The sequence below is a fragment of the Phoxinus phoxinus genome (assembly GCF_949152265.1).
Source record: "Phoxinus phoxinus genome assembly, chromosome: 6".
Lineage (NCBI taxonomy): Eukaryota > Metazoa > Chordata > Actinopteri > Cypriniformes > Leuciscidae > Phoxinus > Phoxinus phoxinus.
This window is the reverse complement of record NC_136881.1, coordinates 14,593,722-14,645,368: the sequence shown is the minus strand read 5'-3', so window position 1 is coordinate 14,645,368 and position 51,647 is coordinate 14,593,722. Positions and strand designations below refer to the sequence as shown.

Below are 51,647 nucleotides of genomic sequence, written 5' to 3'. Positions count from 1 at the left end.
GACGCCTCAGCCTGCTCGCCGCCGAGGGCGCCCTCCCGCGGCTCCCGCCCCTCCCGCACGGCCCCAGCAGCAGCCTTCACCCGGGCCGCGTCGTGGAGGACGCCGCAGGCAGGCGCCACAGCCCTCTCCAGCCCCGCGCCCCGCTAAACGCCAGGCCAAGCGGCGCTCCTGAGACGGGCTGCTCAGAGATGGCAATTAGTTTTTCACAGGAGATGGTAGCAGGACCACTCCTTCCCCCGGTGGAGGGCCGGGGGAGAATCTTTTGTTCTCCACTCCCCGCTGCTCACCCACGGGTGGGCAGCACCCTAATGTGGTTAAAGAAAGAACTGATATCCCCATCTCTGAGCCCCCAGAAGGGAATGACAGTGCGCGCCGCCCACGGGCCCCGCCGCTCTCATCCCCTTCTGTCGCCAGACCCCTGCCAGAGCACGCCCCCGTGGAACGCTGGTCCTTCCCTGGCCTCCTCTGGCAGGACGCGGCTAATGACCGTGCCCCCACACCGGGCCGCTATGCCACCCACGTCCGGGCCGGTCATTCCGCTTCGCTGCACCCCCGCGGGGACGTCTGTCGTCCGCATGACCCCGCTGGCACAGTCCTTGGGAGCCTGGTTAGAGCTTCCCAACCTGTCCCGCTGGCTCGCGCGGACCATCAGGCTCGGCTATGCGATTCAGTTCGCGCGGTCTCCTCCCCGCTTCAGGGGAGTCTGCTTCACTATGGTCGGTGGCAATGCCCCTGTCATGAGAGCGGAGGTCGCCACCCTGCTGGCGAAGGGTGCGATCGAGACTGTCCCTCCAGCCGCAATGAGGTCCGGCTTCTACAGCCCCTACTTCATTGTCCCCAAGAAAACCGGTGGGTTACGACCAATCCTGGATCTGCGCGTCTTGAACCGTTCCCTTCACAGGCTTCCGTTCAAGATGCTCACGGCCAAGCGCATTTTCGAATGTGTGCAGCCACAGGATTGGTTTGCAGCGATCGACCTGAAGGACGCCTACTTTCATGTCTCCATTCTTCCTCGACACAGACCGTTTCTACGGTTTGCTTTCGAGGGGCAGGCATACCAGTACGCGGTCCTCCCATTCGGGCTGGCCCTGTCTCCTCGCGTCTTCACGAAGGTCGTCGAGGCAGCCCTTGTGCCGCTACGGCAACACGGGGTTCGCATCCTGAATTATCTCGACGACTGGCTAATCCTAGCTCACTCTCGGGACCAGGTTTGCGAACACAGGGACCTAGTGCTCCGGCACCTAGCCCGTCTGGGCCTTCGGGTCAACTGGGAGAAGAGCAAACTTTGCCCCGTGCAGAGGATCTCTTTTCTCGGTATGGAAATCGACTCGGTCGCCATGTGCGCGCAGCTTACGAGCGTGCGCGCGCAGTCACTGCTGACTTGCCTGAGACAAATCCAGAGCAAGAGTGCGGTTCCACTGAAACTTTTTCAGAGGCTCCTGGGGCATATGGCATCTGCAGCCGCGGTAACGCCGCTCGGATTGCTTCATATGAGACCGCTTCAGCACTGGCTTCACGATCGAGTCCCGAGGTGGGCATGGCACCAGGGCAAGCTCCGAGTACCAGTTACTCCGACCTGCCGTCAGACCTTCTCCCCGTGGACGAACCTCAGCTTTCTACGGGCCGGAGTGCCCTTAGAACGAGTTTCCAGGCATGTTGTTGTGTCAACGGATGCCTCCTCCACGGGCTGGGGTGCCATGTGCAATGGACATGCTGCCGCGGGCTCCTGGACAGGACCCCACCGCCTATGGCATGTCAATTGCCTCGAGTTGCTGGCAGTACGTCTCGCTCTGCACCGCTTCCGGGCGCTGCTCAAGAACCAGCACGTACTAGTCCGATCAGACAATACCGCGACAGTAGCGTACATCAACCGACAAGGTGGTCTACGCTCCCGCCGTATGTCGCAACTCGCCCGCCACCTCCTCTTATGGAGTCAGAAGCATCTGAGGTCGCTTCGAGCCATTTATATTCCGGGAGACCTGAACTGTGCAGCCGACGAGCTCTTACGGCTTCAGCCTCTTCCTGGAGAATGGAGACTCCATCCCCAGGCGGTCCAGCTGATTTGGGATCAGTTCGGGGACGCACAGGTAGACCTGTTTGCCTCCCACGACTCGTCCCACTGCGCCCAGTTTTACTCCCTGACCGAGGGCACGCTCGGCACGGACGCTCTGGCGCACAGCTGGCCCCGGGGCCTCCGCAAGTATGCGTTTCCCCCAGTGAGCCTTCTTGCACAGACCCTGTGCAAGATCAGGGAGGACGAGGAGCAGGTCATATTGGTTGCGCCGCACTGGCCCACCCGAACCTGGTTCTCCGAACTTGTACTCCTCGCGACAGCACCTCCCTGGCCAATTCCTCTGAGGAAGGACCTCCTTTCTCAGGGACGGGGCACCCTTTGGCACCCTCGTCCCGATCTCTGGAACCTCCACGTGTGGCTCCTGGACGGGACGAGGCAGGTTTGAGTACCCTGCCACCAGCGGTGGTGGCTACCATCACTTCCGCTAGAGCGTCGTCCACTAGACATGCCTACGCGTTGAAGTGGAACCTCTTCGTCTCTTGGTGCTCTTCTCACTCAGAAGACCCCAGATCATGCCCGATCAGTGTCGTGCTTTCCTTCCTGCAGGATGGGTTGGAGCGAAGGCTGTCTCCCTCCACCCTGAAAGTATATGTTGCCGCTATCGCCGCACATCACGACGCAGTTGATGGTAAGTCCGTGGGAAAGCACGACCTGGTCATCAGGTTCCTGAGAGGAGCGAGGAGACTACAGCCTCCTCGCCCTCCTCTCGTTCCCTCTTGGGACCTCTCAGTGGTACTAACTGCCCTGCAGAGTGCTCCCTTTGAGCCTCTGCAATCAGTGGAGCTTAAGTTCCTGTCAATTAAGACAGCGCTCCTGGTTGCTCTGGCCTCCATCAAGAGGGTAGGGGACCTGCACGCATTTTCTGTAGACGAAGCGTGCCTGGAATTCGGGCCGGCCTTTTCTCACGTGATCCTGAGACCCCGGCCTGGATATGTGCCCAAGGTTCCCACCACTCCCTTCCGGGACCAGGTGGTGAACCTGCAAGCGCTGCCCCTGGAGGAGGCAGACCCAGCCTTGGCATTGCTCTGTCCAGTACGCGCCCTCCGTGCTTACGTAGACAGAACGCAATGTTTCAGGACCTCAGACCAGCTCTTTGTCTGTTATGGTGGGAAGCTGAAGGGAAGGGCTCTCTCCAAGCAAAGGTTGTCTCACTGGATAGTGGACGCCATTGCTTTGGCTTACCAGCAGCAAGGTCGACCGTGCCCCCTTGGTGTGACGGCCCACTCCACCCGGAGTGTGGCCTCCTCTTGGGCTCTAGCGCATGGCGCCTCGCTAACAGACATCTGCAGAGCTGCAGGCTGGGCGACACCCAACACATTCGCCAGATTCTACAATCTCCGAGTGGAGCCAGTGTCCTCCCGAGTACTCGCTTCAACCAGCCGGTGCTAGGACCCGCTCAGGTGTCTTCGCTTGCTCGCCATTCCACTCCACGGACTGGATACGTGCGATATTCTCCTCAGGTGAGCCTGATAAGCCCTGAGTTCCTCCAGCGCTGTTGACGTCAACGCCAGAGTTATGCCTCCGGCAGCTTTCGCGTTGGCTAGGTGCCACCATGTGCATGGTTCCCCCGCTGGGCGACCCCCACGTGTGTATTTCCACTGTAAGCCTCCTTCGAGCATGTGTCTTTCCCTTGGCAAGCCAGTCTGCCACCCCTGGGGTTGAAATACTCCACCCTACGGGCTGGACACCCCAGTGTTCTCCGTATGCTCCCCCCTCCGGGTCATATGTGTTTTCTTAAGTCCCCCCCCTTCGGGCGGGCACTGATTGCATATTTCCACTGTGATATGCTTCCCAGTGTACCTTGGTATTCCTGTGTTAAGTAGGAGTCCTTCGTCCGTGCTAGTCTCACGACAGGGAGCTCAGACTTACGCAGGGCACTGGAAGACAGCCGAGGTGGCGTGATTGGACTGGGAACCCCATTCGTCGTCATTCGACGTAACTCGAAGTGACAACGAAAGGGAACGTCTCGGTTACGGATGTAACCCTCGTTCCCTGAGTAGGGAACGGAGACGTTACGTCTTCCTGCCACTTCCGCTGTACCGCTGGAACAGCCTGAGTTCAGCTTGGCTCCTTCAGCGAAGAAACATATCTGCATGTTGCCGGCTCACTTCCTTATATACCCACACTGTGGGGTGGAGTTACGCTATGCAAATTCAGCAGACCCATGGCATTTGCTTGCCATTGGCTCGTTTTATTAATATTCGAAGAGGATAGGCTTCTAAGCGAACCCCATTCGTTGTCATTCGACGTAACGTCTCCGTTCCCTACTCAGGGAACGAGGGTTACATCCGTAACCGAGACGTTTTTTCTTCTACATCCTCTTCTTCTGCTATCGAAAATGGCAGCACAGCTGAAATGTTTAGTTGTGCCCTCTACTGTAAAGGAGTGAATTTGCAATTTCCGCTTTAGGTGTGAAAGGAACTTTACACTTGCCAAAAATATAACTTTTTTTTATTATTAAAAAACAAACAAACAAGCAAGCCCATACCAGGTGAGAAAAAGTAATGTTACGCATATATATATATATATATATATATATATATATATATATATATATATATATATATATATATATATATATATATATATATATATATATATATATAGCCTATATATATAAAATAGCATGCATGTTTGAAAGTATACAGAGTTATGTAATTTTTAGGTTAACTAACTTAAACTACATAATATCCAATCTAAATGTCTTAAATGTGTTCTGCAATAGCTTGATACAGCATATTTGGGCAGTGTCTGAATTTAGGTTGCTCCTCATCTAACTGAACAGTCTGAACTGAAATGAAAAATAATTTAGATCACTGCCTTGTGTGTTTCCAGGGAAATTAAATTGGTGTTCATTCACCTGAAGCTTAAAAACGTTGCTATTCATTTGAAAGAGGCTAAGGGTCAGTGCTGTATGCGTTTATGTGCATCTGGATGTTGTTTTGTATTTCAAGTGGTTGCAGGCTTGAAATGTTTCTCATTTAGCTGATTTGTAAGTGAATCTTTTGTCTCTGTGAGATTATGAGGAAAATTGATGGTAATCTTGGAAACATAATAAAGCCAATGAGCAGTATCACCTGTAATAATAGTTTGTGTGTTGTTTTTTACTGCTTGCAAATCTCATGTCTATTTAACCTAACTATATATTTTTAATGTGGATGTGTTGTGTTTGTGTGTGTATACATGTATATACTGCATTGTGAGGACAAATGTCCTTTTTGTGTGTGTTTTTGAGTTTTCTGTGATGGGGTAGGTGTAGTGTAAGTGTGTGACTTCAATCCAAAGCCAGTAGTGTGATTTTCTATGACAGGAAGGGGAAAGTTGAATGAAAACACTTTCTGTTTGTCCAGTTGGTTCCTAGTACAGAGCTGCTGACAGACACACACTAATACACACACGTTAAAACAAAAGCACTCACACATCCTTACATTACACACATATTATTATTACATTATCACACAAACATATTTAGTATGTGTTCTTGTAAGAGTTATTGGTTTGTTTTTGCATCATATTGTAATAGAATTTTAGATATGTATTATTTTAATTAAGTGAGTAATGATCCAACAGAACTAAATTTGATCCAGACGCATACACATACACACGTTGACAGGCACATGATTGTGTTTAAATGATTAAACAAGTGTTCAACCCCACAGATGCCCCAGTTTAAGTGTGGTGTGTGTGTGTGTGTGTGTTTGAGGCTGTGTGTGTATAGATGAGAAATTGTGGCATATAAAATATTAAAATTGCATTTATACATAATGCAGCACTAACCAGACCAGACACACCAGAATTCTCTCTCTCTCTCTCTCTCTCTCTCTCTCTCTCTCTCTCTCTCTCTCTCTCTCTCTCTCTCTCTCTCTCTCTCTCTCTCTCTCTCTCTCTCTCTCTCTCTCTCTCACTCACACACACACACACACACACACACACACACACACACACACACACACACACACACACACAGAATTACTGAACGAAAAACTGTTTTGGTCAGTGTAACTTTATTTGAGCAAATTATACGTATACTGTAAAAAACAAACAAATCAAAAAGTGTTATCTCTATGACAACAGCTGGACAATACTGATAAAGGTAGTTCCTTTTACCTCAGTAAATGATTATCATAAACTCATTCAACCAAATAAGTTTTTGTTTTTTTCAGGAAACACCACAATGTCCATAGAAGGAAATTAATATTTTCATATGCACATTATGAAAACAAAATCTGACAGAAAATGCAAAAGCACTGAGAGGGACGAGGAGAATAAGTGACAGCAGCAGCATCTATCATATGATTTGTTGTCTACAGTAACATATGCAAACTAACTAATCATGTCCACTTTCTCCTATAGACAAAAACAACAGAGAACGTGACGCAAAAACCTCTCATTTTTTTTATTCATATGGCAGTCAAGTTCTACATTCTAACACTAAATATCTCCTTCTCTCTTTTCCCCAGACCTCTTTTCCACCCGTTCCTCTGTGTTGCGTCAAAGGCACCTCATGCCCAAGGACTGCCAAACTATTCACAAGATAAGTGTGTGTGTGTGTGTGTGTGTGTGTGTGTGTGTGTGTGTGTGTGTGTGCGCGCACGTATAAGCCTCTGTAAATAGCATGACTCTGTCCTCTCGTAACATCAACTGCAGTCACATCTATTTTATTGTGTGTCTGAAGTGTGGTCAATCCAGGCCGCGTCAAACAATTTGCTCTAGAATGTCGACCTTTAAATATCAAATGTTGATACATTTTGATAATTCATCAGTAGTTTTAAGTATTCATTCGTCTAATGAAAAAAATAATATGATAAATAAGTGTAGGCATGTGATTATGGCGAACCGTTATGAGAAAATGTGTGAAAATCAACATTGAGCCCTCATGGCATGACTGTAAAATCACATCCTAGCAGGTGTAAAGAGTTACGGAGCGAGTTGCTCATGGAATCATGCCTTCAGGTGTGTGTACGCATGTATTGTATTTGTATTTGTGTGCATGTTTATAAGTGCAAACATTTAACCCTCATTAATTTCTCATCCAACCCGCTTATGAATTCCTGAACTTCTAGGTCTGTCAATACACTTATTCGCTTTGGATGAATATAAGAAATGTAACAAAAATGAAACGTGGTTATTGAGTAGTATTAATGTTGTACAAATGTTATACAGCACAAGGGGTAGATGGACCCTTTAGTAATGTTAGTACTGCACTCTGCCGAGGTCACCTAGAAACGTGCTTTAAGACCAAATGAAAGTCTGTTTTTTTATTTGGTTCCTTCTTTTTAAATGTTTTTATATCATTAAAAAAAAAAAAAAAAAAAACCTGATTATGACAGGTACCCATACTCATCATCAACTTGTTCATATTCATCATCATCATCTCCCATCTCCTCTTCATCATTTACAACATCACCATCCTCATCGTCTGAGAGCAGTGAGTCGCCACTGCCAAAATCTCCGGAAGACTCCGCGGCTGAAAGGAAAAGCAGGAGCTCTTTTGATTTCTTGGAACTTTAGCTCTTAAAAATTAACACATTACATTGCTGTGACCAATTATTTTATCCAGCAAAGATGCATTTAATTGATCAAAAACTTAAAAATAAAGACATTGGTAATGTTATAAAAGATTTCTATTTCAAATAAATGCTGTTCTTTTGACCTTTCTGCTATTCAAAGAATCCTGAAGACAAATGGATCACGGTTTCCACAAACATATTGAGCAGCAGCTTAACTGTTTTCAACATTGATAATAATAAGAAATGTTACTTGAGCAGCAAATCAGCGAATTAGAATGATTTCTGAAGGATCATGTGACACTCAAGACTGGAGTGATGATGCTGAAAATCCAGCTTTGCCATCACAGGAATAAACTGTTATGTATTATTTCAAAATATCACAGTTTTTAATGTATTTTTCATCAAATAAATGCAGACATGGTGAGCATCAGAGACTTCTTTTAAACCATTAAAAAAATCTTACCAACCCCAAACTTTTAAACGGTAGTGTAGTAATGTCAAATATTTTAATATTAATTTAACATATCAAATGTTTTAATAATATTTTAACCAATCAAAATAATATGCCATTTTCAGTTTCATGAGGTAACATGCAAAACCGCAAACAGCTACATCTGTAGTCATTCACACAGTTAAAAAAAAAGTGTTTTGTCTGCATAATTGATGGCGGATTACTTTTTTTTCAGCATCTCACGCCATGAACAACGTATGGAATAATTGATGGCGGGCCGTTGAATTATTAGAAAAATAATACACACCCGAGGTGGTAATGCTGTCACAACGCGAAGTGGAGTTTATAGTTTGCTAATTTAATAGTTTGCTAATTAATTCATTTAATTAATTTGTTAATTAATTTATTCTATTATTGACAGTAGGCTAGCCTAATAAATTAAACACAAAGCCCTTTTAACAAGTAGGTCTATCATTATTTATTTATTTGTTTTATTATCTGCAATAATAACGAAAACCCGTGCAGCAGGATTATTTATTTATAAATAACTGAACGTTTCCATTGATTGTGAAGTTAGACACTGAAAATGGCAGATCAAGCGCATGGGGCTGCATGTTTTGTTAACTGTACAGTGTACAGTTAACTATGCTAAGTGATATGGAAGTTTAATGCGTAGAACTACTTTAGCTGTGCCTCCCTTAAAATAATTGCACACCTTAGAATGTTCCTCAACCAATCAGATTCAAGCATTCAACAGCCCCGTCGCTTACACGTTTTTAAGACACCGTGTCAAGTTAAAGTCCTGAAACCAAGGACTTGCGTTTCATCTAGTGTAATTGTTATTGAACACAGAAACTAATACTCTGATTATTTTGATTATTCAAACTTGCTATAGTTTGATTGTCAGAATACTTAAATGCATTGTAAATTCCAGATTGTAAGATTTTTTTTTTTAATTATACATTTTGCGTCAACTGATTGTTTTCTAATTTATTAGCTAATTAACTAGCCCCTCCAGTTGGAAGGACTAAAATGCGAAATGTAAAATGATTGGTTATCGTATCAGCCAAAAATTATGTGCAGTTCATTGCATCCCTATATTTTACTTATTAAACAGATTACTTATTTGCCTTTTTTTCTCATTACTAGAGATAATGAATCTAAAGATGTGAGGTTACGTATGATGAGCCCCTCTTACCACAGTCAGCAGGCCCGTGGGTATGAGACCCCGCGACCTCGTTTCCATAGCGGTCGACACACCAGCACTGACCACTGCTACCATGACACTGGTGAGGCCTATAGAAGCCATTCTCATCACAGGAGGGGATGTATGGACCTACACAAACAACACACACACACACATTAGCATCAGTCCTAATGTCAGGAAACATTACATCACCGGCAAGATTATACACAGCCACAGAGAGTGTCTCACAGCCACACACACACAGATAGGGAAGATGATATATTCAATGTCAGAGAACATAACTGTCACCTCCCTCCAAGAGCTTGCTCTCTCTTTTAGTCTCTCGCTCACATTCATTTCTTTTCAACTTCACAGCTTCTTGCTATAGAATCACCACAGTCAAGCTTTTTTTTCTCTCTTTTTTGTCTTTTTATAATTCAGTGCCAGAAGCCATAGAGCCGTCACTGTGCGTTCCACTCAGGGGAGAAACAGCAGTTAAAAATATCATTTTTTTCATGTCCAATTTCCCCTCATCTCGTTCCCCTGCTTAAATTAAACACGCGACCTTCAGAGAGAGGGAAAGAAACTCTGAGTGATTTCTAGCTTTAATAGAATTAATGTTGGCTTGCCTCTCGCTGTTTTACTGTAACTGTGTTCAGGTGGTGATGACATTGAGATGATTGTTAAATGCTAGTGCTGCTTTGTATATGAACATGGTGTAAAATGCTGAAAAAAGTTTCAAAGATTTGAAACTATGGAACACAAGTCTGGTGTTTACAGCTGTGATTCTAAAATAGATTTTAGTGTGTAATGTTAATGCACTTTGTGTAGTATGCTGTAGACAATTGTAACTAAACTGATTAGGTCAATCGTGCTTTTTATTTTTATATAATAATAAAAAAAAGATTATAATTTACAACATAAGATTGATGCATTAATCTAGCTAAAATAGATGATAAAATGACCCATGAAATTCTTACTCCAACTTCCATTTATTCAGCCAATTGAAAATGGTTATCAGTCAAGACTTGTAATCTCAAAATGGCCAAATACTGTACATGAAGCCAAAATACTGGTCTGTCACTAAACATGATTCTGCATTACAAACATGGACCCCTTTTTTCGGTGTTTGCGAAAATCACATATATAAATGAAACACACGAGGCGATAGATTGGACTCACCCAGTAATTTCTTCCCAGCTTGTTGTTTGTGGATGACGGTGATCTCTGATTGGCAGGGAGTTTCTGAAACGCATTGATTTCAGATCAGAAGTGATAAAGAAACCACTGCCATTGTGCTCAATACACGTTACAGTAAGGTTGTATACGGTAGTATTAGTATTTGTAAGAATTTATTTAATGTAAATTTAAATTAAAAAAAACTAATTAACCATTAAAACATTTAGCTAATGGATTATACATACATATAAGCAATAGTGTATATATAAACATTTTACAAGATAAATTAAAATAGTTACATTTCATAAAAGATAGTGTTATTTCAGAACAAATTATCTAATTTCAACATGTACAACCTTATTATAACATTACCTACAGTATATGCTCAGAAATACTTAATTCCCATTGATAAATTATGACTGGTGAAATATTTTTGTATATTGACCTCTACACTGTGACCCTGGACCACAAAACCAGTCACATGTGGCAATTTTTTGAAATTGAGATTTATACAGCATTCGGAAGCTGAATAAATAGGATTTCCATTGATGAATGGTTTGCTAGGATAGGATAATATTTGGCCGAGATACAGCTATTTGAAAATCTGGAACCTGCTAAAAAAATCTAATCATTGAGGAAATCGCCTATAAAGTTGTCCATTTATCTTCGTGATTGTGCTGCATTCACTCACAAAAATAAATGTTTTATATATTTACGGTAGGAAATTTACAAAATATATCCATGGAACATGATGTTTACTTAATAACCTAATGATTTTGCCATAAAAGAAAAATCTATAATTTTGACCCATACAATGTATGTTGGCTATTGCCACAAATGTACCCGTGCGACATGTGACTGGTTTTGTGATCCAGGGATGCCTTACGCAACTGTGTGCTTGTGCAAGTTCTTAATGGTATGTGAATAGTCTTTTGGTTTTGGCTGAGAGAAAGTACTCCTCTATCTTGAAATTCTTGAAAGCATGTGGGAAAAGTTTGTTTACAGTAAGTTTACTGTACCTTGATATCTCTGAAAGCAAGAACACCACTCCTGGCTGGAAACAAGCCTGTCTCTGTCTGGGTCACATGACCTGAGGAAGGCTTTAGTGCACATATCACTCTTCTCTGAGCTCAAGCTGGACAGCTCTGATTGGTCGAGCTGAAGGTCAAAGTTTGTGTCCAGTCTGGAGAACATCCAGCCCAGAGAGTCCTTACAGAGGGGCACCTTACTCATGTCCACCTCTAAACAGACAGATAGAGAGGGTGTAGAAAGGTGTTTATTGTCATTTTCACATTGATATCATTGTAATTGTTATTAGGTTAGCAGTCATATTAGAAGTTTTGATGTGTGTGTGTGTGTGTGTGTGTGTGTGTGTGTGTGTGTGTGTGTACTCACTCCTCTCTGGCTTCTGGAACTTATATTTCTTGCTGGGATTGCCACTCTCATGAAGAACTGTGATCCACTCTCGTAATCTGCTGACCACTTCAGTCATCTCTGCATTACCACACTCTACAAAACAAATAAATGCAGAATATTCATAAATGAAACAGCTTCAGTCTAGCACAACAGTAGTATTTAAGAAGTAAAAATCTCATTCATTTTATTCAAAGAAATTTGAGGTTAAACGATGATATTCTTTTGTAGCAGTCACACTTCAGTGTGATTTTATTTTTAAATGACTGTTCAGTTGCCTAATTTCCTGTGAAAGACTACACTAACCATAATCGTGAAGAAAACTGCACCAGAGTAATTGCTGTTAGGCCAGGTGAAATTGACCTCCCAAAATGCTTTCGAGACGGATTTAAATCCGATCACCCAAATCACTTCAAGAGGTGGTTTGAGATGCATTCCACACGAAAACTGGACAAGAGTAAATGCACCTGGTTGTTGAAGCCACATGTATGTTAATTTTACTCCTCCCTAACTGGTAAAAAAATTTAAATATGTGAGTGCGTTACACCGTGCCTACACCAAACGTGTGCCGGCAGATGCGATACAATAAAAGCATATAGAATCTAATATAATCAGCTTTCTACATCCGCTGTCTATACTGGATGCGGCGCAATGTGACTCGACAAATCACAGACAGCAAAATAATGCCCCATTTTATTTCAAAAGTACTGCTACGTTCACGGCACGCTACTTCTGACATGAAGAACAAATAGATTTGCAATGGTCACTTTGTTGCATCCAGTGTAGACAGCCTCAAGCTGTCGTGCAGCGTGACAACTGTTGCGTCCGGTAAAGGCACAGTGTTATACCGGCTTTTGGTAGCCAGATGTGGCAGCGCTACTGCAACACGCATTTTTTTTTTTTTTTTTTTTACCTTTATTTTACCAGGGAAGAAAATCACATTGAGATTACAATTTCTTTTACAAGTGAGCCCTGGCCAAGAAGGCAGCACATAGAGGATACACTTTAACAGACAACAAACAACAAAAGACATGGATGCACAGAAGTATTAAAATACACAGAAAATCACTATCTAAAACAATCACAAACATGATGATACATTTGATTTAGATAAGACTTGAATTCAATATGTGAAATAAAAACCTCCAGTTTTAGCTGGTTTTGCAACTCATTCCATGAAGTTGGAGCACTGTAACTTGCAACTCATTCCATGAAGTTGGAGCACTGTAACTAAAAGCAGTTTTGCCAAACTCTGTTTTAATTTGTGGAACATCATATAGTATGTATCTACTTGATCTTAGCTTGTATTCAGATCTACTAGGTGTTAAGAGTGTAGTTAAATATAAAGGAGTATGTCCAGTTATTGATTTATACACAAAGATCATCCAATGTTTTAACCTTCTTGTGTTAAGTGAGGACCAACCGACCAATTCATATAATACACAGTGATGAACAGAGTACTTTGTATGCGTTATAAATCTCAATGCTGAATGATACACAGAATCCAATGATTTCAACAAGGTCTTTGTGGAGTGTCTATAAAACACGTCTCCAATCTCCATAGTCTAAAACCGGCAAAAACGTAGCTTCAACCAGCTTTTTCTTGGCTTTCTGTGAAAAGCAGGAACTGTTTCTGAAGTAAAAACCCAGCTTTAATTTCAATTTAGTGACTAACTGTTTAATATGCAAATTAAAAGACATGTTTTCCTCTAATATAAAACCCAGATATTTATATGAGCAAACTAATTCTATTGGCCTGCCCTGTAGTGTGCGGAGTTGAGGCAAGGAAGGTCCAGGCTTACGGGTTCTATTAAAAAAAACATATATTTTGTTTTCTTATCATTTAAAACTAAACTTAATGCCTGTAGATTAAGCTGGATATTTTCAAATGCTTCTTGTAGCCTTAAAATTGTCTCAGCAGGTGATTTTGCAGAACAATAAATAATAGTATCATCAGCATACAAATGCATTTTTGCATTAATCACATTTTCACTAATGTTATTAATATATACTGTAAACAGCAAAGGCCCCAAAATAGAGCCCTGCGGTACTCCAGAGTTCACAGTAAGTTTCTCAGACATACAGTCATTTAAAAGTACACGTTGACATCTGTTATTTAAGTAGCTACTGACCCAACCTATAGCAGCATCAGAGAGGCCAATGCAAGCCAACCGTGATAATAAGATAGCATGATTGACTGTATCAAAGGCTTTTGTTAAATCAATAAATAACGCAGCACATGATTTATGATCATCTAAAGCACTGATTATGTCATTAAGTACTTTCATAGTAGCAGTGGTAGTACTATGTTTTTTTCTGAAGCCAGACTGAAAAACTGATAAAATACTATTACTAACCAGGAATTGTTTTAATTGTTCACTGACGATAGATTCCAACATCTTAGCTATCACTGATAATTTAGAGATTGGACGATTTAGGACAGATTTACGAATATCCAGTTTTTCCAACGCCATTAAAACTTCATAACTCATAATAGGCGTAAAATTTAATCTAGTACTATAGTCTTCCCTTGATTGACATATGTTCAAATTATTTTGATCAGACAATCCACTGAATATAGCTCCAGCTGATACAAAATGCTTGTTAAAGCATTGCTGCCGATAAGTAGCAGAGTTTCTTTTCAGAATGTGTGGTGTGTTGGGGAGACTTAATAGATTACCGGTATGTAAAAATGAACAACTGTGAATGTTCAGTTTACATGCAACACATTTCTACTACAATAATAAATGTACTGTGTAAATGTGTAATTTACCTAGTGTTGAAATATATATCTAAAAATCTCAGTGTGATACATAAGAGAATTCAGCTATAGACAAAACTGACAGTCTTGTATAGTATAGATAGGCATTGGCCAATTTAATGCCACAATAGGCCCCTATGCACAGCTTCACTACTTCCTGAACTTAAGCAGGGACCTTTGTTTCCTGTCTGCCAGGATTGGCCAAACTGATTAATCCAGGTGTGTCTGATTATTGTTGTTGGTCAGACACACCTGGATTAATCAGTTTGGCCAATCCTGGCAGACAGGAAACAAAGGTCCCTGCTTAAGTTCAGGAAGTAGTGAAGCTGTGCATAGGGCCTATAACTAGGGTTTGAAGCTTGAATTTAAATGTTGTGTGTGAGTTACTACATTTTGCAGACATGCAATAGAATGTTCCAGATGTTCCAGCATACAGTTGTGACAATTGCACAAGTCTGATGAAAAAAAACTGTAAAGTATACACGTCTAGCTTTACAGATCACAGGTAAACTTGAGTAGTGTTTTCATTAAAGGATAAGTTCACTTAAAAAAAAAAAATGTTTAAAAGATAATTTACTCAACCCCATGTCATCCAAGATGTCCATGTCTTTCTTTCTTCAGTCGAAAAGAAATTAAGGTTTTTGAGGAAAACATTCCAGGATCACCTTTCCAACGTGATGACGTAATACGTGGCGCATCTCAGAGTACAAGACGGCCATTTGCGGTTAAAAAGTATATAATTTTTTATTTTAATTTAGAAAATGACCGATCGTTTCGCTAGATAAGACCCTTATTTCTCGGCTGGGATCGTGTAGAGCATTTGAAGCTGCATTGAGACCTATGATTGAGACTGACATTTGGACCTTCAAACCGTTGGTTGCCATTGATGTCCATTATATTGAGAAAAATCCTGGAATGTTTTCCTCAAAAACCTTAATTTCTTTTCGACTGAAGAAAGAAAGACATGGACATCTTGGATGACATGGGGGTGAGTCAATTATCAGCAAAATTTTCTTTGAAAGTGAACTAATCTTTTAAGAATAGATAAAATGTCCAGGTTCATTGCTGGTTATTAAGGCTCATCAATGAACTGGAGAAAGACCCAACAGCTCTCTCATCTTTGTGCCCTTAAGGAAGATACTTAAGTCCAGTTAAGAGAACAATCCCTGCTATTATTGTCCTTTAGCCAGTACATACTGTCTGGTGACACTGCAGGCTATAAAACACAATATATTGGATAACATCAGCAATATTGTGCCTGCTGGTGAGATTTGTACTTATCCAATGTATAAATAATTTCCAATTTACTTGATTGTATTTTCTGCATCCAATGTATTTTGCTTTGATGTGTTCATTAGATTTAATAGTCTGTGTATATTGTTCGGGGATGGTTTGGGGCATTTGATAAATCTAGTTTTGTTGCAAGTAATTAATGAGCGTAACTGATTGAATTCTTGTAGCTAATGCTTCAAAAATCTGTGTTGATTGTTCATAAGATGCAGTACTGGAAGGATGGAATGGCTAAAGCTTTGCATTCAGAAGCAGTTGCCAGGGGTTTTATTCACGTTATCTTATTTTGGATTAAATGTTTCTAGAATTCCGCAGAGACACACATCGGGCGGTGTTATGTTTTCTTTCTTCTTTCTTTTTTTTGCTTGTTTAATTTGCTGTGGATAATTATGTCTGGGACAAATAGTAGGGATGCAACGGTATACAAAAATGACGAACCAGTACGTCCTTTTTCAAAGTCACAGTTCGTTCGGTATGTTTTCGATACAAATAATTTGCATGCAAATTTAAACATATATTTTAGTCAGAATTATTATGCTCACATTCTATTGGGCTCTGTCTGAAGTTTAACAGAGACTCGCTTGCTGTCAAGACGAGCCTTTATGCAAAAAGGAAATACTTGCATGACTTTCTAGCATTTATCGATAGGGACGTAAACCATAAGTTGGCACTAAATATACTTTATGGTGCTTAATACTGTATAATGCACGTCTCAAGTTTAGTATTACTTGGATCATGTACTTTTCCTACAGAAACTCACACTGTGTCCTCTATTATTTTTCAGATGCATTTACAACAAAGTATACCTATATTAATGGTATTGTTCCATTCTACTGTATATCAGTTACGTTCCACACACAGAGAAGTTCCAAACATGTAGTGGTTAAAACAAAACATGCATGCCAAACCACAATACCCATACCAAAAGTGTGCAGAAAGCTACATGCAGTAGCTGGGATCTGGACGGGCCCCCAACTGCATTGGCACATCAACTGCCTCGAGTTGCTAGCAGTACACCTGGCTCTGAGACGCCTCAAAACGCCGCTGCTCGGCAAGCATGTGCTGGTCCGTACAGACAACACTGCAACGGTTGCGTACATAAGCCATCAAGGTGGTCTATGCTCCCCCCTCGCATGTCGCAATCTCCGCCCGCAATCTCCTGAGATTGCGACATGCGAGGGGGGAGCATAGACCACCTTGATGGTTGCCCGCAATCTCCTCCTATGGAGTCAGAAGCTTCTGAGGTCGCCTTGTGTCACTTATATCCCCAGCCTGCTCAATCGTGCCGCCGACCAGCTCTCACGACAGCCTGTAGCCTCGGAAGAGTGGAGAATCCATCCCCAGGTGGTCCAGCTGATTTGGGACGATTTCGGGGCTGCACAGATACAGATGTTTGGCTCTCCAGACTCGTCTCATTGCCAGTTTTTTTACTCCCTGACCTAGGGGACCCTTGGGACGGATGCACTGGCACACAGCTGGCCCTGGGGCCTCCGCAAGTATGCGTTTCACCCAGTGAGCCTTCTCGCACAGACACTGTGCAAAGTCAGGGAGGAAGAGGAGCAGGTCTTGCTAGTTGCCCCTTTTTGGCCAAACCGGACCTGGTTCCCCGAACTGATGCTCCTCTCGACAGCCCCTCCCTGGACCATTCCTCTCAGGGAGGACCTCCTCTCTCAGAGATGGGGCAGCGGAGGTTTTAGGTGATCTACCACAAACTGTCGTAGACACCATCACTTCCGCGAGAGCACCCTCTACGAGGCATGCTTACACCCTGAAGTCGAACTTGTTCGTTGAGTGGTGTTCTTCTCACAAAGAAGACCCCCGAAGGTGTTCGATCGATACTGTGCTTTCCTTCCTGCAAGATGGGTTGGAGCGAGGGGTGTCTTCCTCCACCCTCAAAGTGTATGTTGCCTCTATTGCTGCACATTACAAAGCAGTTGATGGGAGACCCGTTGGGAAACACAGGTTCCTGAGTGACACGAGGAGACTGAATCCACTCATACACTCGTATGCATTGGTGGAACCTGTGCTAGGCTGGGTCCCATATGTTGTGATCCCTATGGCGATCCCATATGTGTATTCTTCCACGGTACGGTTCCCTGCGGCAAGCCTGTGTCTTTCCCTTGGCAGAGCTCCCTCTGTCGTCTCTGACTGGTGTTGTCTCCCCCTGCTATAGGCCGGAGCCACCTCAGAGACATTCCATATGTTGAACTGCCCGGAAACGCCCAGTCCATATGTGTAACCTCCACATGATACCTCCCTACGGGCAGGATGTGGCTTCCGCAGCATCTCCCTTTCCACCGAAAGGGCACGCTTTCCCAGTGTTATCCAAGTCTGTCTGACTGGGTCATGCGGAACAGCAGAGAAGGGAATGAGATGCTGTGTCAGAATGTTGATGCTATGGGAACGCTCCTGATTGCGTATTTAAGCACATGGGAAATCACTCCAATCGGCGAAACGTCATCCCGTGAAAAGCTCAAGCTTAGAACAAAATCAATTGAGATATTGGCGTGTACTTTGAATCCAGGCTGTAAAACCTAATAAATGTGTACCGAGAAGGCCCAGCCTGCCGCATCACAAACCTCTTGAAGAGAAACCCCTGACAACAAAGCCTACTTGTAGAATAGGCTGTTACGACTAGAAGCGAAAAAAGACCACGCGCTTAATAAGCCACAGAAATAGCCTCAACAAACCATTTGCTTATCCTTTGCTTTGACGTTGAGGAACCACATCTGGGTGAGACAAAGCATACCATCAACTGGTCAGTTTGATTCCACAGGGCAGAGCAAGGGACGTAACAATCAAGTGCCCTAACTGGGCAAAGCATGTTAAGCTTCTCTTAAGCTTAAGTTTCTGTTTGGTACGCTGTTTGGAAAGGAGCGGGGGCTAAAGGCCTGCAGACAATAGAGTGTGTTACATTGGTAGTGGTGCACATAATTCGGTCTAGGGTGAAGAAAAGATTTCACCGTGCCGGGAGCAAACTCTGGGCAGGAGGTGACAGACAGGGCCTTGAGAGTCAGGAATTTCTCTGAGACTGACCGAATAGGCACAAAGAGTGCCATAGACAGTCAACAATGGCCAAATACCAGGCCTGAAACTCTTGCATGACTTGCAGTCCTCGGCCGCATAGCACCAAATAGGAAACAAGATACCAATGATTCACTGCCCAAAAGTGTGTGGTAAGCAGCAATGGCCACCATGTAAACCTTTATAGTGGAGAGGGTTAAACCAATGATCACCAACTGAAGGAACTCCAGCACTGAACCAACTGGGCAGTTAATTGGGTCCAACTGGTGTTCTCTGCACCCTAAAGCGAAGGGTCTCCACTTACCGTTTCCTCATGGAAGGAGCTCTAGAGTTCAGAATGCTCTCAACATACTCAGTTGAGGGACCAGGATTCAAGAGTTGGTCCTCCTCAGGGACCAAACTCACAGTTTCCATATTTACGGCCGGAGATGATAGATTGTGCCCCCTGGCTGGGACAGAAGATCCGTCCTGATGCGAATCTCCCACAGAGAGCCATTCAGGAAAGACATCAGGTCCAAGAACCCTACTTGGATCAGCCAGAAAGAGGCCAGGCGGGAAAAAGCACCACCTTAGCTGCCATGGAAGGGCAGAAAGCACAGGTTTCCTTGGTAGCACAGAGACAAATCTGTGGCCCAGCGTAAATCTTTCACAGCGTCCAGGCCCACTCCCTCACCTTCATCCAAGTCCCTAAGCAGGTTGGCCTGGTATGCCTGCAGTATTGCCATTGTGTGCAGACGATGTAGACTCACGGGAGAGATGGCTTGCAGGCATCTCTTCAATCCTGGGTATCACCCCATACCCTTGTTTATTCAACCTCATGATAGATGAATAGTTAGACACTAAAAGGCAAAAGACACAGGCAGAAAACAGTTTACTCCTGGATTTCTCACCTCAGTGTGGAGAACGTGGCCCCAGGCCATCCAGTCGATATTTAACGGCTTGAGTTACAACCTCGTCATAAGCAGAAGAGAGAGTTGGCAAATCCTCAAACTTCCCTGCCTCAGAGCTGGATAAAGTCAACATTGGGACTTCACTCGGACCGGAAGACACTGCAGAGCGTGCTTTCAGATCTGGAATGAAAGCGCTGGAACCAGCTGATGATAGCTGAGAAAGGGACGGGCCCGAATTAGCTTCTCCACTAATTCCATTTGCAACCCCTATGACCTGAACCACGACGGACACGTACCTGGCCACTCTCCTCGAAGAGGGCCAGGTGGGAGCGGAGCGTCCTTTACAGCAGACGTTTGCAGTGAACATATTCAGCTCCCTGTGCAGCATGCTCCTAAGCAGAGCACAGACAGATCGTGAGTGTCCCCTCCAGTAATATGCAACGCAAGCAGGGAGACACACAGTCTAAACCGATGCTTATTTGCCATACTAATTTCCTAAAAGACAAACAACACAATATAGACAGACAGATTCACACAGAGCGCTTGCTGAAGGCACATAAGCTGACAATGTTTGGTCCAGGTATCCTTTATAGTTCCTGTGGTACACCGTCATGTTTCAGGGGATGAGTTTGCAGTAATTTTATACGTGCTTCAGATGCAATTACACATAAGCGTTCCCATAGCGTCAACATTCTGACGTAGCGCTGAGTTTCCTCGAAAGGGAAATAGTAATATTGTGAAATATTATTGCAATTTAAAGGCATTTAAAGACATATTATGCCCCTTTTTACAAGATATAATATAAATATATGGTGTCCCCAGAAATGTCAGCTCAAAATACCCCCAGATCATTTATTATAGCTTGTCAAATGTGCCCCTTTTTGGGTATTGGCAAAAATGCACTGTTTTTGTGTGTGTCCCTTTAAAAATTAGATTTTCATGATATGTCCCATTAAAATAACGTAGAACAAATAATATATTTTTATATATTTTAAAATGTAATTTATTCCTGTGATGGCAAAGCTGCTATTTAATTTGCTGATGTGGTGCTTAAGAAACATTTCATATTATCAATGTTGAAAACAGTTGTGCCACCTGATATTTTTGTGGAAATTGTGATTTTTTTTTTTCTCAGGATAGATACTTTTATGAACAATTTTTTTAAAAAGAACAGCATTTATTTAAAATAGAAATCTTGTCACTTTTGGTCAGTTTAATATGTCTTTGCTGAACAAAAGCATTAATTTCTCGTTGACCCCAAACTTTTGAATAATAGTGTAAAAAATAAGAGATTTGGTTTTGCTGATTTTTGGCTACTGGAAAAACAACAACATTCTCACCCCTTCAAAAAAACGATGTGACTTCAGTTTTATGATCTTAAGTTTAGTTTGCATTGATTTGAGCTGTGAGTTATCATTGACAATCCTTTGATGGCGAAGGTGATTGAATTTTCTCTAGCCTGAAGCAGAGCAGCTGAAGATAAGACTTATGTTCATTGGGATAATGATGAAAGCAAACATTACCGTGCTGTCTTTCTCACACGTACATGCATAAACACACTGACAGAAACAATCTGGAACAGCAAACATTTAATAAGTTCCTAAGGGATTCAGCTTTGAGAATCTTCACAAAAATAAGACTAGTTTGGTGTATTGAAATCTCTTTGCTGCTCTCCTTGCAACTGAAAACAAGCCAAGTACCCACCCTAGAGGGTACACATCCCTTTCCACAGCTGCAGAGATGAAATATTGGTTTTATATATAGAATAATTTGGTTCATCCAGTAATGACAGGAAATTTATCATTACCATTTATGTGGGCTTAAGGGAGATAAACACATACATAATCGCATACTGCCATACTATTCTTACTATGTAGTATGCACTGTATATTGTGTACAGTGTACAAATTGTAAGTAAAGAATACATGGATGACCTACTAAAATTAGCTAAAATATGCAGTATACAACAAATATGGAATACTGTACATTTTCTAGTGTGACAAAATGCACCAGAAGTAATAGCAGCTGTGATTTTTATTATTCATCAGACTGGTAAAACTGTAAATTTTTACACATCATTGGATTTCCAAGCTGATAACTTGACACCACTCACTGAAATAAGCAATCAACGTAATGAGATCATGTGACCATAATGTAGCAAATGGGTCAATGACAATGTCCGGATCTATTAAATTATTCAAAAATGTAATTCATGCATACAAAGACTTGAAATACACCTTGTCTATGAAAAGCATGTTTTTAATTTCTACATAAAAATGGTTTTGGTGGGCATAAAATTAAAAAATGTAACAGTGACACAACTGTCCTGATGTCATAATAAAAACAGTTTTTACTTTTTAATGACAAGGCAATTAGTTCAGGTTGTAAAATGTCATGCGGTGTAACTCCCTAAAAACATAGAAAACTGATAAATGTTCAAAAGAACAGCATTTATTTGAAATAGATAGTTTAAAATGTCTTTACTGTCACTTTTGATCAATTAAATGCATTCTTCCTGAATAAAAGTATTAATTTCTTTTTAAAAAGTCTCACTAAACTTATTAATCTTTTGAAGGGAAGTGTATATTTAAACTTTTATAAGTTGTGTACACTCTTATGCATTTAAGGTTTGAGGGTAAAATGTTATTGCTGTTAACACCACATGTTTTTTTAGTGTCATTAAATTAAACATTTTCTTTAAAATGTTCTTCGAAATGAACATGAATGTAAAATATACTTCTAAGAACTTTGCATGTGTTTTAAACTACACGTAGAAACTTTTAAAAACATTTATTGTGGACATTCTTATTAGTCATTGACCTGTAAGTTTATCATATCCATAATTCATATAAAATGCAATAATCTACAGCAGGAAAGGGCAACTTTGGTCCTGAAGGGCCACTGTCCGGCAACTCTGATAAAAACTCCCCTGCCTGTAGCTTTATGTCAGTCTGTGTATGCAATAATCAGTGCACATATTCCATTCCACACAAAGGCATTGTTTGTGTGCAAGTATTTATAGGCCTAATAAAAATGAACTGCATCGATAAAGTGCATGTACCTTTCTTCTCTGCTGTATTTCCTGAAAGGCAGGGACACTGTCCTGGACACTTCACAGAAATCTGCTTCCCAGAGATGCAAGCTTGATATTCTAGTTTACACTACAACACACACAAACACAGACACACACACAAAGCTTAGATTAGATAAGTACATTGTTGATCGAGGATTAATCTCTTGGTTGAATACCTCCGTGACACAGCATTATGAAAAGCAATTCAGACAGTACAACACATACAGAAACACGCACACCGTGGCAGTTCTCACAAACAGGCAGCGTGTGTGTTACCTTGGTGGAGTAAGTGTGCCCATCTGTTCCACAAACAGGTGCAGGGTGCACAACTGGACATCTTTTGCATTTCAGCAGTGGTGAGTTCAAATTCATGTCCTTTAAACTGCAGACAGAAAGAGAGGTTGCTCTTCAAACACAAACAATGAAGAAGCCAAACAATATTGCAGAAATGCAGCCTTTTTTTCATCTGTCTTCTTCCTACTGTCATCTACTGCACTGGTTTGCTTACCTAGTTTAACATGGCAAATCCAGTAGCAACCCAATACAGTGCAAAAAAGCAAACAAAAATGTGCCTAAAATCAATTGAAATGTATTTACTTAGAACCAATACAACATTATATGGCAGAGTGAATTTGAAAACTGACAATTTTGCTTCTAAAAAATTATCTTTGATGGTTTCAAATAAACACTATGGTCATTCTGGTCAACACAATCATATTCATCTCACTTTAAGTGAATATTTTCATGATTTATTGTCCCTTGTATAGTTTTGTTCATGGGTTTTGAAGATGAGGTGTTAAGAACCTCTACATGTTGGAATCTGCCTATATGAATAAGAAGGAATTGTTGGGTTGACAGCAAACTGATTTTTAAATTTGATTCCAGAGCCGTATGCCAAATCAGAATGATTCAATCTTTACATAATTTGATTTAATCAACAACAATTTTTGATCCAGTACTTTATTAAAATGCATTTATAGGATTCTTTGATTTGTCTAACTTCTACCAAGTAACAAATTCATTTGCGTCTAATAGTTTTGTTGGCCGCTACTGCCGGCCAGTTACACACTGCACGACTTGATCGATCACTGATACCCATGAGATATTTAGCATGCTAAATATTTGGACCATGTTGTGGACCATGGAATCAAACATGTGGAGAACCACTGCTCTAACGTTACCTTTAACTAGATATATGAAGGATTTTCTTCTCTTTTTACAAGTTTGATATTTTTATTTAATCGTTTAGCTCTACACAATTATATGATAAGATGCATTTTATGATGTGAGATTTGTTTTTCCCACCTGCCCATAACCCTATATAACATATCTGTGACCCCTTTTTGGGTTGGGATCTACCAGTTGAGAATCCATTGTTGTTTTTCCCCATACTTCTGTTATGTATTTTTCTCTCTTTCTGTTGATTTCTGTGATACTTCTTTTCAATATCCATCTTTGTCTGTTTCATTGGACCATTAAAATACAACAACATTTGTTTTATGCTATCACCCCCAATTCACTAAATGATTAGTTTCAGAACAACAATCACTGTTTGCAAAAATCCAGGTCAGTCTGTGCCATATTTTCACCTCTGCCAAACACACACACACACACACACACACACACACACACACACACACACACACACACACACACACACACACACACACACACACACATTCTCTCTCTTTCTCAGAACAACTAATTCCCAGACTTTGGCTGGCAAGTTTGCCCAGTTAGTTCCAGGATAGGTTGACTGGGTAAGAACATAGGACAGCCCTTGTTTCCTCTCAAAAGCTTTTTTGACATACTTAACATCTAATGTGCAGGAAAATGTAGCATGTAAACTCAAAATAAAAAAAATATTCCAAATAATTCCAAAATGCTACCGCAATGTTAACTTACTGACATACTCCATAACAAAATCAATTGCAGTTGTGACCCAAAAATATTAGCACATTTCTTTTTCTAAATAAAACATCCTATGTGATCCACATATGTATTTGTTTAGTTTGCAGTGGACCTGGCTTGGAAAAAATATGGAATTATTACAAACTGAAAGCTTGACCATATTATTGGCATCATTGATTTAATATTTGGTGGAACAGCTATTGAACAGTTCCAAAGCCTCTAATGATATTCAGTGAATTTGTTAACAGTTTCTTCAAAACTGCTGTTTTCCGATTTCTACAATGGTATTCAGTAGAAATTAATTCTGGACTCACTGCTTTCCCACTCAGGTTTCCCACTATTTTAACACGTTAACACATGGTCTAAAGCGCAGGGTGCAAGTGCAGTTAGGGCCTGTCCGAGTCCACTTTTGCTAGTTTTACGATGGGAAAATGGTCTAAAAGGCTTGTCCCTATTCTCTTAATGATGAGTAATGGGTGTGTTTTGGGCTTTATGTGCAATAAACCTATCAGAGTCTCATCTTCCATTCCCTTTAAATGCCAGTTGCGCTCGCACCATGGCGGATTCGCTATTTACATGATGCAATTTGATAGTGGAAAGACAGAGAGCGCAAACGGATCTGCTCATGCGCGAGGTAAAAGTGCACAAGCAGACCATCTATGGGACAAGCCGGATTCATTCCACCATATCTTTATGTACACAATAATATATCTTTTACATTGTAATCCTTTTATTTTTAATATTTGGCATGTTTGTGTGCTGCTGTGCATCCTTGTGTGTTTAATAAGCAGAGTACGCACGTTGTGGACCCGCCTATAGGGGCGCATTACTAACGTGCTCTTTAAATAACAAAAAAAATATTGCGCAATTGACTTTAGACCAGGTTTCAGTTAGTCAATGGCGCAGTCTATTTCAATTGCCTCAAAATAGCAACGCGCCAACAATGCGCGTTGACCAGCAATCAGACCAGCACCATTTGCTATTTAAACAACGTGGCACAGGACGTGAAAATGATAACTGCGTCGGACTGAAACTAGCAAACAACACTTGCGTCGTGCTTGGCGCTGCATTGCGCCGGTTGTAAGATAGGGCCCTCAGTGTTTTGTTTTCAACCCTTCCTGGGTGTTTGGTGAACTGTTGATCTTCAACCGAGACGCAGCTTTCTAATGCTCCAAAATGTGTATGTAATTCAAGATGTCATACACAGATCAAAGCATGGCAGCAAGTGTGCCAATCTTTTTGTCCATGCCTTTACACTGTTTTTACTACTGTTTCGGTAATGAGCTATAACTGTGAGTCAGACGTTTACCTCATCCTGCGTTGACTAACACAGGTGGGTGTTTGGTAATCTTCTGCCACACACACTTTATGGCGGCCACATTTTATCTTGAGGCACGGATCTTTGGCAGGGTCCAGAGCTGAAACAAAAATAAACATATACATGTATATGTATACAAACAGATAAACATATTTGTCATATTTAGCTATATGATTCGCTAAGAATTAATTAACTAAGAATAAATTGTGCACACTGATGCACATGCTGTTTGCGTTATTTCAGCACCTGAGATACTAGAAATTAATTGTGTTTTGTGATGGCAAAATCTATAATAAGCCTAATCTACATGAGGTGTGTTTGTACTAAAAACAATTACATGACTTAAAGGGATAGTTCACCCAAAAATTTCAATTCTGTCATCATTTACTCACCCTCAAGTTGTTCTAAACCAGTAAGATTTTTTTTTCTTCTGCTGAACAAAATAAGATATTTTAAAGAATGTCAGTAACCAAACGGTTGATAGACACCATTGACTTCTATAGTATGAAATAAATACTATGGAAGTCAATGGGGTCCATCAACTGTTTGGTTACTGACATTCTTCAAAATATCTTCTTTTGTGTTCAGCAGAAAAAAGAAATTGAAAAGCCTGTCATAATTTATTTACCCTCATGTTGTTCCAATCCAAACCTATCAAACTTATGTTCATCTTTCAAACACAACGTAAGATATTTTTAATGAAATCTGAGATTTCTGTCTCTTCATTAAAAGTCCTTTGCATCTAAACTTTGACGCTTCAAAATGTTCATAAATACATTGTAAAAGTAATCCATATGAATCACGGTTTAATCCAAGTCTTCTGAAAATGAATGATCGCTTTTGATAAAGCATGATTTCATTTATATTCACAAATGAAACACTGATCAACACACATACTGTACATAGAGCACATCAAATATGGTAAATGAAAGCTCAAACATGCTTGCTTGAGGTACAAGTAACAATGAGGTTTGTACTCGCGTGTGATGCAAGCACATTTCAACTTCCACCAGAACAAATGAGGTATAAACCCATGACAGCAAATTTCTGTTTAAGTAAATAATCCATCGTGTCATCGCATTCATGATCAGACATACCACTGTATAATGCACATATATTTCATGTGATTTAATATGTGCGCATATGTGCATGTTCACGTTTGGACATGCTCGCTCTGGTCTGGATATGAACTGTGATCCATGCTGAGTTCACTCATCCATGCTGTAAACAGTGTGTTAATTCATCGCGGTGTTCAGCGCAGAACACGCTCTAATACTCGTTCTCTGTGTACATCTAAAATGCTTTCTACAGACATATTTTCCTTGTGTTGGTAGGTAGCCAAATGCACATGAGGGAATGCAAAGAACAAACTCTTAAGACCATGTCTCTGAAAGACAACAGCGCTGAGTTGAACAGACGACAGAGATTGATGAACAGACCTGAAACAGCCTTTTGTGACATTTGAATTCTAACAAGTTTCTTCTTGTTAATAATGCACACAAAGCCGCTTCATAAAGTTACGAGCCGCTCTGAGACGCAGACAACTTTGTTTTTACTAGGCGCATGTGCGCTATACTATAAAACATTAGGAGATTAGGATAAATTGAGTTTTCTATTTGATGTTGGTACAGTATATCGTGCAGCCCTAGACTAACTGTTTTGTGTGTGTGTGTGTGTGTGTGTGTGTGTGTGTGTGTGTGTCATTTACTGAAACGCAAATTTAGCTGCAAACAAGTGACTTTGCGTGACCCACCTTTTCCCACTCTGCGACCCACAGTTTGAAAACCCTCTACAGTAGGGGTTAATTCTCAACTCTACAGGATGTCATTTGTCTTTGACGCTTGAAAAAAATTCAACAGATGGACTGAAATCTCTCTGGTTTAATTAAAAATGTCTTAATTTGTTTTTCGAAGATTAACTTATGGGTTTAGAATGACACGAGGATGAGCAATTCTCTTTTTTGAGTGAGCTAGACTTTAAGGGTGAACTAGACTTTAAGAGCTACATTTGCACATTTAGCACCTGGTTAAGCTGGATTGGTGGAGGTTAGTAAACAATGCGCAGGTTTTTGCACTGAATTACAGCATGCAAAAGTGGCGTAACTCTTTAGTGGATTTGCCCACTGAACAGATGCCCTTGACTTCTTAACTAAAACCCCTTAACTCCAAAAATCAGTAGAATCAGTTGTTCTTAACAAAAATGTATCTCAGATGCAGCATTAAAACAAAAATACATGAAAGAAACACACAGTTGCAGATATATATATAGGCTAAGTATGATCTGTCTGATTTCACTGTGTGTGTAAATAAGGATTCTATTTCTATTATAGCCTTAAAATGGGGCTGAAGCTAATGCTCTGAGATGAAAAGAAAGAAAGAGAGAGAGAGAGAGAGAGAGAAAGAAGAAGAAAGAGTAGAAAAGGAGAGAGAGAAAGAAAAAAGACTACTAATGCCATTAAGTGCCTTTATAGTCCTTAGAGGCTCACGCACATGCACAGAGGAAGACAATATCTCACAAACATTCTCATCCTTTACCTGCCCCTCTTCAAAGCACAAACACACACACACACACACAACCACACTTCGAACGCTCTCTGACCTCACATGGTAAGAGCCTTAGTCAAATCCTGCACAGGCTTTAGGGCTTATCCAATTGCAATCTCCTCAGCACACTCTGAGTCCATTGTCCGTGGGTGTGTGTGTGAGTTTGTGTGTGTTACAAAATTTGTGATTGATTTGTGCATCATCATGTCTGAGTATGATTAGAATCCATTTTAAATTGCTCTACTTGCTCTTTTTGACTCACTCAATGCTCTATCAATAGTCATTTGCATAAATATCAAACTCGGGATGAATATTCAAGGGGCTTCTAATGACTTTCGAATATGCATAATCTCGTAAGATTTACTGCACACTGAGAGCTTGATGTGATAGAGAGTCTTAAAAAGCAGTTTTCTCATTTTCTCAGACGGATGTAGCGTGATGATATGGGTATTAGGCCACAGCATGTGACTGTGAATTCACACAACATATATGCCTGATTAACATCCACTCAACATATGGCTCAAAGGAGAAGAGATACAGATCTTTCCATTTCCAATGACCTCAATGAAATGAGTAGCTTATAACATAAAAAAATCATTATTAAGGTAATTCTTCTGCCATTTCTACTAATAATAAAATGGGGGAAAAAAAGAAAAAAGTTGTGATGTTGAGATTTCATGGCTTATTATGTTCTTATCCCTACACCATAGGACAGTTGAATATTTTATACAGATTATTGACAGGTGTTTGTTATTTCTGAAATAAGTTTAAAAATACTTAATTAAAGAGCCGTAGCAAAAAAAAAATATATATATATTATATATATTTAATAAATAATTTTATCAATTATATTTCATAGACAGTGAAAAAAAAAAAATATATATATATATATATTTTTTTTTTTTTTTTTTTTTTTTTTTTTGAAGGAAGTCTCTCATGCTTACAAGGGCAGGGCTGCATGTATTTGATAAAAAATTCTGTCAAAATGGTAATATTGTGAATTAATATTACATTTTTAAATAACTATTTTTATATATTTTAATATGTACAATGTTGTAATTTATTCCAGTAATGTGATTTTAATACTGTACAATCTTTTCATTCTATCTCCTAACCCTAAAACTAACCCTTACAGAAAGCATTTAGCATTTTTACATTTTCAAAAAAACGTTTGGTACACATTAGTTATGAACTGTTTTCCTCATGTGGGGACCAAAATTTTGTCCCCACAATGTCAATTATTTTTTAGGTTTTACTATCGAAGGGAATACCTGGACCACACACACACACAAAGAACCTTGTTACTCCAATAACTGCTAAGAAATAGCGTGGGTTTGGGTGATGCTTTCAAACGAATTGCATTTTAGGCTGTTTAATCAGTGATGTTAGAAATACTTGTGCACACAAGCATTTTAAGACCAAAAACTTATCTTGAGATAATGTATGAGATACAGTAAGTGCAATAACTGACTTTGGACTTTTGCATTTTTAAAATGTATTAATAATGAACACTCCCTAAACCTTCACTGTTTAAACAATAGTCAGACTTTGGTTAAGCAGTTGTTGCTGAGTCTGTCTGGTCAGGAGAAATAATTGTGCTACTAAAAACACACTTTAGCTTTAGAGTTTTCTTTGATTTTAAACTTTGAACACAAGAAAAACACAATGTTGTTGCTATTTTTGGTTGACAGTCCTACCTTGATCGAATGGTTTTCCTGGGCTCCATGTTCCTGGTTCCTAAAACAGAAGTTGATAAACAGAATTAATCAACAGTCTGCATTTGTTTTCTTTTCTAAAATTCTATATGTTACTGTACATAAAGTAATCTTTTCTCTTTGAACTATGCAAGTACATATTTTTATATTGCCTTGCTTGTAGTTACACATTCAGCTCAACATGTACTTATGTAAGCAGTTACATTCAATGCACGTTGCACATATTATCATGCAACTACAGCACATAACGTAAACTTGGAAGGATTTCCTTGCAGACAAACAGGCAGATTAGCAAGACTCTGTTTCAATGGAAAAACAAAGGCACAATCATACAAACCTCCACCTCCTGATTGTAGAGGAAGCATTGTGGAGAAAACAAATAAACATTAGACAGAACATTAAACACTGATCACTTCAACATAACAACACAAAATGGATGCCATAAACAACAGAATATGCCATAAACAGAAATAATAATGAAATGCATATGTATGACTTGGCATTGTGCCTGTTTATACTGGACTGTTTGTTGCCTGTCACATTCAGTAATTGGTCTGCACTTGTATTCATGCTTAATAAAGTTAATACGTCAGTTTCCATCATAGGTACACTGAAGACTGATAGCACCAAATGGTTACACACACACACACACACACACACGCACGCACGCACACACACACACACACACACACACACACGGAAATGGATATGACATGGCAACTGTCTGGTCCTTTTGCAATTAAACATTTTTGACGACTGCCATATCTCTCTCTCCTTTCTCTAAGTGTGTGTTTGCGTGTGTGGCATGCAAATGCATCTTGGGATAAACAACACCACATGAAATCCATTACAGCGTCTCCGTTGGTCATTCATAATATCCTTTCCCTTCTTTCCCGCTCACAAAGAACTTTATATCTCTCAGCCTCACTGTGTGTAAACACTTTCATTGTTCTTTTCCTTCTTGTTTGTGCTTCTATTTCAGCAGCTAAATACAGTTGCCACCCAATCTACACCTAGATCTCTCTTGATTTTGTGCAGTTGTTTTTCTGTCTGTCTTTCGTTTCATACAGATTATTATATTCTTCTAAGACCTACATAGAGAATGTGAGGGAGAACAGGATCGAAATAGAATAGCCTCCTTTATGCTGCAAGCATCCTTTATATGAAAGTCATGTGATAGCATGACTGTGTGAAAGAACGGGTCAGCTGCAGTCCTCTTTGCTTGCTTGTACGGCTGATGCTTTAAACACGAACAATCACATACTTAGAAAGGAAAGTGACGCAAAATTTTAAAAATGAAAGAATGCAATCCAAAAAAAATATTGTTTTTTTGTTGTTGTTTTTTTTTTTTGCTTGTTCAATGTAGACATTGGAAATTTTATATAAAAAAAAGAATGGCATCTGTCCCTGTTGTTTATATAATTTAGTACTAAATAAAAAGTATTATTTCATTTTGTATGGCAGAAAAAAAAGCAACAAAAAGCCCCAAAAATATATGCAGTAATATTACTAAATAATTAGGTCATATTTCTGATACTGTGTTGAAGTAGAGTTTGATTCCTGCTCAGTTCTAATTAATCCTTGCCTATATGAAATAAATTCAATTAAATGAGGCAATTACATGAATTTAACTCACCAACAATTTAAGTGCAAACAATTAAAATTGTATATGTTTATTTACAGGTACTTAAAGCTCAGTAGGAAACCGCTTACTGAATAAAGTAAATATTTATTGCATATAATCCTGAAATGAACAGCATTTCAACTGTCTACATGTTACTGTTTAAATTTTCCCTGGCCTGGGTAAGTGTTTCATTCCCTTCTGGTGAATGTATATGAATTGTGTGTGTGTGTGTGTGTGTGTGTGTGTGTGTGTGTGTGTGTGTGTGTGTGTGTGTGTGTGTGTGTGTGTGTGTGTGTGTGTGTGTGTGTGTGTGTGTGTGTGTGTGTGTGTGTGTGTGTGTGTGTGTGTGTGTGTGATGCATGCTCCATTAAGCTATCGAGCCTTTCTACAGCTCTGATATTGAGAGTAATCTGTGCTCCTCCATTGTCTGCTGCTTCACATCTCTCACGATCAAGAGCAGGAACAGCCTCCAAACCATAGTAAACATCTGCTCTGAAATCACTGGAGTGGGTTTACGAAGTCTAGACACTATGAAGAGCAGACCAGGAGAAGAGGCCCATTAAAGATGATAGCTCTGAGCTGTTATAGTGATGCCCTTATAACACCACCAGACTACTTCTTAGCTGCTAACAATTTGACTATTTAGGCAAGATTCAGATTGCAGATATTATTTACTGTCTGCTGTTTATAGCGTGATAGTTATATCTTTTTATTAATTTTATTCATGATTGTGTATACTATGTTGTATTGTACATATAATATATTGTGTTGAATATGTATATGTTGTTATTCCACTTACATTATTGTGTACTTCCCATATCGCATTTCATTGTGCATAACAACACAGTATTTGTAAGATATTTTATTATATTTCTCTTTATTCTCAGAATAGTGAGGGTGTTAATCCCAATACAACAGGGTTAACTGCATTCCATTACAGTTAAAACCTTTCTAAAAAGTAGGCATTATTAATACTATCTGATTTTAAAATAGTAACTTTTGAATAATGAAAAATGATAACCTTAATTGTGCTGAATGTACAATTTTGTTCACTTCGTACAACACTTCTATCATTGTTTTAATAATCTTTTGTAGTGCTTATTACAGTACAGTACTTATTTTTATGTGTTGACACACTTAAACTGATAATCAAATTCAAGTACTTGTTATTTAATATGTTTGTTATTCAATATTATAGTTACAAGTTCATATATTTCAAATGTCCTAAACTGCAACTTCATCATAATTATACATGTGTAATTAAACATATATTTAACTGCATGACATACAAGTCAATAGAAATTACGTTAAAGATCATTTAGTTTACCATTAATGCTTGTTAGTATATTCAGCAGTACACATGAACCATATTTCAAAGAAATATTAAATTACCGTAAATATAAAGATGTGCTTAAATCCCAAGAGAGTAAAAAGCATTCTAAAGTTCAGCTAATTGCATTTAATATAAATTTAAAACAATACATTTGAATTTAATTGCAATTAACATGCAATTAAGTGTCTGAAAAACATTACGTTCAGTTCGCAATTACGTTTTTTTTTTTAGTACCGGTACATTATTTCCAAAATAAAAACTCCTTTTAAAAGTATGCTAAAGTGTAGGCTAGTTCTTCTCACAAGGAAAGAAATGTAGTACTATCATGACTGAAATATATAAGCAGCACATTTTAAATAACAATTAGCAGTTGGTACTGGAAGATTTTAAAGTAACACTCCCATCTCAGCATATTGAATTCCCATTAAATCTCCTGTATTCACCTGTAACCCAGAGTCTGTTTGCCTGATCTTCCCTGTGCCAAAACTAAATTACTTTTCGGGAATTTATAAAGTCACGTTATATTTTATTGTAAATGCATCTAAATCTATAGTGAATAGCCTAATTATAGTGTGCAATACCATTGCTTCATTGGTTTCATTTAAATATAGGCCTACTCGCTGTCACCACAGATCCAACGCTTCAAACACACATACACAAACAGATTACCTGAGCACAATAAATCATGTTTAGTTCCACTATAATCACTTTAAGGGCCTTTCTCCGCATACAGAGGGATTTCCTTGGGTATTATCAGAAGGCTTTCAAGCATATGTTAAATGAATAACTAATAAAGAAACAGCACAACAACATTAATCTGTTAATACTAAGAGACGTACAACGCATATTGAGCATATATCAATATTTAGTGTGTGTGTGTGTGTGTGTGTGAGAGAGAGAGAGGGCGGCCAGCATGACAGCAAGGCGGCTGTTCTCTCATGCAGAAAGTGCCGGAAGCGTCTCACCCTTCTGACATCATTCATTCTTTATGACTCTCTGCCCCCCCGCTCTCTGTCCAGTCTTTAACCACATACGCATTCACAAGGGAACCACAAACAGGCACATGCAACCATACAGATGCAGCAGAAGCTACATACAATCAGAACAGAATCAGTCCATGCCACTCTAACACCAGATGCAATAGGCCTACTTGATATGAGCGATAAAAGCGAACTCTTCAGGGGCTTTCAAGCTGACAGCAATTTACAGTGACAAAGCGGCCTGAAGTCATTAATGTTTAAAGAGAGTTGACGATTTCCGGCAAGATGAGTGACAGCGACTGTTGCCAATGCTTTATGCAAATGAGAACCGATTTGAGCGACTCCCATTGGGGCTGCAGACTGTGATCACTGCTCAGTTGAAGCTAATTTGAAATTGCAGCACACTTCCAAGGAGGCCGCAAGTAGGTTTAAATATATTAATAAATATATATAACAAGCATTAAAATAAACTAAAAAACAAGATGTAAATTATATAATATTTCTTATTTTAATTTGTCTCCTCAAAAACTGCAAGGAGGTTAATGCGGTCTTGGAGTACCTGTAAATATCCTAAAATTTGTGTAAAAAGTATATAATGAGAATACCCCCCCCCCCCCCCCCCCCCCCCACACACACACACACACACACACACACACACCCCTAGTTATTTCAAGCTATTTTATTGAGTAGAAATCATAGAAAAGTGCTATAAAAATCATGTAATCATGTTTTTAAGATTTCTACAGGTCTCTATCTATCTAGCTACATGTATCTAGCATCTTTTGTTATAGTTTGTCACTACAAAGCTACTATTTTAAAAACGACTCTCATGCTACAAAAAAAATAGGCTAGCTAATATATTATTATACCTAAAATCAATGTCATAGAGAGATTTAATCAGTGTGAACAGCATTACATTTTAAATCTGATATTTTCGTCCTGCTTTGTTGGGCTGCATAACTCCGCCCACCATAAAATGTCCTTATTACTCTACATAACTTTATATTAAACATCAAATATCTTCTGACTGGCTGTAATTGTGTCATGCCACACAACAGTTAGCTTCATGATTAGTATCAGCTGTGTTATATTTTGTTGAGGGAGATCACTCAGACACAAGTTTGCCTGTGTTTGTGTGTCCACATAGATTGTCCTAAGGGCTATTTTCATAAACATGGCATAATTCCTCCTCTCTCTCTCTCCATTAGCTCAAGGCCTGGAGCAGACTGCCAACCTCCATTCCATTAAGAGGACAAAGAAAAGAGGGTGAATGAGAGAACAGAGTGATATGCACAGAGACAAAGCTGCAAGGATGAAAGGGAGAAAGAAAGAGATACAGTTCAGAGTACAGAGTATGAATTAGTTATCTTCAATTAATCTATATTCTTTGGCACGATCTCTCCATATGTTAGTAATGGAGTTTATGAAACCATAGTGGAATTCAGAGTTAGGAGCACTACCGCATGGATGAACAATGCACAAATGTCCAAAAACCAAACACGGTCATTTGACCTTAGTGTAATATCTGTAAATTACATTTTCATTCTCTGTGGTATTGTATTGTCATTTCGCAATAATATTGGTAATGTCTTTGTGGGGAAGATCTAATAGTGATTTCCCAGGGGGACATTTTTATTGCACCATTCAAAATTGATCAACAGTCCTGCAAATGAATAAATAGGAGTATTTCTTACTTTAAAGCAGTGGTTCTCAGCCTTTTTGACTCTCTATACATTACAATACTCAATGCACCCCCACCCATTAACCAGGATTCATTTCAGAAATTGTATGTACATCAATAAGAACAATAGATTGAGATTATTATTATTATTATTATTAGATTAGTTAAATATATTAGTCATTTGTAACATATCACCATTATTTTGTTACGAACTTGTTTGAAGATATTTTTCCAAAGGCACATAAAAACGTTTTAGGTAAATTTTAGTGCTTGATAGATGCGGTCACTATGAGTGTTGTACGGAAATGTGTAAAGATTCTTCAAATATTTTCCTTTTATGTTTCACATACAGTATAAAAATATAGTTTTTAAGTAAACTATTCCTTTCTGTGTTTGAGGTCACACGTTCAAATCTTGGTTTACTGGAAGTGTTATTGAAAAACTTTGTCAGTAGAGGTATATCAGTAACTGTGGCTTTTATTTAGGTATTTCTAGCTAAGTTAAAGCTGCAGTCCGTAGTTTTTCTTTTTTGTCGCCATCTCTGTTCGAAATCTGCAATTGCAGTTATTCGCAGAATTATCAACTTTACGTGGGTTGTGTCTCGGCACGGCACAGCGCGGATGAATCCAATGTTTTGAGGAGAATGTGCAGCTGTCAGTCACCGCGCCGGTGTGGATTCTGTCATTCGGAATCACAGATTATACTTTTTGGAAGTATGACCATGAGAATTTTCACCGGAAAATGTCATCTGAACAAGTATCCACTTTTGTTCTGACCAACTAAGAGAAAAAAAGCATTGCAGTTCTTATCAACGATCTCAACAACGATCTTATCATATCACGTCAAACCGAGGAAATTATACTTTGTTCTCAAATTGTTAATGTTAACATCATCAGCATTGCGTGACTAGGCTACATTTAATGCCCTTCCGATATTTATCCTTGTTTTCGCATGGGCCCGGTTGCAGTCTCTTTTTTTTCTGCAGCCAGTCCGAAGTCTTTTGCATTTTACAACGGGTGAATCTCGAGTTGTCACTGGTTATAGTCGTTTGCACCTTTCTGGATCCGCCATCAAATTAATAAGTTTAATTATATCAAGTGCTGTGAGAAAAATGCTATAAATCTCCACCTCCAACATCCTCACACGCAATATAGCCTACTAGCCGGGACACCTTCTTTATGTGTACAGTGACGTAATTACACAGAGACATGCTTGAATTTCCCGCGGAAATCCACCAGTACCACTGGAATTAAAAACATTATTACATTACGTTTTGAACCCTGGCTGGTTATGTACTTGCTCAAACATTTATTTTGGATAATTTTTTACCCAAAAAAGTTACGGAATGCAGCTTTAACATGCAATCAAATAATCCATTAGTGCTCGCCTCAATCGGTCTGACTGAGCTCGATCAGAATGAAATTTCAATTAGACTTGATGGGGTGGTGTAGACCCGAAATAATCTAATCAATAGAAATAAGCATGTAAACACCTGAATCTTTCTCTATCTGATTTTTTGTTTTAAAAGCTTGCATGCGCAGTGCCGTATGTGTACGTTTTAGGCTACACCTCTTACAAATGGGCATATGTTGTTGTTTTTTTACAACTTACAAACTGGCCAGTGGTTGAAAACTAACTGAATATCTACTAAAAATTGTAAAAAAAAAAAAAAAAAAAGCTCTTCTGACATACAGTACAGTATCAGCGTTTTTTTTATTTTTTAGATACAATTACATTTATACTCGCGGTAGCTCTGGTGACATTATCAATAAACAAATGAAACATGACATTTTTATATCATCTTGAAGTGTTACACACTGCAGCTTTTCCTTTTTTGTGAGATCTAGTCCTTCCTGTCACTATGGCAGTTCCCAGATCTGTCCTTTATACCGAAGTCAAACGCATGATTGTAGATTGGCTGTGTTTCTCATTCAAGCCTCTCACAAAGTCATAAAGTTCTCCATACTCTTTTCTTACCTCCTCTGGCAGCATTAGCCTGAAGTTGATAGAGCGTTAAAAATGCCACTAAAGCAGAGCTGACAGTGAAGTCAAGAGTGTGTGTGTGTGTATGCGCGCGAGAGAGAGACAGAAGATGTTTGACACTGCAGGGGGATCACTGATGGCCATTTTCAGCCTGTCAATCTCGCAAAGCCACACACATACACACACTTCACCAAACAAAAGCTTGACAGCCTGTGCTTCCAGTACATGTGCAGTGTCTCAAAGCTTAAATGTGATTGGGGGTCTGTGATTTTAGGGCTCAGAGTCTTTCAGTAATTGCTTTGCTGTAAGGGTCAGTTGATTATGGGAAAAAAATCTCGTGGAAGCCGTGTTTGCTGAACAACTAATCTGCATAAATCACTTTCTCTTTACTGATGGCCTGAAGTGTCACATGGAGAGTCTAAGTAATCTTTGATGTGCCTTTAGCTGTGAAGCTGGAAAGAAAAGAAGCAAGAGAGGGCGATTGAGAGTGAGTTTTCAGTATGGGTACAGAGTGCAAACTGTGCATGGACTGTAAAATAAAAAAGGGAATTACGTTTTATCCAGCATATGTGGCTTTTTCTGTCGCAGATTAAGAAATGTGAATTAAATTGACTTGTCAGTATAACACAAAATTCCCTGTAAACTTTACATGAATACATGAATAAAAAGTTTAATATCGAGCAATGCTGCAGATTTGTTAAGGGTTTGCAAGCGCCCAGCATGCATTGCAGCATGAATTAGTTACGTGGTTGCTGTTATAGGATTATCGTTTAAATGATTCCTGACTTTATGCTGTTGTTCTTTGTCTTTAGGTTTTTTTTTTTTTTACTGTGTGGTGATGTCAATAACTCATCTTTTTTCTTAATGAGGTTTGCTGATTGTCATCCAGCTTTTTTTTGTTATTGCTGAGGTCCATGTTATCAATCTAAAACTATTGAACATACAGTAATATCTTTGCTGTGCAAAAGGTTGTCTTCTTCAGAGACAAATATTCATTATAATTTGTTGAACAAGAACTATATTTATTGGCTGAATTAAACAAGGGGCATTTATTGCACAATAAGATTTTAATTGTTTGAAAGATAGTAGTATCATGGGAATCTCAGTTATTAAAATGCATCATGTTTCCTCCTTTTCTTAATGATTGTTTTGTTAAAGTGTGTCTTTGTGGCCTTGATGATCTTGATATTGAGATACTCGCGCACTTCATTCCATTGTTGTTATTGATTCTGCTAGTTTAAAAGTGTTTGTTTTACTGGTGTTCCCATTTAGTAGCCACATCTAAATATTTGGCTGAAATGAGAGTGTGTGTAAGAGAGAGAGATTGAATAGAGAAACAGTTCTAAGTTGTCATGCCCTGTGTGGGAGACCTATGCCACCCATGTGACTGTCTTAACTACATCCCTTACATAAACATCATTACCACAAATAGACACACATCCAGGAGGAAATGGAAGTCCTCTGGTCCAGATGATATCATTACACTGAGTGTAGACTGTCTGTCAATTAACATCCTGTTTATAAAGGACCTTGTTATTTACCTCGACACATCTTGATTGTTGTTTTGACGTTGATGTGTGAATTCAAACAAGCTATAAGGGCTTCCAAGAGCTGTCACTTTTTTGGTTTGCCAGTAACTGTATAGCCTACAGGTTTAAAATATAATTTTTATATTCTTCTGTGTCTCTTTTTTTGAGGTTTTTTTCCCATGTTTTAATGACTTTGTGCTAAAAATATCACAGTGATTTAGTGATAGATTCTTTTTAACAGAAAAAACTGTTTATTTATTGAATTCTACAACAGCCATGGCTACCTAAGGTCAGAGGAGAATTTCTGGTCTAACACAATGTTTCCCAGTCTGTTTTGTCTTATGTTTTAATCGACACTAAACCAGAAATTAGTTCCACCTAGGCTTAGGCTACATCCTATTACACTGAATATAATTCAGTTGTTTACACAATTGTTAGGCCTGGTCATTGAATTTAATTAGCCAAGCGACATTTAAAGAAAGAGCGATTTTTCTTGTTCTAGTGTGTTCTAACAAGTGTGCAGGGAGAGGGGGAAAAAAAGGAAAAGAGGCGCCAAGTGATTACAGAAAGCTTTGAGTGGGGAGAGGAAATCACATATGACTTTCAGTCTACAAAAGCTTGATGCTTTTGCCTTCTTTTGGAACTATTTTTGTTGAGAAAATACATACAAGCTAACCATTTATTTGCCTGAAACGTTACTCAATATCAACTTCTTGTTTTTTAGTGGTTGTATAAAATCAGTATCACAATCACAATGATGGTGGTTCTGAGTTTTAATAATAGCTAATAAAAGAGTTGACAGTCCTAATATTTATAACATTTTAAATAAGAAATAATTGTATAGGTTTAACAAAGCAATATCTTCCCTAGTACCGTACTAGTAGTAGTACCCACTGAAACCAGGTTAGGCTCTCCTTGGGGTACTTGTACCCAGGTTAAAAAACACTACACTAGCACATGCACGCACGCGCACACGCATCAAGCATCGCTACATCCGCAGGTGAAAGAACGCTATTGGGTAATTGTTATTGTTTGTAAAATACTTTCATTTTTGCTCTGTGTATTACAAGTGCTCAGCCTGATAGACACGAAGTTAATATAGTTCAGATCTCATCTTAAGTGTATTAGCCAGTGGATGGTTAAAATAGCCGTACCAAAGCCCACTTAACGGCGCAGAAGTGACGCACTGAGTCTAATTGATTGGTGACTGTCTTCCGTAAAATACAGTATTAATACCACACGGAGCACTAAATACGGATTTGCGAAAGGCGAATTATGAAATCTCATGCGGCTTCTTCAAAAACATTTAGCATCGTTCAGTAAAAATACATTACACACGCACTCAACATAGGCTTCAGTCCCAAATAGCTTGCTGTGTCTCAAAACCGAGTGAGCTGCCTAACGTTACCTAGTCAGCATGGATTCAAACGCGCTTATGATCCAAAAATGCGGTCTATGTGTGTAGGCAGGTCACTAGACTTAGCAAATGAGCCAATTTTAGGAAGCAGAGCAGCACTCACGTCTCTGAATTTGTCCCATCTCCCGGTCAACCATTTGTCGTCCAAAAAATTGCCGTTGTCGTTGCGGGCAGAAGCCCCGGCGATCAGCAGCGCGCACACACCGACCAGCACAAGCATCTGCATCGAGATAGATAAAGCTATCAACACACTACACTCGGATAAACACAACGACTGAAAAATACCGAATAACCGCTGCAATAATCCCTTATGCGTCACCTTCAAGAGGAGAATGTGAGCGCTGTCATTGACTGAAGATCTCCGTGACGAGACTCAACTGATCTTCACCAATCTCTCTCTCTCTCTCTCTCTCTCTCTCTCTCTCAAGCGTATGCTCGTGAAGGCGGACGTGGGCGCGCGCTATCTTCCCATTTAACATAGATTCTTTTATTATTTTTTTCTATAGTTATGCGTAACCTACATCTGAATTATAACTATTAGCCTACACATTAAATTGATTAAATAAATACGTAAATAAATAATCAATATTCAAATTAAGTTAGCATTAAACTTTTACACAATTGCTCTGTTTTGTGGGGCTAGCTAATTTTTTAGAGATATTTTACTGAGTGCAGAGGTGACTAAAGTCATATATCCAAATATCAAACTTGATTGTGGGACGAAAGTAAATGCAGCAAATTTAAAAATATTATATCATTTGTAAAAAAGAAAAAAAAGAATGAAAATGAATTCCCTTGTTCCTTTTGCCTACTGTATAAGTCAAGTCACCATTATTTATAGTGCTTTTTACAATACAGATTGTTTCAAAGCGGCTTTACAGTGATAGCTAACAGGAAAATAATGCAACAAAGTTTGTTTCGGCTGTACAACAGAGGAAATATTGTCATATTCCAACTTAAGTAAATTCAGCGATTGTTCATTTCTGTTGTAAAAACATTATTAATTTAGTTCATTTATCTATACAGCCGCTCTGGAGAAAACACTGATGTCATCGTCCAGCTCAGTTCAGTTCTCATATAATGGTGTCAATGCAGGCAGATCAATAATATTGTTGAATATAAGTGTCCCCAACTAGCAAGCCAAAAGCCAAAGGTGACAAAGGGGACAATGGCAAGGAACAAAAACTACATCAGGTGACAGAATGGAGAAAAAACCTTGGGAGAAACCAGGCTCAGTCAAGGGGGGCAGTCCTCCTCTGGCCAATAAACGAACAGTGTATGATTATGATTCAGGCAGCATTACAGGTCAGAAATCAAGTTGGATCAGAACAGTCAGAATATTTATCCAGTTCCATCTGGTTAAAGATTGGAGTCATCACACCATGACGCCGGTATGGAGACGAGGTTGTTGAGGATCAGTGCCACTGGCTGTCGTGTCGATGAGGCCTTCACAGGGGAGGGTTAAATCTCTGCTGACACTTCAGGGATGCGTTGTGGTCGCAGGCCCTCTATCTGATCTGGATACGGCCCGGATCCGGCTGACTACATCATGCGTTGTGGTCGTGTCTAGGCCCAAGTCAACCATCTGATCTGGATCTGGCTGACTACAGTTTATGCAGACTAACAATCATTTAACTGATTTGACTAATAGAAATTGATAATGTTGTATACCATGTTAAAGAGATGTGTTTTAAACTGACAGAGTCTACTTCTCTAACAGTGCTCCAAAGTTTAGGTGCTTAGGCAGAGGTGGACAAAGTACATAACTTCCTTACTTGAGTGAAAGTATATAGGTCAAACATTACCAGTATTACCAAATATTACCAAGTTGTAAAGACCGATTTTTACTTAAGTAAAAGTACAGAAGTACTAGTTTTTTAAAAAGTATCAAAAGTAAAAAGTAAATGTCAAAGTATTGTTTTATTATTGTTGGATTCTTGTGTAACACTTACAGTACCTTATGCCTCTGAATCTATGCCTGCCTTCCCTCATATCAATATCAAATTTATTTCTAAAACTTAGTTCCAGTAGTGGGATTGAATGTGAGATTGAATAAGTGCACTCAATAACGTCAATGGTTTCGGACACGTGCACCCACATACTGACCAACATTAGTCGGGTTCTGACGTCAACTCGACTTTCATTTCCAACCAAAATGCAACTCCTGCAACCAAAATCATCCCCTGACTGAAGTTACTACTTTCTACTCAAGGATTTTGACAGAAATGTAGTGGAGTAAAAAGTACAATATTTGTCTTTCAGATGTAGTGAAGTTAAAGTAAAAAGTTTCCAGAAAAAATAATACTCAAGTATTTTTATTTAAACTCAAGTATATTTATATTAGGAATATAAATCACCTGTGTCATGTTCTTTCACTCAAGAGTACTGCTACGCTTGTGCATGCCCGAATCGACTATTGTAATGCTTTGTTTTATGGGCTTCCTTCCAAATCTCTTCATAAATTAGAGTTGGTACAAAATGTTGCAGCTCGCGTCATTATCAAAACTTCCATTTCTGAACATATTTCTCCCATTTTACAAAATGCATTGGCTCCCATTTAAATTCTGTGTGAATTTTAAAATGTAACTTTTTTTCATATCGCAGTTACATTTTCCAAGTTTTGATTTTAGATTGGGAGAAAATTCTGATTAATCATCTGTCCACAATATAGTGGACCTCATGCATCAATGGCTATATTTCAGCTACAATTCATTCTTATACTATGAATGTTGTTTTTGAAAATACTTGTAATGCATTTACTTGTTAGATCAAAAAGTAATCTGATTACGTGCACGTTACTTGAAATGCATTACTTTACTTTTACATAATGCATGTTACTTGTAATGCACTTGTTAGATCAAAAAGTAATCTGATTACGTAATGCATAATGCATTACTTTACTTGTTAGATCAAAAAGTAATCTGATTTCTTAATGCACGTTACTTGTAACACATTACTTTACTCGTAACATCAAAAAAGTAATCTGATTGCGTTCTGCATGTTACTAATGCGTTACCCCAACACTGCTCATTTCAGATGAGATTGAAAACACCCGATCGCTATTTTTTTTCAGAGGAGTGCTATGCTAGAAATGTCCATATTGAACATAATCAGAATTATCAGCTAATAAGGGTACACTGGAGGGAGCATCTGAGTGGTTTCCACAGTTGTACCTTGACAGGCTGTAGAAATTTCTGATGGAATCACGTCCTCATGTTCTGATATCAAAGATACACAAAGTTCAAATTGTATTAAGTTCAATTGCCTTTGCAATATTTTGCATTTATATTTTTTGTATTTTATAGTTTTCACATGATTTTATATAATTGTATTGATTGGTTTGTTAAATACACACAATATTGCTGTGTTATTACTGTATTATGTTTAATACAGTATCTCTTCAGTTTAAACCAAGTGGACATCATTTATTATTTAAACCACTCAAGTGGACATCTTAAAATCTCTTTGAAAAATGTGTAAAAAATAAAAATAAAAATCTTATTTTTCATGCCCTAAGAGCAATAAAATCACATAGGAATAAAACCCTGACTGAGGATATCATAATTCATGCATGAAAGGGTTAAATCTCGTCTTAAAACGTATCTGTTTAGGCAGGCTTTTATGTGATTTAATGTTTGTTGCTGTACTGGTTTTATTGTTTAATGTCATTGCTTTTATGGATTTTGTAAGGTGTCCTTGAGTGCCATGAAATGATCTTATAAATCAAATGTATTAATAAATAGTAAAAGTAAAGTACTGATATTCAAAAAGTGTACATAAGTACAGTACTCAAGTAAATGTATTTTGTTACTGTCCACCTCTGTAAATAGGAAAAGGATCTACTGCCAGCAGTTGATTTTGTAATGGGTATTATCAACTGGCCAGAATTTTGAGATTGCAATAGACGTGAAGGATTATAATTGCATCAAGAGCTCACTTAAGTTCTGAGTTTAAAAAAAATTGTGCTTGGTAAGTAATCAACAAGATTTTAAAATGTATATGATGTTTAAAAGGGAACCAATGCAGTGTTGACAGAACTTCCTGGTTCTAGTAAGAACTGCTGCATTTTGGACCAGATGGAGTTTATTTAGTGTACAGGTCAACCACCCAGTAGAGCATTACAATAATCTACCCTTGTGGTCATGAACACATGAACTTACATACTGTATGTCGAAATTTAGATATATTTTTAAGATGAAAAAATCCGGTTTTACAGATGCTAGAAACGTGGCTTTCAAATTAAAGATTGGTATCACAGAGCACATCACGACAAAGACTTCACTTAAAAAGTCTCACCTTAAAAGTCTTTAAATTATAAGAAAGACTACAAAAATAGTATGTAATCAATTTACACCTATTGCCCAGGACAAAAATATACAGTTTGTTTTTTACATCTTTTGTGTGACATTATGCTTGAATTTTGATATATAATAGCAGTGGCACATTATATATGGCCTACTGAAATTCCTACTTTTGAACTGAAATTGAGCCAGATTATTAAATTGTAAAATTTTCAGCTTAAATAGCACATGTCTTTGTATAGCTTTAAATAATTAATATGTGGTAAAAAATTGAGCTGCACTTTTCTGCTTTTTTTGTGCTCTTTTTTTTTTGAGGATGAGCTGTAATAAGAGTCCATTATATGAAATCATCAGCAAACTAAAGGATGCTGTCGATTTCGTGTCGTGTTTTTGTAAATCTTGATTTCTCACGACTTGTGTGCTTCGAGTCACACGAACAAACACACCGCGTAGCCATGCACTGAAGACCAAAGGTCAAGGTCATGATTTTCGTTAAATAATATAGAAAATTTTGTATCGTATACCCCCAGAACACTTGGAATATACTACACCTGTCGCATGTCATTCTACTTTTGAGTTTTTAAAAAAAAAGCTTGATGCTGTTACTATTCACTGCCATTATGGACGGGTACGAGCAGGACGTTTTTTTCAAATTCTCCTTTTGTGGTTCAAAAAGAAAAAACATCATACAGCATTAGAACAACACCAGGATGAGTCATTTATGACTTCATTTACATTTGTAGGGTGAACTATCCCTTTAAGTCAAAACAATCATTCAACAAGCTTGAGGATTTAGGCATGGAACGCCAAGTAGCAACATAAATTGGCACCGCAAACTCAAACAGTAGCAGGGATCACACAAGCTGATGAAAAAATTCAGACCTTGAATTAAATGTCAGTAACTTTGGATGAAAGTGTGTGCCAGATGCATATGTAAATGTTTCCACTAAACATAATTAGAGCCACAAATATCTCTTTCCATTGTTTTTTTATCCACTTATACCTCGGGTGCCCATCCAGAGGTGGTATGGCCAGAACCACCTCGCCATTGTTCACCCACACATGTGCCACGTCTGCCATCACAAAGTCTCACTCGACTTGCTAAAACCAAATTCTCACTCATGCCCCTCAAGGTCTGTTTTTGGGGCAGCATGTTAAAGCTTTACTTCATTGTTTCTTCAGCTCTAATTCCTTTTAGCATCCCCTACTGTGGGATTTTTTTTCTAAAGAAGGAACAGCAATTAGTCCTTACTATTAATAGAACTTGTTTGTGGTTAATTGTGCAAATTAATAGGCATATTGAGTCATCTGTCAGTGTTCTTAAAATCTCATTAAATGGAGAAAAAAAGAGAGTCTTGGCTTAGTTGTAGGTTTAAGGTTTATTCCTACAGTATCTTAGTATCATTTCCTTGTTACTGTTGTTGTCAGGCATTATTTTTTAATTCCTCTTTATGTTCTTCTTTATTTTTCTATTTTCTGTAAAGCTGCTTTGGAAGAATACAATTTTTATTTTATTTTTTATCAAAAAATATTTATTTACTCTGGATTGGCATCACATGGAAGTTCTTCTTATGGATCCTAAATCGGTCTAAAAATGGTTAAGAAACTGATGCAGATCTCTACGCATACAGCCTTACATTTTCATAAGACATAAGCTGTAAAAGTTCTAGCCTTGAAATAAGCCTTGGGTCATAAGTCTGACTAAACATGCATTCACAATACACTTTCACAGCATCAAACACAATTTCTCTCTATCGCTGCTCAGGTTCACTATAGGCCTGTTTCACACCTAGCGTCTGTGGCATGTGACCAATGGATATTTGTTTCAGCACCCATATTAACAGGTTACCCAGCATTCCCACTGCACGTGTGAGCAGCGTTGCGCCTCCCTGGCGCGCCACAAAAAGTAAACTTTCGTGCTGTGCCTGTTTTTGCTGTTTGCCACACTGTACTCAGCAGGAAAAAAAACACTATAAATCTATTAAAGGGATAGTTCACCCAAAAATGAAAATTCAGTCATCATTTACTCACCCTCAAGTTGTTTGAACCAGTATGAATTTCTTTCTTCTGCTGAACACAAAATAAGATATTTTGAAGAATGTAGGTAACCAAACAGTTGATGGGCCCCATTGACTTCCATGATATATTTGCACTGTCTGTTTGGTTACCGGCATTCTTCAAAATATCTTCTTTTGTGTTCAGCAGAAGAAAGAAATTCATACAGGTTTGGAACAACTTAGGGTGAGTAAATGTTGACTGAATTTAAATTTTTGTGTGAACTATCCTTAACACAATATAGGCTTTCGAAGAAACAAAATGGCGCAAACTACTTACACCCACTGTATGAAAAAGGATGACTGAATCCAGATTTAAACAGTTTATGAAACCACATAAGTTTTTAAAAATATGCTTTATATATGTGTGTGTGTGTGTGTTTCCTCTCTGCTCTCAATTTTATAAAACTTGCTGTCTCTTCCTTGGACACCGCAGGTAGTCACATTTAATGCATCTACTATGAAACTGATTTAAACTTCATATGAAATAGTTGACTAAATATGTGTGTAATATATCAAAGAAAAACAACTTAAATTATCCTGTTTATAACAAAAAATCTCCAGCCATCTAGCTTTAAAATGAGTTGTGAGGACTTGTCACCCTGACCATATGACCATAATCACTTAAATTACTTCCTTGACCATCACTTGTACCCTTCGCTAATGGGCTTGTGGAAATGCCCTTCATAAAGGGATTCAGATGTTCACTTTTACTTGGAATGGCCCTACAAATGTCGTTCCCTTCCCCAAGTGCCCTTCAAGAGCACAAAAACATCATTGTTTTGGCTGCTGTTGCAGTTACACTGCCACTTTGCATTCACACAGTTTGGGCGTACATTATTAAACAGGCCTTAAAAGCAAATCAAAAATGTAAATTCTGCCATTAGATACTCATCTTCTTGTCATTTCAAATCTGACTTGCTTTTTTCTGAGGAACTCAAAAGAAGATTTTGAAGAATTTTGGTAACCAGTTTTGGTGACCATTGACTTCCATTGTATGCAAAACAAAACAAAACATTGAGGCATTTCTCAAAATGTCTTCTTCTTTGTTCCACAGAAGAAAACAAGTGAGCATATTTTCTTAGACTCTGTTGTCAGGATTTGATGGTAAAGAACCATTAAATGGTAAAGAACTGCAGCAGGTAAGAAATTAAGGAGTAGGGGGGCACATAATATTAATGAAATATTTAAAGCAGGAAAAAAATGGTTTAAGAGCTAGTAGGTCACCTGAATCCATGAGGGAAAGTAACATGGAACAAGCTTTTAATGTGTGACAGAACTATTTTTCTTAGAGAAGGAAAAAAAACAACGGCCAGGTTTTGCGCCCTCTGCTGTTTCAGGGAGAAGTCAAAACCTCAAGATAATGACATCTTTTTTTTGACTAATAGAGATAAAATGTGACAAAAGTGACTTGTATACCCTTTGTGTGCCAACATACACAAAAACATAAAGCAATGAAATACTGGATAAAAACAATTACATTAAAGTGTATTGCTGTTTTACACACACACTTTAGACAAAAGACAAGTGTTCTGGTCATGGCGTGTTCTGTATTATTTAAAGCATGATTAAAAATGCAGTACTGAGCTCGAGATGTAGCAAAGAGTAATTTCCTTCTGGCCGCACACAACAAACACCTCTGCTTCTCTCTCTCTCTCTCTCTCTCTCTCTCTCTCTCTCTCTCTCTCTCTCACCACCTTTACGATGTGTATTTGGGCAGGTGGGAAAAGGAAGGTACATTTTCTGTTGTTGTTTTTAAGGGGAGTTTTTAGAGGAAGTGACTCATTTCGTATCTAATTTTTGCAAAATTTGACATCTTTCATTTGCCTTTTTATTTTCTAAAATATGTGTAAATGTATCCCTTCCTTACATATTTCCATTAAAAGGGATGTGATAGCGTGAACAGATGGCTCAGCAGACGAATCAAAAGAGGAAGCCTACAAAAAACAACAGGCCCACAAAACTTCTCTTTGTAGTATTTGCAGTGGTTTGCAATTTGTACAATGTTTTGTTATTAAAGTGACCATATTTTGACTTTGGAATGTAAACTTGCAGGTATATTTCATCAAAGAACTGTAAAATGCATTGAACAGATGACATTATAGCTCTTAAAAAATAATAATAATAAAAAAATGGAGCGAGTCATTTTCTTCTTCTTCAAATATTACCTGAATCTGAATGTGATGTAATGGCGGATTTACCTCTGTGGACGAAGGAAAAATCCAGTAATTATCAGTGATGGCAAACTGCTTCCTTCTCATTATCATCCTATTGAAAACCACAAATGTCATTAGATGATAGTTAGAAGGGCTTTGAGGATTTAAGCCAACAGCTGGAACTGGGACATATTAACATTTTTAGTGCATTGACAGGGCACTAGGACACACCTTGTGAAACTGGGACAGCAGGGACACTAATATCTATATTTGTATCAACAGTATTACATTTAATTGCATAAAATTCATTCTACAAATCTAAATGAGAAATTAACATCTAAATAAACTGGTTTTATTCAAGTCAAAAATGTTATTTAACATAAAAGACTGTGTAGTCTACTAAATGAACAAATGTGGGTAAATAATGGCAGAATCATTTATGGCTCAACATTAAAATTGTAAAGAAAGAAAAAGACAAGGGGATACAGAGGCTAAACAGAACAAAAGACACACAGACAGAATGAGAAAGACAGGGAAAACGGAGAGCAAGTTTATAGCCACCAGGCTCAACAGAGAGATTAAGAGCCTGAAGAGAAATGCATGATGGGTTATCTTAACGCAGAGGGCTTTTTACGCATGACAAGTTTGTCCTTGTGCACCTGCCTTCTGAGAGGAAGAGAAAGTAAATGAATAAATCTTTAATTAAATCGAGTTTTCAGTGGACATGTTGTGCCTTAGGCACGACTGAGTATTAGGTGAAGTGTAACGGTGTGCGCGTGCGTGCGTGTGTGTGTGTGTGTGTGTGTGTGTGTGTGTGTTGTTGATGCACAAATAGTGAAAATGGTTCCATTAGAAACAATCTAAAAAAAATACGTACGTACACGGAAGCAGGAAGGTGAGAGTTCAGATTAAAGAGAGTGAAATCTCAGGACGTCCGTGCCTGTCGTCATTATGTGAACAACATGAAAGGAAAAAAATAATCTTTTAGCAACTCTGCGCTTTAGTTAACAAGTTATTATCAACACTCATTGTTCTCTAAGTGTGTGAGTGTGAGTGGGAGAGTGTGTGTGTTTGTGAGCGGTTGTTCTCACGCAAAAGTGATTATGGTCCGTCCGTGCTGAAAGACAGACATGATATACTTTTGGCTGTTTCTTATGATGTTAGGTTTGTGAAATGTAGCTGAAATGTGTTAAAGTAACAGGATTGCAAATTTTGTTTTAAGTAGCCTACTCTGTAGCCTATGTGCTTACTAATTTGAGATCAAGCTTAATTTGTAATTGTTGTAAAATTCATAGCCTATACCATTCAAAGTCAGTTTTAAAAAAGAAGAAATTAATACTATTATTAAGCAAGAACACGTTCAATTTATCAAAAGTGACAGCAAATAAATAGGCTATATAATGTTACAAAAGATATTCCAAATAAATCATGTTAATTTGAACTTTCTATGAAAGAATCCTTATAGAAAAGAAATTATGGTTTCCACTAAAATATTAAGCAGCATAACTGAAGTCTAGAGTAATGGCTGCTGAAAATATTAACTAAAACATTAGGTCCAACAATGAAATGGGGTGTATTTAGCTTGAAAAAAAAAACGGCTTAGTAATCTTCATGGATATGTCTCCCTCTGCTGGTTTGTCATGGACGGTACAGTGCAGTGCAAATTTACCTCCGGATGACAGTATTTGTATAGCATTAGCAACCAACTAAACAAGACTCAGATTTATGCTTGTATTATAATTATCAACCGAACGCTGTATACATTGGCCTATATCTGATACTCTTCAAATAATCTACTTTTTCCACTTAATGTCTGAGCTCAGTGAAAAGGGACCCTGGGTAGTCTCATTATTTATGTAGGAGCTGTAACTAGTGGAAGGACATTCAAGTCTTGCACTTTCCAAATGCAATTTTAAAACGTTCAGATAGGCTACATTAATTTGTCTGGACTTCCTTCTATGTTAAACTGGACAATTCATCTTTTAGACGGAGTTTCTCAGTCTCTCACTCTAGAACTGTCTAGTTGTTCTCAAATCTGCTATTAAAATGGTTCATTATAAAGTAATTCTTAAATGTTGCACTGTACCAACTGCAGACAAGGCCTCTTGTGCCGTATGGTCTGGGATTATTTCAGTATATTTTTTAAAAGTGTACAACTAGTATTTCTTATCAAGGCTTTACTACAAAGGACATGCACAACAGCTAAGTGATAAGGTATGTTGTCACGTTTCACGTTGACACAATTGCTAAC

At 38.8% G+C, this 51,647-nt stretch overlaps 1 protein-coding gene across 2 annotated transcripts; it reads right to left on the bottom strand.

The window, feature by feature from the left end:
- Window positions 1-6,627: 6,627 nt before the first annotated feature.
- On the bottom strand, window positions 6,628-41,322 carry spock3 (SPARC (osteonectin), cwcv and kazal like domains proteoglycan 3; the record flags this gene model as incomplete). 2 transcript variants are annotated; one of them, XM_079617053.1, is made up of 11 exons in its annotated part: window positions 6,628-7,541; window positions 9,234-9,371; window positions 10,404-10,466; window positions 11,420-11,641; window positions 11,796-11,909; window positions 22,840-22,939; window positions 23,128-23,233; window positions 26,072-26,180; window positions 30,321-30,360; window positions 40,989-41,105; window positions 41,205-41,322. In XM_079617053.1, 10 exons carry the CDS (start codon window positions 41,103-41,105, stop codon window positions 7,396-7,398), a joined length of 1,155 nt encoding a protein of 384 aa, XP_079473179.1. In that variant the 3' UTR covers window positions 6,628-7,395. The 2 variants fall into 2 exon arrangements, with proteins under 2 accessions (XP_079473179.1, XP_079473178.1); XM_079617052.1 differs by lacking the exon at window positions 41,205-41,322 and having other exon boundaries at window positions 40,989-41,111.
- Between the last annotated feature and the right edge of the window lie 10,325 nt (window positions 41,323-51,647).